The following is a 72,089-nucleotide window of genomic DNA, read 5'->3' as shown; positions in this document are numbered from 1 at the left end:
AACCTCGCACTTTTTAAGAATTTCAAGCTCTCATATGTCCAACGCGTGCACACAGCTAAACTGTGATCTTTAGAATCATTTATCAAATCAGTTTCCGATAACAAAGTCACAAATATAAGGCACAAATACTTGTAATTTCTTCATGTATTGTGATGGATAAACGGATGCAAATCTGATACTGCTATTCTTGAATACCTCTTATATATGCATTTATTTGTTAGATATCAAAGTCAAGTTTTTGTTCACAAAAAAACTTTATGCCACAGAGGCACATTAGAATACAACAAAAAGGAGTTTTGAATAAGAGTTGATACTCTTCAATTTCTCAAGCATATGATCTCAGTTTCATTGCATTTCTTTTTCTGCTTAAGTCCATCTTGCACACATAATACCCAATTAAAGCTATATATTATATATTAATTTCATAAAAGGTAAGTTTAAAGGCATGATTAGTAGGGTCGGGCAATGAAGTGCCATGAATATGCTCAAAGTATCCTTGACAAAAACTACATATATGGAAATGCCTAGATTCACCTCAATTCAGAATTAATGCTTCCATTTCCAAGCCTTCTTGAGTTTCCCTATTAAAACACATCTGGTAGAGAAAAGTATTTCCCAGTACTAGGCAAAAAAAAAAATTATTCCAGAAGTCTGATCACTAAAAGTAAGAAACCAACCAACATATTAATTAATATCAATAACAATTGATAAAAGCCAAGAACTTTTCAAAGGAAACGAATTGCACGGACGTAACATATGAGATTTAATTTATCAAGGGCAAAGTTTCATTTAATATTAGTGAAAATTTATATTTTCTATAGCACGTAAGCAATAAATTAAAGGGTGTGTAAATCTTAAAATAATGTTCATCTAATATTCAATGATACTGGAAAGTTCAGCAATGTTAGTATACTCATAATATTATAGGACAAAGCGGTACTTATCTTTCATATGATTTGCATCATTCTCACTTTTATTGAGCAGTCGTGTCATCAGCACAAGAATAAAATTTTGCTTCAGATTGTTGGAATCGAGGGAGTATTGTTGTGTCGTGGCAAGCCACTGCTCTGAAGCAAAATTTCCGGAGAACTCCGGTTCAAATCCCTACAGCCGGTTTTGCCCCCAAGGGTTTACACAACTACGATCCAACTCGTGCACTCGTGGCAGACCGTATGGAGCCTTCACAAAATATTACCCAGAAAATGAAGAGGAAGTACTATATCATAGAAGCGAATAAGAATGTTCATATCTTTCTCTACCTATCAAGGATTGTCATTTCTCCCTTATATGGTACACGAATGAGACAAAATAATAAACACAATCAATATGGTGCAATTGCTTATGGTAGGAAATGAGGCTGAGTATTTTCTCATCATTATGATAGGAACGAAACTGAAATATGCAGACTAATTAGAGGACAAGAATCATTGTTTGATTGACTCAAAATTTACTCAACATAATGAAGGAATTGATTGCCATTATTTCACAAAACCCAATGGGAAAAAACATGGTTAAAGAAAAAAGAGTACAATGCATATTAATTGAGATCTTTTAGCCGACGAACTCCGATATTTCGCACAAGCTTTTCAAATGTCGTTGTTGGAAGAGCCCTCGTAAATAAGTCTGCCAAATTATCACTTGAACGAATTTGTTGGATGTCTATGTCACCATTCTTTTGTAGATCATGAGTGAACAAGAGCTTCGACTATCTCCCTTGATGTATCATTCCTTTGTTTAAGCAATGCATGCGATGTTATCTTCATATATGGTTGTTGGCTGCATCTTTCCAGAGGACAAACCACAAGTATCAAGTATGCATTGAATCACAGATCTCAGCCAAACGCATTCTCGACTTGCCTCGTGTAATGATAATATTTCTGCATGGTTAGCTGAGGTGGCGGTTATAGTTTGTTTCGTAGATCTCCATGAAATAGTTGTTCCACCACAAGTAAACAAATAACCTGTTTGAGATCTCTCATTATGTGGGTCTGGCAAATATTCAGCATTTGCATAACCAATCAGGTCAAGTTTGGACATATAAGGAAAAAATAAACTCATATCCATTGTGCCTTTAAGATAACGAAAAACATGTTTTATTCCATTCCAATGTCTTCGTGTAGGTGAAGAACTATATCTTGATAATAAGTTAACGGAAAATGATATATCCATTGTGCCTTTAAGATAACGAAAGACTTGTTTTATTCCATTCCAATGTCTTCGTGTAGGTGAAGAACTATATGTTGATAATAAGTTAATGGAAAATGATATATCAGGTCGAGTATAACTAGCAAGATATATTGTAAGACCTGGATTTTCAGAACAAGTTAAGTTTCCGACTCACGCGTTGAATCAGTGTAAGCGTGACAGGAGTTTGGTATTTGAGAAAGATTAATGAAGAAGAAAGTTCAGGAATTGCTTGAGGAATGTTGCGTAGTTGTTTTCGGAGTTAGTGCGAGTCGTCTGCACACTTGCCTTAGGGCGAGCGTGTCCAGAATAGGCTATTTCGCTCTTAAAGCAACGTTTTGAGTGAGATTTCGAACTCTCGGAAAATTTAAAGTTTCTCTTTATTTTTCCATCGACCAGCGTTTCATTTCGGAACTCTGGACTGTACGCACGATAGGTTTCACTTTTCGGATGTCCGCCGACGCTAATTTCTTTGCTTCGAAACCCTATTTTCGAGCAATGGATGAAGACTTTTTCTATTCGGGACTTCTAACGAAGATTCCGTCCTCGTTGCCAGATTTGTTTCGACGTTTCCAATCTTTCTTCAGAAGGAAGTTTTGTCGTCCGGCGATCACAGCAAAAAGTAGTTTTTCGGGACAGATTTAACTTACACCGCTTTTGAGATTTTCGATATCGTTTTTCCCATATCATAGATATTTGTTTTGAGTTCTAGAATTCTGACGCTAGAATCTCTCTTAGAATTCCTCGGTGAACGTGCTGCAAAAATCGGAATCGCGAAATTTTCATTTTCCCGCGATTTCGCCCGCCTATAAATAGGCGAAAAAGCAAAATATCTTCCATTTTTCCTCCATTTGTGGCTGATTTCGTGGAGAGCAAGGGGGGAGGGGATTTCCGCGAAAACTTGACCAATCTTCGTGCAGTTCGTCCCTACTTCTAGGTATCGAGGTAACTATCATGAATCCTGCCTCTGAATTCTGTTTCTGCGGAGTTTCTGAAGTCGTTTCTGTGCTCTAAGTTTTGAGCTTTTTCTAAAATTGTCCGATTTCTCTGATTTCTCGCTTGGGTTATGTTCCTTATGTTCCCCTGAGTCTAAAACCTCTGTCAGTAAACTCTGATTGCGATTCAGTTGTCCAGGATCTGAAAAATTGACTCAAAACTCTTTTTGTCTCACATTTCGAAACTTTATTGTCAAAAAGACTTAATCTGACTTCGTGCCTTTAGGATTTGTTGTCACGGATGTCATGAGGATCATTGCTGTCAAATTTGTTTTCAGAACTGATAACTTTGAAATTTTGAGCCTTTATTTTGGACCAAAATGCCCCTGCGTAGTCGTATTTCGGCCCGATTGTCCGATAATTGTTCTGACAGTTTCTTTGCATTATTTTTACCCTAAAACTACCTTGTGAATTGATTTGATCAAAGAAAAAGAGCCGAAGCCCTTTTTCCTTTGAGGCCGTGGACTATTTCCTTTAGGGGGAGTTTTTCGGTTTCGAAAACTTGTCTTTTCGTACCTGATTGTCCTATTCTGAAGCTTTAATGCTTTGTCTATCGTTTATGTATTGTTTTGCGATCGAACTAATCGATTTTGTTTGGTTTCTGCTTTGTTTTTCTCCGAGGTTCAGTTGAGGGAACTTTGGAAGACTCAGAGCAATTGTTTGAGGAGAACTTTGTTTGCGAAGCTGGAACAGCTCGAGGTTAGGGCAACTTGCTATATTTAGCTATGATTGCATGATAGGCGTCGATAAATTCGACTTATGCTTTATCTGATGTTGTTTATGATGATGATTTGTTGTTATGATTGTTTTCATAACTTATGATATTGATGATGTGTTGAATTGAGCGTTTCGACGCAACTTCGGAGTGGAGGTTCATTGATCTGGTGATCTTTGACATTTCGGGTTGGATGAACAACCCTAGGCAAGTCCGAATGTGGGGTTTGAGACTTAGCCATTTGTTGGGATTCGTTGGAATTCCTAGACTTTCCCCGGGAAATGTATTTTGGGTGGTTGATTTTTTGGAAACTTAGAATGATAGAGCTTTCGAAAAATAAAGACTTGGGAAACTTAGACTTTGAGAAATAAACTCATAATTTGAATAATTTGAATTGAAATCATTTTTTATTAACGTTTAAGCATAGGAGAACTGAAGGGGAAAAATATCTATGAAAGGCGGGGAAAAGTCGACTTATGTTGTGGGTTTGGAGAGTTTGGAGTTGGGAAAGCCATCAAGGTGGGCTATGGTGATGATTGAAAGTCACCGAGTACTCTAGTACTCCTGGTAGTGTTGTTCGAGTCGTGTTGTATTGACCGGCACAGACTCTGGGTTTTGTTTGGGCTGTGTTGTATTGACCGACACTAGACCCTCGTGTATTCTTGTTGGTGGAGTTGTGTTGTATTGACCGACACTAACTCTTGGGTTGTTTTGAGTTTGGGTCGGAGCAGTTTTTGACCATCGAGATTTGATGAGTCAGATGACTCAAGAAGTCATCAAGGGTGATCGCACTCCTTTCATAATTAATTATCTTTTGTCGCCGAATCGACATATACCTTCGGGTACAGTATATACCTTCGGGTACAGTATATCTATATACCTTCGGGTACAGTATATACCTTCGGGTACAGTATATACCTTCGGGTACAGTATATCTATATACCTTCGGGTACAGTATATACCTTCGGGTACAGTATATCTATATACCTTCGGGTACAGTATATACCTTCGGAGCTTCACTGAAGCGTGAGACTTCGTGAAAGCAGAAACTTCACTGAGGCGGGAGACCTCGTGGAGACGGGAACCTTCGCTGAAGCGGGAGACTTTGCGGAGGCGTGCAACTTCACTGAAGCGTGAGACTTCGTGAAGGCGCGAAACTTCACTGAAGCGTGAGACTTCGTGAATGTGTGAGATTTCACTGAAGCGTGAGACTTCGTGAAAGCGTAAGACCCCATTGAAGCGTGAGACTTCATGGAAGCGTGAGATTTCATCGTCGTTTACCCTAGGACAACGACAGGGAACATTGGTTTAGTTGGATACATGTGTGTTGGGAGGACGATACATTGTTTGACTAACCTTATCACCTAACTTCATATGTTGAGATTATGATGATTTGATGTTGATGAACATCGTTAGGTATTAATGATTGAACTGTGTAGGAGATTCGAGAACATGCTATGTATATACCTTAGAGTAGGCAATACATAACTTATATGTATATATATACAACATATGTATATATCCCCTTTATCACAAGTTGATTGTATATCTATTGTATTCTGTAAGTTGACCCTAGCGCCTTGGCTTTGTTTGTATGTTTGTGTTTGGGCGGTCGGCCTGCTGCCAGGCGTCTGTCAGCCGGTTCGTGATGATTCGTTGTGCGGGAAAGACCCGGAGCGGAACGACTATTACTGACGCTTTCGACGAGGACCCGGACTTCATGCCTGATCGAGGGAGGGTCGATGATAGTAGTGTGGGGTATGGGTGGTTAGAGTCTTTTGGAGTTGGTTGTTACTGTAATAGCTCTGATTCGTTTTGCTTTTGGGACAGGGTAGGTTCCCGATGCATGGCTTTTGTGTGATTCTCTTACGGAGGGATCACAGTGAGTCAGTCGGACCATAGGGGTCTTTGCTTAGGCCATTTTGAGGCCGACTTTCTCCTAGTGGTTTGTAATTATAATTTTCTCACTTACACTTCTGGGTCTGTATATATTCGCCTACGAGCATGTTACCTTGGAGTCACTGCGTGTGCGCGTGACGGGATAGTGCAGCAGAGGCTGTACCTTTGTATATGTTGTATATCGGTTAGTTTAGTAGTTGGGTTTTGTCTTTACTTCCTTATCGTTTTGATTTAAAGGAAAGAAAACGAAAAAAAAATTACCTGTTTTCCGCGTAAAGATTATTTTTGGTTACTAAAGTGACACCTGGAAATCGGGGTGTTACATATATTAATGCTCCGATCGCACTAAGGTATGGTACTTCGGGACCAAGTAATTCTTCATCATTTTCTCGAGGCCTGAAATTATCTTTATTTACATCTAATGACCTTACAACCATTGGAGTACACAATGGATGTGATTTGTCCATGTAGAATCTTTTTAGTACCTTTGCGACATAAGTCTCTTGGTACATAAATACTCTATCATTTAGATACTCAATTTGTAGGCCTAGAGAAAATTTAGTTCTTCTCAAGTCTTTCATCTCAAATTCTTTCTTTAGGCAATCTAAAACTTTTGGAAGCTCTTTTGGAGTTCCAATAATGTTCAAGTCATCGACATAAACAGCTATTATGACAAACTCACGCCCAGACCTTTTCATGAATATGCAAGGGCAAATTGGATCATTTTTATATCCTTCTTTAAGCAAATACTCACTAAGGCGATTATACGACATACGCCCATATTTCTTTAGACCATAAATTGATTTATTCAATTTAATCAAATAATCACCCCGAGTATTAGAAATGTATTCTTCAGGCAACTTAAATCCTTTAGGGAGTTTCATATAGATGTCGGTATCAAGTGATCCATACAAATAAGCTGTAACAACATTCATTAAGCGCACAAATCAAGCTTTTCACGTACTGCCAGACTAATTAAGTATCGAAAAGTAGTTGCATCCATAACAGGCGAGCGTGTTTCTTCAAAATAAACCCCAAGCCTTTGTGAGAAACCTTGGGCAACAAGCCTTGCCTTATATCGGACAATATCACAATTTTCATTTCTTTTATGTGTTGTTCCTTTGTTATGATTGTCAACATTTTAACTAATGTATGTTGTGTGCTAACATGTCGGACACGATGTCATAACATCTTGACTATGACATGCGTCCCTGCGAATCAACTGTGAGTTGGCTAAGTTATATGTGAAGCTTTGTTTTGATTACATGGTAATCAAGTTAGGGTTTTGTTGGAAGATTTTGTGCGCCGTTCAAGGAATATATCAAGTGTGATCAAATCAGTCTTCAGGGATTTGATCTAAGATATTTATGGAAGTTTTTATCTGCAACTGAAATGCATCTTTGAAGATTCTCTGCAGATTTGTTTCATTAACAACTTCCTGTTTTGTGTGGACTCTTTGCTCGCCCAAGCCCATCGAAGACAAGGCCTGGACGACTGATACTTAAGAAGACCTAGACCTAGTTGCTGGGTGGTGCTTCTTGTTGAGTGAATTAGGGTTTACTCTTGTTTTGTTCACACTGGGTGTTCTCTCAGCAGCTCTATGTTCTTACTATAAGCTGAGAGTTGTTGTGTTAGTTGTTTGATCTTGAGATTAATCACTGTGGCAGTGATTGTGTGTGAGAGAGTGTGAGCCTAAGTAGTATTCCACGGGTAGAAAAGGTAGTTGAACTGTGGCAGTTCTTGTGAGACCTTTTGTGTACAATTTCTCTATAATACTGGATTATCTCCCTTGGGTGAAAACCCTCGAGACGTAGGTGATATTGCACCGAACTGGGTTAACAATTTCCTATGTCTTTTATTGTTTTTCAGTTGATTATCTTGTTGCTTTATTTGTTGTGTTGTCAGTAATGTTGTACAAGATGTCTTAGACATCTGGTAGAACATATGTGTTATACGTGCCAGAATTTCATTATGTACAAAAACCCATTTATATACAACTGGGTTTACACCCTCAGGTGTACGGGCTACATGCCCAAAAACTTTACGCTTCTCAAGAGATTTTAACTCAGCCTCGATTGTGTCTTTCCATTTTTGCCAATCATTTCTTTGTTTACATTCATTAACATATTTTGGCTCATGATCCTCATTATCGTTTAACACATCTAATGTTGTGCTACGTGCAAGAATGTCATAAATGTTGACTTTGCTTCGGTCCCATCTTACTTTATTCACGACATAATTAATTGAAATCTGATCATTTTCAATATTTCAGGTACCTGGGTTTCTTCTGAAACTGTACTTTTAATTATGTCTTTTTGCTCTTCCGGGGCTATCATATTCTCGTTTATGCCATCTTGGTTCTTATCTCCTTTTCTTTTTCGATGATTTTTATCTTTGGAACCTGCAGGTCTACCACGCTTCAGGCATGCGATAGATTTATTTACAACACTAGATTGTCCAACAGGGACATCAATCTTTAATGGAGCATTAGCTGCTGATACATATGACTTAGTGACTCTTTTTGGATCAACAAATGTGTCTGGCAATTGGTTAGCCAAATTTTGCAAATGAATTATCTTTTGAACTTCTAGTTCACATTGTTTTGTTCGAGGATCAAAATGAGATAATGATAATTCATTCCAGCTAATTTCCTTTCCCAACTGCTTATTCTCTCCCCCAAATATAGGGAACTCTGATTCGTCAAAATGACAATCAGCAAATCGAGCAGTAAATAGATCTCTCGTTAAGGGTTCAATATATTTTATAATAGAAGAAGATCCATACCCAACATATATCCATAATCTTCTTTGAGAGCCCATCTTTGTGCGTTGTGGTGGAGAAATTGGGACATATACCGCACATCCAAAAGTTCTTAGATGGGAAATATTAGGTTCTTTACCATGAACCATTTGCATTGGAGAGTGTTTATGATAGCTCGTTGGTCTGATGCGAATTAATGTCGCAGCATGTAATATTGCATGTCCCCAAGAAGAGGTTGGAAGCTTTGATTTCATAATTAATGGCCTTGCAATTAACTGTAAGCGTTTAATAAATGATTCCGCAAGTCCATTTTGTGTATGAACATGTGCTACAGGATGTTCAACATCAATTCCACTAGACATGCAATAGTCATTAAAAGTTTGAGATGTGAATTCACCAGCATTATCAATGCGTATTTTCTTGATTGGATAATCAGGAAAATGTGCTCGAAATCTAATCAATTGGGAAAGTAATCTAGCAAATATCAAGTTGTGAGAAGACAATAAAGATAAATGTGACCATCTTGTTGATGCGTCAACTAAAACCATAAAATATATAAATGATCCACGTGATGGGTGTATTGGCACACAAATATCGTCTTGTATCCGTTCTAAAAATAGAAGTGATTCACTCCCAACTTTTGTTGGTGATGATCGAATAATCAATTTCCCTTGGGAACAAGCAGTACATGTGATTTCATTGGTTTGAAGAATCTTATGGCTCTTCAATGGATGTCCACATGAATTTTGAATTATTTTTCTCATCTTAATGGAACCGGGGTGGCCTAATCGGTCATGCCAAATAGAAAAATCTGTAAACTTTTGGTTTACAGTAGCATTTGTTTCAATTATACAAATTCTTGTATAGTATAAACCAGAGGAGAATGCAGGTAAATTTTCAAGTGTGCATTTGCTCCCTGATATCACTCTTGTGATACAAAGATATTCCATATTTTCTTCATTCATGGTCTCAATGTGGTATCCATTTTGACGTATATCTTTGAAACTTAAAAAGTTTCTATGAGATTTAGAGGAATATAGTGCATTCTCAATATTCAATTGTGTTCCTCTAGGCAACAATATTTTGGCTCTTTCGGAGCCTTCAATCATTTTTGCAGTGCCAGATATACTACGAACATTTGCTTCTTGTATCACCAAAGAAGAAAAAAATAATTTATCCCTGAGTATTGTGTGCGTGGTTGCACAATCAGCGAGACAAACACCTTCGCCATTAAAATCAATATTCATAGCTCAACAAAATATCAACAAAATATTATATTTTGAGCATCAAAATTTCTAGTGCATTTCAATGCTTGCACTGTTTCTTTTGGATTTAGGAATGAGTCTTCAGGATTCAAAATCACTACAGTCTACAGTTCTTCTGGACTCGTAGATTATGAATCTTCAGGATTCAAAATAAAAATTTCACTTCAATTATTCTGAAGGATCTGAATCTTCAAGATTCTTGATAAAAATTTAACTACAGTTCTTTTGGACTATTAATCCTTAGGATTCATAATAAAAATTTCACTACGGTTCTTCTACACTCGTAGGATAAAAATATGTGAGAAAATCAATACCTATAACTTAAATAATCTCATTGCAAATGAGATATGTTACCCGTCACTGTGTATCACGATACCAACAACATAAACATAAAAATTGAGAAAGAACACTTAGATCTAGTTTATAATATATAAGCAATGAAAAAAACGTGTTGTAATAGGAGGGAGACTTTTTGCTTTTAAAATAATAAGGCTTAAAGGGTCCAAAGGCCCCTGAGATTACAAAGGGAATCAAATCCAGGACCTAGAAAATTATTTCATCAAATTGGGTCCCTAAAAAAAATTTTAATTCAATTAAGGCCAAATGTTGCCACAGCTCAATTTTGTCCTAGTCACCTTTACCACGTGGCTTTTTTATTTTTTTTAATTAAAAAAATTAATTAAAAATTATTTTAAAATCCAACTCAATTATATAAGCAGAAAAAAATTAAAAAACTTAATAAAATCTCTAATCTAAATAAATCCCTGAACTAAATTCAAACTAAACACATAATCTTCATCACTCTTCTTCAATCTCCATCTCAAGAATAAAACCCAAATAAAATGGTCTTCATCTTCTTCACTAATCTTTAGCCTCTTCTTCTTCTTTTCTTAACCCCAACATCTTCTTCCCCCACACTGCCATTCTTCACCACCACAGCACCACCAACACGAGAAAACAAGAAAAGAAAAAAAAACAGAGGAAACAACCCTAGATGAGTTCCAAAAAAAAAAAAACCCCATATATTAGATTACCCAAAACCAACAAGAAGCACCCACAATACACCCAATTTACCCAGCCACATTGATGCTCAAATCCTAAATCAAGAAGTGTGAAAACAAGGTACATATTCTCAACACGCACAACATGAGTCTTTGCACACAATTCAAGCACATCAAAGGTCTGCTCTATTTTCCCATCAAAATTTGTGGAATCCAAATCATCTTTGTTGGCCATGATCTTTCTTCCATGTTTTCTCAACACGCACAACATGGAGAAGGCACCATTTTCCACTTCAAAATCCCATGGTCATAATTTATGACCCACTTGCATTATAATTCTACTCACCTGCGGGTTGTTTCTGCTCTGCAGGCTTCACTTGAAATGCAGTGGGCTAGAAGAGCCCTGTCGTTGCTGCGCTTGCTCAGATGCACAATGACCAGCAGAATGGGAATCACCCAGATCCAAACAGAACCCAATAACCTAAGAAGAAGGAGCAGTCATGATTCCATGGAGAGGCAATGGTTGTTTGGAAGCGAGAGAGTTAGCGGCGTGGCGACGGCACGGTGGTGCACAACGGTAAAGGTGGTCCAAAACAAAAATTGATTGAGGGCTTTTGTTCTCCTTGTGGCAAGGATCATCGTGGTCCAACTCGTTTTCCCATTGGTGGCCGGATTTGGCCGGAAAACGCCCTTGAAAGCGGCGATTATGGCGGTCGATGGCGACGGAACGAGGATCTGAAGCATGGGTTTTGTTGTGGAACTCACCAAGACCCCAATGGTGGTGGACTTGCTGCGGACAGAGGCCGGAGCATGTCCGAACCGAGAAGAGACGGTGGTGGCGGTGACACTTCATTCTTTGCATGGTGGCTGCCATTTGGAGAGAAAGAAAGAAGATGATCTTAAATTTAGGGTTTAGTTTAGGTTAGAGATTAATTAGATTAGGGATTTTATTTAAATTAGTTTTTGTTTAGGTTATTATTAGATTAGGAATTTTATTATGTTTTTTTTTCTATTTAAATAAATGATTTGGAATTAAAAAAAAAATTAATTAATTTTTCTAATTAAAAAAAATAAAAAAGCCACGTGGTAAAGGTGACTAGGACAAAATTGAGCTCTGGCACACTTTGGCCTTAATTGAATTAAAAAAAAAAATTCTAGGGACCCAATTTGATGCAAAAAATTTCTAGGTCCTGGATTTGATTCCCTTTGTAATTTCAGGGGCCTTTGAACCCTTTAAGCCAAATAATAAATAGCCTAAATATATGGTATGTGCTTTACATTGTGATACAAATTGTATTATTGTATTCAGATCTGCTCACCAAATAGCCTAAATATATGGCATGTAACGTTTTTGAAGAATTAAATGAAAAAAAAAACCGCAAAATAAGAAATTAAACGAAAAAATTGAAACTGTTACAAACCTATGGAACCTGCGGCTGCTGTATAGGCTCTAAGTTCAGATCAAACAAAAATATTGCAACTTGCAATTTCAATTTTAGGCCAAGAAGTCTCGGGCTCTTTGAGCTGCTACCGTGTCTTCTTCTGTAAAATAAAATTGGATTAATAGATTAGATGAAGATCAGCAACATAAGAAATAAAAAATTGGGATGAGCACGTAAAGCAAAAAAAAATTGATCAAAGACAACGACAAAGAGACAAGAGTACAATCATGCTGATAGCGTATTGAATATAAGAGTAAGCAGAACAAGTGTATAGAAGAGAAGAGAAAGAGAGCAGCAAGAGTCTAGAGAGAGGCTTTTGTACCTTAGTAGTATAGATTTTTTTGGAAATTACAATCTTGGGGTACTTTTTCTTTTATTTACCAATCTAGTATAAATCGCCACTGATAGTGGCGATTCTATTTTTTTTTTTTTTAAATAATCGCCAATAGCATTGGCGTTTTCATTTTTTTTTTTCGTTTTTTATATAAATCGTCAACCATGTTGGCGTTTTCTTGTTTTTTATTTTTGTTTTTTCTGACAATCACCAACTATGTTGCCGTTTTTTACCTTTTTTTTTACATCACCCACACGTTTTTTAAATTCTTTTTTAAATTAGTAATTAAAATGGTATTTAATCAATTGAAAATCACACACAATTTTTTGTCATTACTCACTTTTGCAGCACTTTAATCATAAATATTTGAACCGATATTTAAAGATAAACATATGCATTACATAGTTTAGTTGAGGATGAAGAGTATTTACCATCTTACTCAGGTCCCAATTGCATGCCAAATCCTCAGCTTAGGCGAGAACTTGCCGGTAGACCAAATAATTTATTATCAAAGTGCTGCAAAAGTGAGTATTGACATAAAATTGTGTGTGAGCATCAATTGATTAAATACCATTTTAATTACTAATTTAAAAAAAATTAAAAAAATGTGTGGGCGATTTAAAAAAAAAAGGTAAAAAACGCCAACATAGTTGGCGATTGTTAGAAAAAACAAAAAATAAGAAAACGCCAACATGGTTGGCGATTTATATAAAAAACGAAAAAAAAAAAATGAAAATGCCAATGCTATTGGCGATTCTTTAAAAAAATAAAATAAATAAATAGAATCACCACTGACATTGGCGATTTATACTAGATTGGTAAATAAATAAAAAAGTACTCCAAAGCTGTAATTTCCAAAAAAAACTATACTACTAGGGGACAGAAGTCCTAGAGAGAATGTGTGAATGGGGACATCTGATGCTTGATGCATCATCCTTTATTTATAGCTAGGGTTGTCCAAGATGAACCGAATCGAACCGAACCCGCCAAAACCGAGTTTTTTTTTTTGCAAAATCGGTCCGATCGGGCCGAAAAACAGGTTTTTCGGTGAAAAAAAAGGTTCCTGGTGGTTTAGACCGATCGGTTCCGGTTTGAGCTCCGGACCGACCGAACCATATTTAATTAAAAAAAAAATGAGCTCATGCCCAAGTCTGAAGAAAACCCTGGCCCTATAATATATATACTATCATTATCCACCTTGTGCCTCCCAAACCCTAGCAGCCACCACTTCTCCTCTCAAACCCTAGCAGCCAGCCAACCACCATGTGACTCTCAAACCTTCACCGCGGCAGCCACCACTTCTCTCACCATGGACTTCCCTTTAGCTACTGCCACCACAACCGCTTCTCTCTACCCCTCATTGCAACGACCTCCTAAGTCAGTGCCACCACCACCACCACTGCTCTTTTCTCTAGTTCTCCCCTTCGCCGCCAGACCTCTGTTGCATGCTTCACCGTCATCATGAACCTTCACCCGTCGCTCTCCACGCTCTTCTTTTGTTGCATCTTCCTCAGATCTGAGTATTAAAGTTAAAGACAATCTCAGCAGATCTAGCTTTCTTCCATGTGTTGATGAGGACAGACGAGAAGACGAAGAAGACGCTCGCGAAGATAAGGAAATGAAGAAGACGTTGTCCAGCGGTTTGCCGGTTTGCCTTACTCTCTGTGCTTTCCGCTGCAACCTCTATGGTCTCTTTCTTTTAATTTGAGCAAAACGCAACTTGTAAGCAATGGTTTATGGTGGTGCTGTCATGGAGCCAAGAGCTTACTAGTTTTGATTTTCTAACTTTTAATTTGAAAAATAGTCCAGGTGTTCTTGTTTAAATGAAAGTGACTACTATCATTTGTTTTATTCAGTGAAATTTTCTGTATCCATCACTGGAAAGCAACAAATTTCTTCCTCTTCACTATTTTTTTCTCATCGGTTAGCATCTAACCGACCGGATTAACCGCCACCCGCAACACCTGAGGCCCGACCAAACTGACGCTTTACACGGTCAGTGGCGGGCCTTGTAACACCTCATTTTCCGTTATTAGGTTATTTATTATTTTATTTTAATTATTATTATGATATATGGTAATTAAGTGATTTTATTAGATAATTAAGTGATTATATGATTAGATAAATAAGGGTTTTAGGTTTTAAGTGAGTAGTTGGGAGTGTGACCCATTGTAAGACTATTTAAGGGTTATGAATGAATTAGAAAGGGAGAAATCAGAATTTGGGAATTGGAGAAGTTAGCAGAGTAGAAGAAAAGAGGCGTGAAAGAGAGAAGGAGAGAAAAGAGAAGAAAAACCTAGAATTTGATCTTCAAAAGGTAAGAGTTTGAATTCTTATTTTCTGGTTTAGCATAATAGTTAGTGATGGTGGAAAACATGATTTAGAAACCCTAGGATGTAGAATTCTCTAAATTGAAAATAGATAGTTTGATTTTAGATGCACTGTGGGGGTAGGAGAGAGGGGTAAAGGTGCGCGTGGTGTGCAGAGATCAATTCAATTGCCTTATGGGTCGTGGGGGTGTGGTTTTTTTTTTTAAATGTATTTGGTGGTGATGGTACCTCTCGAATCTGGTCTATGCTATACTATCCTCTGGTTGCTATTTTCGTGAGTTCTAGAGCCATGCATGTTCTAGGAGTTATAATTTTAATTAATGAAGTTTACATATTTTGATCCAAACACTGGAAACATCACCATGTGCTATAAGTTTATAGCTGACGGCTTATAGGTGTATTAGGGTTTAGATCTTTGATAGTTACCTAATTAATTAGTTTGAATGTATTTGGTTAAATTCAATTAATTATTAGTTATAAAGTTTCGATACATACTGTGTGGAATTGCTTGTTTTGATAGATCACTTAGGGCTATAATATGATGAATAGATCATCTATTGGTTTAAATGGTAAACATGATTTCTTTTATCAACTTTAGAAAGAACAACATATGAATGCCTATGATAAGGATTTGTTTCGAGAAATTTTTAGATAGTGATACTTTTTTTTTTTAAATTAGCAATGGTGATGATATTTTTTTTTCATAAAAAAAGAGATAAGCTACTTGCCAATATATTTAAGGGATCACAAGTTGCAGAACCTGTTATATATGAATTAGATTTAATTTACATCTGTTTAATAGTTCATTATATAATGTTATGTCTGAATTGATGTTATGTGTTAAATTGTTAAGTTACTGTAATTGCAAGTTGTGTGATTGATAACATGTAAGTGTGTGTTTTGTAAAATTGGAGATGATTTGAATTGTTGAGCTGGTGATGAGGTGATGAATATGCTAAAATAATTAAGACTTGGAGATGGCCTGAATATGCATATGTTAGTTGAGTTTTGCACAATACACTGCATAGTTGTCAAGAGACAATGTTTGCTAGTTCTCGTGGAGGCTAGTGACTTGTCCCAAAACTGGAGTGGTTTTGAAGCCTAGAGCGATGACTTTATTGGTGGTTATCTGTCTGGAGTGGACGCGGTGATACCGCTAAGGATAACAACTTTGGTACCAAAGGCATTTGCACGGGTCTCACTTGAGTCTTATTTATTATTATGCTTATCCATATGATATGAGTTCTCACCCTTCTGTTTGAATGATATTCTATGCGACATCCCTCAGGTACCGAGGATAGTGAAGCTTCTCGCGAGGGCTAGTTGGAGGAGCTAGTCTTTCATTCATGGTTTAGTTAGGGGAGTCATGCTCTGTTATGTAACACGGGGAAATGCTAAGTTTTGTACATTGATGTTAAGAGTTATTTTATGAACTCTCTTTATTAACTTTTGGATTATGTTTTATTTTGGAGTTGAAAAATAAATCCGTTGTGCTATGCATAAGATGTTATGACACTAAAGTTGGAAATTTATATATTTATTTTGAGCATGACAGGTGTTTTGATTCATGGTTTTGGAGAATAAGTGTGACACCCTCTGTGTTATGCATTTTACTCTGATTTAAGCTATAATATTTATGCGGGGTTTAGAGGGTGTTACAAGCTTGTGCTTTTGGTGATTTTCGTCGAACGAAACCGACGCCGGTGGCCCGAAACCGATCGATGGACATCCCTATTTATAGCCTTAGAGAGCTACAAGTGAGACAAAAGAAATATGGGCTTGGCCCAGTGGCCGATGGTGATCATCCATTCACAATAGGAAAAAGATTTTACTGAATGGATCTGTTGATTTTTTCTGAATTTTAGAAGTAAATATATATACATATGTATTGATACATGTTTGAAAATACCAGAGCAATACCTTTGCAACTCATAGATATTAGAAGACTATTAATACATATATACTCTATATGTTATTTATATTTAAATTATAAGGTTAAAAGCTCTCACGGGAAGGAATATTTTACATGAAATCACTTCCACATGAAAATTAATATAAAAATAGTTCTTAACAATATTTCTTTGGTTTACAGTATAGTTTCATGTTAAATTTGTAATACATAATAATATAATTTATTTTTTATTTTTTTATAACAAAATCACAAGTGTAATTTAAGTATATTATACATAACTTTTTTTAATAATGTAGAAGTTAATATATATATATATATATATAAAGTTATGTGAAATTGTGCATGTTGTATGATATTTGTTGTGGTTTTGTTTTGTTGAATGCTTATCTTTTTTAGTCTCTTAATTCTAGCAGGTAAATATAAAAAAATCAGCAAATATTGTTTTAGGTATATCAAATTTGTTATGAATACAATTCAATATTTTTGTTATGAATTATTGTATTGATACAAGACTAAATAATACAAGTAAAATTCTCCATGCAACGCACAGATAAAAACACTAGTATACAGCGGATGTATCTCATGAGAAAGATGTTTATGTGAGAACATAAGAATAAATCACGACTGTTAGATCTAATCATGAATGGTCCAGATTAAAACAAATTAATAGTTATGTGATCACTTAAAAAAATCACACGACTTCATGTTTTAATCTTAACCGTTAATGATTAGATCTAACGGTAATGGTTTATTATTATTTTCTCATATAAAAAACATATTTCTTATAAGATACACTCCCCTAGTATACATACAAATATAAAGCAACATCCCCTTCATCGCTCAAAACTCTCCTAAAGTAGACAACTTTGCCCTTTTTGTGAAAATCGTCCCCCAACTAAGAAATTGGCAAAATGCATCCTCAAAGTTATCCTCCGTTAACACATTTGGTCCCTTTAGTATTTTTCATCCAAAATCTAACGGTCTGAGGGATCAAAAGTGCAATTAAGTGGACCAAATGAAAAATTGGGGGACTAAAAGTGCAGGTCACGGTGGTGAGGAAGTTGACTTAATTGCACTTTTGGTCACTCAAACCGTTAGATTTTGGATGTAAAATACTAAAGGGACCAAGTGTGTTAACGGAGGATAACTTCGAGGATGCATTTTGCCAATTTCTTAGTTGGGGGACAGTTTTCACAGAAAGGGAAAAGTTGGGGGACCAAAAATGCAATTAAGCCATCAAAGAATATTTAACAACACGATAATATCACATGAGTCCCTACATTTCATAATTAAAAGACTTTTAATTTTCATGCCAAGATATAAATTGGAGAGTATGATGAGTGATAATGTTATAGACTAAAAAATGCATGATAAAATAAAATTAAAATTAAAAAGTTAAAAATATGAATGAATATGTGTTTGACTACATGACTAAAGATGCATCTATATACAAACTCCCTCCCACACCTAAATTTTACATTGTCCCCGATGTAAGAACTAAACATGACAGATAGAAAAACTAAAATGCAAAAATGAATTTTTGTTTTTGATGGAAACTTCAGTAGAAGGTGAAGAAATTAAAGGATATGGAGAAGAGTTGAACTAATTTGAAGTGGAGGGGAGACAGGAAATATAATTTATGCTTTAAAAGGAAAGGGAAAGAAATGGAAGTGATGTGTGGCGCAGGATGCTCGTGGTTCGCTGCTTCTCTTTAACATTCTTTCTCCCTCGAACTATGGTTGCGGTGTACACTGCAGGGTGTTGCGGTCCGCGTCGAGCTCTCGTTTCCCATTTTCCTTCTTTTTCTTCTGAACATCATCTTCTCTTTTGAGTTTTCGCATCTTGCTATTGTAAAAAACAATTTGAAGCGCACATAAAGCTCATTAAATCCTAAGTAAACTAAAAACAAAAATTAAAAATACTGAAAAAACAAAAAAATAAACATGAGTTGCCTCCCACGAAACGCTCGTCTTAAGTCAATGAGCTCGACTAATTTAATCTATCAAGAAGGGTCAGATTTTTCCTCTAATAACAACAATGTGGAGGGATATAAGGGTTCATAATTTCCCTTTTATTATGATCATCGGCCTTGTCCTTCTCCATAACTTAGAAGGGAGTAAAAGTGTCTCTATCTTCTTCTCCACGCTTTCAGTCCTTAGGTGTATGTGCCTTAGAGTACCTGAGTTTTCTAATGTCCCTCATGCTAAACAAATAAAACAATTTTTGCTTACAATAAAAACATTTTTCCTTCTTTTTGAACAATAATTAATTCTTCATTGAAAACTTTTATTGCTTTTCTTTTGTTAAAAAAAAAATTAGCAAAACATTTTTGCTTAAAATTTGCTTTATTATTTTTTTTGCTTTTTTTTGGTCAATTACTTTTTTTGCTTAAAAAATAGCACTTTCCAATTTGTGATGGGCCCAAAACCCACAGCCCAGTCATCTACACTTGTTTGGTGCCCTACGCCTTCTTTCTTCTTTCTTCTCGGTACACTGCTTCCCTGATTTTCTCTCCACTGCGAGCAACATAGTTAAAGATCCAAGCAGGTACCTTTTCAAAAACATCATCTTTTTTATCTTTTCATTTTACTCTCAGTATCTGCAAACTGCATTTTCCTCCTATAAAATGTGTATTTTGATTCATGGGGTTAGCTGAATATGTGAAAAAAATGCTAAAACTTTGTTGTGGTTTTCTTGGGTTTTTGGAAGTAACAGGTCCCTCGTGAAAGTGAAAATGATGGGCAGTGTTTTCAGAGCCACGATCCAGAGAACAAAATGTAGTGTTTCTGCACTCCAGAGAACTCATGGCCTCCAAGCTTTTGGGCCTAGGTGCTTCTCCACTGAAGCAGAACAGCCACCTCAGCCTCAGGATTCAACAACCCCTACCCCTCCATTCTTTGAAACTGATAATTCAGGTACCCTGCCATTTTACGCATTTGTTTTGTTTGTACCATTTCTGTTATGCGTGGTTTGGTCTTCGATTTTGCTACTTTGCTTTTATGAAATGTTATTTCTCATCATTATTGGTTTATGAAACCGGGTCCATTATGAGGGAAAAAAGTTTGGTTGTTGTTTTTGTTGTGTTATTAGCAGTGTTATCAAATATTCCATCATGGTGGAATCTCATTGCGGCATGGCCGATATCCCGCCATAATTCATCATAATCCTGCATCTGCCATCATTGTTTGTCAAATATGACAGCGTTTACTTTTGGCTCTCCGCCATAGTGCGCCATCCGCCATTAATAAAACTGGTTATTAGAAAATTCCTCATTTTTCAGAGGGTTATGATAAATTTTGACAATTATATAAATTAGTTGTATTTTTCATTTGTGCAAATGACAGAACATATATACCTGTGCTTGGTACTTATGTTTAGCCTACTAAAGTAGATATGTATTTTTAAATTAAGGTGTTAATCGACATGTTTAACCCTTTCACTGCTATCAATGAGCCTTAATAGCACACTTAAACACTTGTTTATGAGATTGAGTAATTTCCAGGCAAGGTGATGAATGTGCTTCTTTCTCATTCTCTCATTAGGTTTGACATATGCTAGACTGCATGGCATTCATAGAAATATGCTCAAAACAGATGTCATCAGCTTCCTCGAAGGTTGCAATTTGACTCTGGAGGATGTTAAAGTCGAGTACAACCGTAACTTTTTTCCATTGGCAATGTAATGTACTCTATCTTTTGTCTTTCTTTGAGAGGATTGGAAAGTTTTAGCTCATTCAGTTGCATTTATTTCCTTTCAAGATGAATGGCATATTTTTTGCTTTAGTTGATGCTTAGAGCAATAGGGAAAGGTCAATTCCACTGTTTGCTTTTTCTATACATATTATGAAATGTATTGCTTTATTGTACTTATCCTGTGGTAGGAACCCAGGTTTCTAGTGGAAATTATCCGAGTCAGAGGCAGAATCATAAAACAGAAAAACGAAAAGTAAAAAGATATACAGCAGTGTTTCAAGGGCCTACTAGCCTTCCTTCTTTCCCTTCTTATTCTTACTAACTGCTCTCTTTTTCTTTCTCAACTGCCACATAACATTCTGTTATGTCCCCAGTCCCATCAAGGTGACTCTTCTACTGTATGATCTAGCATAGGGAGTATATAAGTCTAGCATCCTGTTACTGCAAGAGAGTTATTATTTGTATTTAACTAAAATGTTCCCCGTCTTAGATTTTACACATGAAGAGTATCATTTAAAATTGAAGTTTTCACTATTACCAGGCTTCTGCAATTCCCTACTAGAAGTGACTATAGTAATGCTATAAAGGTGAATCTGAAGAATGGTCGGTTTTACAAATTTGAAATGGTATGCTTCTCCACATATATCTGTTGAAATAAAAATAGTTATTAATCAGTTTTGTACATGGTGAATGTTTGATTTGCTGTTTCTTGTCACTGGCATCAGGTTGATCGTGGCCATTGGGATATTGTAACTCCATATGATGGCAAAGCTGTAAGTATAAACTCTCACCTATTTTTGTTTTTCTTCTATTTGATGGATTGCCAAAAGGTGACTATTGAAAGAGGCCTATTCATCGATGCCTGAGTACAAACAATTTTTTTTGCAATTTGATGACGACATATATTTAATTTGAGTTATTGACATGGATCTATGTTTTTTTTTGCACTCTTTACAGAATGTTTATATAAAAAAAGATGTATGTGGTCAATTTAGAATGAGTAAAATAGTATGATGTAAAACAGTTTTTTCCTCAGAAGTTAGCACTATAAATAGCTTGCTTTATATTAATTTATTTCTCATATTGATTTGGAAGTCAATCTTAAACAATTTTAAATCTGTTACATAAGACCTTCATGTATTATTTAATTCTTAATTAGTTGATAATTTGATATAGAGTTCTTTTTGTTACTATTCCCTGGCTGAATAGAAATTGCAGATCCTTGTTTGATCTTTGTTGACTTAGATAATTAAGGAATGTTTATTATGTATGTGTGACAACAATTATTTGAATTAGATTGCTAAGGAAAATGCTAGAGTAAAAGTAATTCTTTTGAATTAGGAGCGGGAGGAATAACAAAGTTTTTCATGTCTAAAAATCTGTATTAATGACTTACGAACAAATAATTAAGAGTATAACATTCTGACACATGAGCCTTCCTATAACCCAACAATATCAGGAGTAAGGTTCAAACTGTTTGACGGATTGCATTGTTATGCATGCTCATGTCATGGGTAATGGTAGATGGAGACATGACTCAAATATGAGCTAAAATGGAATGTAGATTCAATTGTAAAGGGAATTGCACTGGAACAATAGAGTTCTCATAGTACATAAATGGAAAACAGTGAAACAGTGAAAGAGACTCTCAACTCATGAATTCCACCTGACCTCACCCTCCTTCCCATGATTCCCTATAACTGACTCTTCCACTCCCATTTTTTCTCTCTCGGCTAACGGTTCCACATCAGCCCCCCTCTGGATTTTCCTTAATTGTCCTTTTTAGTCCTAGTACAAACCTTTCAAGTCCTTGGCCTATCTTGCATGGTTAGGTCTATAAAACAGGCCCAGAATATTACGGTTTCTATCATTGCCTCCCCCTTCACTTACAATTTTGTCCTCAAGAGTAAAGTGATGAAACTCACTCCGAGTTGTGGATTCATCCTCCCAAGTGGCTTCTTTGGTTGACTTGTCCTTTCAATGAGTTAGGATCTGAGAACTATCTTCTCCCTGTTTAGTCTCCTTTCTCCTTGCTAACACTGTCTCAAGAACTTCTTGGTCATCTATGGCCATGCTTGCGGGCAAAGTAGGTTCGACCACCTTATCCCCAATTGACTTCTTGAGCTGTGAAACATGGAAAGTTGGATGCCTAGATTCTGCAGGAAGTTGTACCTGATAAGCCACCTTTTCTATTTTGTGAGTAATAGGGAAAGGTCCATAGTATCTAGAAGACAATATCTGATACACCCTTCTAGTTACAGATTTCTGTCCACAGGGTCTCAATTTCACAAAAACCAGCTCACCAACTTCAAATTCTACCTCTCCGCATGTTTGTTAGCATACCTTTTCATCTGTTCTTGGGACTTGGTTAGTCTTAGAGCCTCGTCCCTATCCATTAGCTTACGAGCTACCGCCTCAACTTGGACTGCAGAAGGAACAAATCACATCACAGTAGGAGGCTTGTGGCCATACACCACCTCAAAAGGAGTGGTACCAATAGAAACATGATAAGTGGTGTCATACTACATTTCAGCCCAATGCACCCAATCTGCCTAAAGCTTTGTTTGTTCCAGTACAAAACATTGTAAATAGGTTTCTAAACACGTATTGAAGTGCTCATCAGTATTGAACAGCCCATGCCCTCTTGTCCAAACTGAAGAAGAAATGAATCTGCCCATCAGTTTCCGCGTTGTCTTCAGAGTTCAGAACTCATTCTCAGCTTGGTAGCTTGGAGTTTAAAGAGCTCTTGCCTGACTCATAAAACCAAGGTCTTTGTCACTAACAATAGACTTGGGTTAGTTGGGTACCCCATGCAACTTGACCATCTCTTCAGAGAACAACTCTGTTACTGTTTTAGCTGTATGAGGGTGCTTTAATAGTATAAAATTACTATACTTCGATAATCGATCCACCACCACCATAATTGCTTCAAAACTTCACGATTTGGGCAGTCTCGTGTTGAAGTCCATTGAAAAGTCGTCCCAAATAATTTCAGGAATTTCCAACGGTGGTAGTAAACCTCCCGGGGTTAAAGTAGAATACTTCTGCTTTTGCGAACTGTCATAGTCTTGGGGAAAACTCTTGGATTCTCTTCATTGCGAACCCACATAAATTTGAAGCAATTTGTCTCTAAGTTCAATGCCCTTGAGGAGAGTTAATTCGTTGCTGAAACAAGAAATTCAAACTCTTCTGGTCAGTAAATACCTTGAATAATCTTCCCAGTAGGTAATTTCTCCAATTCTGAATGGATAGAGCTAATGCCATGATTTCTTTCTCATAAGTAGATTTAGGCCCTGTTTGGGAAAACGGCTTAATTAAGCGCTAATGGTCATAAGCGACCAGTCATAAGAGCTTATTCATAAGCTATTTTAAAAAATTTATTGAAATAAATTGAAAATAACTATATATAAACATAAGCTCTTTTTCATAAGCTATCCTGAGTAGCTTATGAAAATAAGCTCAAAACAGTTTATGGTAGGCCATAAGCTGTTTGCATAAGCTCTCCCAAACACTTGCACAAGCGCTTATGCTATCAAATAAGCTCAAATAAGCTCTCGCAAACAGGGCCTTAGAAAGATTCTGTTTAGACAAAGCCTTGCTGAAGTAGGCAATAAGTCATTTTTTCTTGCATTATGACAGCCCTCACGCTCCTTAGTCCTTTGTGATGCATCACATTCAATCTCGAAGACTTTGGAAAAGTCAGGTAATGCAAGAACAGGAGCAGAAGTGACACTCCTCTTTAACTTTATGAACGCTTGGTCGGCCTCCTCTACCCATTGGAACGTATCCTTCTTGGTACAATAAGTGGTCTAGCAATTCTCCTATATCCCGCAATGAACTTGCGGTGATATCTTATCAGGCCCAAGAATCCCTTTACTCCTGACATTGTGGGGAACTGCCCAAGCAAGAACTGCTTATACATTACCCCTTCTCCTGATATTATAAGACCCAAGTAAGTCTACAGTCCTTCCAATTTGACACTTGTTCAAATTAGTGAAAAACCACTGCTGCAGTAAAGTAGACAGTACAAATTCTAAATGCCCCACTATACACAAATATTTCATTAAAGAATAACAATGCCATCTTCCTTATGTATGGTCAAATTAGCTCATTCATTGCTGCTTGGAATGTTAAAGGGGCATTGGTTAGCCCAAATGGCACCACCAAGTACTCATATTGGCCATCACGAGTTCTAAATGCGGTTTTCTGTACATCCTCATCTCTCATTCTAATTTGGTGTTACCCCAACCTGATATCCAGCTTTGAAATATAACAAGAACCATGGCCAATATTTTTCTTACCTTCAGATTCTGAAAATTAGGAATGAACTAAGAACGTTAAAGAATATAACATTTTGGCACATGGGCCTTCTTATAATTCGACCATATCAAGAGTCTGGTTCAAACTGTTTAGGGCATTGCATTCTTATGCATGCTTATGTCATGGGTTACGTGACTCAAATATGAGCGAAATGGAAATGTATATTCAATTGCAAAGGGAATTCCAATGGAACAATAGAGTTCTTAGTACATAAATGGAAAAAATGAAACAGTGTAATACTCTCAACTCCTGGAATTGAGAGCCTGAGCCAAATTGGCTGCACAATTAGAAAATAACTTCGGCCTGATCGCACCCAGCTTACCATGGTTCTCTACTAGTAGCTCTCTCCCACCCCCCACTCTTTCTCTCTCCGCTAACCGTTCCACATTAGGGCCCTCTCTGGATTTTCCTTAGATGAAACCCTCCAACTCCCTGTCTCGTGTGTATGGTTGAGTCTATTAACAGCAGAGCATCACAGTTTCTATCAGGTAATATGCCTAACTGTATCATAGGTGAAAATGTCATTTAAAATTCAACTTTTTCACATTATTTTATTTATTATGCTTGCAAAGGGTCAGAAAAAATAGAAGTCTGAGATTTCAGTTTACGCATAACTTACTGAGCTCCGTGTATATAATCAGCAGATTACATAGGTTTCTTTGTATAAATTTTGGTGTTGGTGCGGATGCTTTATGCTTCTATTTATCATTCATTGATGCAATTATAAGTGGACTCAAAACACCACCCTCATCTAACTGCCTGATTTTGCTAGATTGTAATTCAAGGAATTCCGATGAATGCAGCATTTGAAGACATAGAACGCACCCTGTCTGGTTGTGACTATGATGCATCCTCGGTTTCCATAAGGTTAATGTGTAGTATATGTTATTTTAAATTTGTTTCTGATAGTTAGAAAGTGAGTCTTGGTGCAACAGCAAAAAAGTTGTTCCTAATTCCTATGTGACTGAGGTTACGGGTTCAAGTCCTGGAAACAACCTTTCATGTAAAAAACAGGGTAAGGCTGCGTACAATAGACCAAGTGGTTGGACCATTCTCCGGACCCGTCCATAGTGGTAGCTTTGATGCACCGGGCTGTCTTTTTTTTTGTTTCTGATAGTTGTTGATACTATGATCCTTACAATATTGTGGCTTTTGCTTGTTCCAGGCCTAGAGATGTTTTATCTAAATTGGCCACTGTACGTTTTCCATCAAGGACTAAAGCAATGAGTGCATTCATCACAAAGAATAGGACCTTTTGCCTCAACAATCGCGTTTCGGTAGAAGTTCTCCAGTAATACTGATTCACTTAGCTTGTAAGGGAGCATTGCTTTCAAAGAGAGCTTAAAGTAGTAAAATTCATACTCTTTTTTGTGATGTTGGATTTCATAACATCTTTGGTTCAGAGTGTGATGCATGAAAATGTTGAAATTATTGCTGACTGGCAACCATTTCTCGAATAAACACTCGACCCATTATTGATCAAGGATTTAGTTGTTTGTTTACATGTGCTACCTTTGGTTAAAGAATTCAGGATTTAAAAAAAAGGGGGGACATGTATAAAACCACCTTGAACTCTAACCCATTTGCAAAGAGATCCTTTAACTTTAATTTCATCTTAATTAATCCCTGAACTTTAAACATTGTTCTAATAAATCTTTTTTTGTTTACCGGAGTTAATTTGTTGATAAGCCAACCCTTAATCCTTCTTATATTTTAGCCATTTAATAAAAATATGTCTTTACTCTCTTCAACTATTGCACTTTTTCAGTGAGATTTGATGCTTGGATGTTTTCGGGTGAGATTTGATGTCGCAATTTCTTCCTCAATCTTAAATTCAAGTCAATTTTATTCATGTTCTCTGGATGGATTTGATAGTTGAGACTTTGATAGGATAGGAAGCTTCTGTTGCTCGCTTGATGTAATGATATATTATTGTGACTCCTTTTAGGAAACCAAAACTTTTCTTAATGGCTCTTTTTTTACGTGTATTAAATTGATCTCACAATTTTGATCGGAATGTGGTTTATCAAATGTATTATTAAAATGTAATTCTTTAGTATCAAACTTTCGACCTAAAGTTCAAAAATACATTTTTAACCACTACAACTATGATACATTGAGTTTCTAATGACATGTATGAAGTATGAACAACAATTATTTGACAATTTCATTTTTAAGTTATTTAAATTCCATGCCTTGTTTGAGTCAACATACTAGATCTTTCCTAACACTTTCCTATGATAAATAATGTGTATATAGTCAAGCAGGTTTCATATTCAAATTTGTCATGTCTCAATACTTTTTTACATGTTGCCTGAAAAGTTAAACCAAAATAGTAGTAGTATTATTAACAAAGAACACACATGAATGTTAATCAGCACAAAATCAAATTGAGTCTTATGGGATTGAAGGGGAATTTTAGCATTGGCATTAATTTGGAGTTAATATGATATATAGCAACTGATTTGGCATGCAAAGATTGTAAGGTCAAATTAATTATGGTGTTAATTATTGAGGTTGGACCAGGGAGATTGAAATTTAGCGTTTCTATAGGCAATTGCCAATTATCAGTCAAAAGCAGACTGGAGAAGATATCCCATTGCTTTTACTATGACAAAATAATATTGGAAAAGATTCTAAAAAACGTGATAAGTGATATTAGAGTTTTTCAACAGACATTTATGATTATATCCATTATTCTCACCACTTGTTACTTCAGCCAGTTTTTAACTGATATTCTTAAATGAAATTTTGTTCATTTATTTTTCAAATTTAATCCATTACATCACTAAATACATTAACCCCGGACCAATTATAAACTTTTTTATAAACTTGGTCAGAGATAAGTTATAGTTTTCACATGAATGATTAGATATTATCTTCCTACAAATTTGAGCTAAAAGTGTGAATGTGAGTATAAAGAGGGAGAATTATATGAAATATAAGGATGTAATTAAAGAAACAAATGACCCAAATGTCATAGATTAGAAAAGAAAAAATAAAGGAGATAAGAACGTGTAGTTTCGGTTGCATCTGTTCAGCCTTCTCAATTTGATTTGGACTTAATTATTCATCAAATTAGGGTTTGTGTTCCCATGTCCTTGGTTCATGTTATTAACAAAAAAAAAAGTGTAGATAAGTGTAATGATTATGATGAGAGTGAAGAACAGAAAATTCAATTGAAAAGAAACAGTTGTATTGGATAAGTAGCTCTTAATTTCCAGTGAATAATCAGAGCTCAAGTACAAGAATGCAGAGAAGAAGATTCAGAAACAGAGAAGAAGATTCAGAAACAGAAGGAGAAATCAGAGAGAAAAGAAGAAGCATACATCATAACATTCATGCCTAATACACTGCACTATTTCCCTATTTATTCCCCTCTTTCAATTAGCTTCCAGCTGGGCCTTTTCTCTCTCTTCCCGCGGCCCCTTTCCCCTTTTTCAGCAAGTTTGTTATTGATACCCTCCACTATGCGTGACTCATCATTCTTGGCCTCACTTCCATCACGTGACTTACTTTTCATTACATTACCTTCCCCTTTGAAATCAACCTTGTCCTCAAGGTTGAAAGTAGGGTAGCTTGCCATAATATCACCAATGTCCTCCCAGGTGGCTTCTTCTTGTAAACCATTCTCCCATTGAACCAAAATCTGTCCAATCTGACTTGTACCTCTTATGATCTTTCGTGTTGCAAGCAGTGTTGTCAATAGCGGGCTATAGCGCCGCTATCGCGGCGGTACGTGGCGGAGCGGCGGATGGGCGCGACGCCGGAGGCTGTAGCGGCGCGGATTTCGCGTCGCGGTGGTAGCGTCCTTGATCGCGGCGAAAATCGCGCTTGGTGCAGTGCAATAGCGGCGCGATGGAGGAAAGGGAAAGTGATGATGGGCGAAATCTCGTTTTTACCCCGACTTAGGTTTAAAAATTGAGGGTAGAATGGTCTTTCTCATTTGGTTAATGAAGCTTTTTAAAAAACTGAGGGCAGAATGGTCATTTCCCATCGGTTAATGAAGCTTACACATTGTTTCTTCTTCCTCTTCTGTTTCTTCACCGTACAGAGTTCTCGACATTCACTTCCTACCTCTGTTTCTTCTTCCTCTTCACGTTGCTTCTTCTCCTTCACACCCACACCACCTCCGGCGAATTTTCCGGCGACTTCAGGTTTGTGATATTCCTAAGCTCCTTCTTCCCCACACCTGCGAGAAAGTGCTGTTGTTTGAGGTTATTTCATCCTATGTTTCTTCTTCCTCCTTTTTCTCTGTTATTCTTTCATTTTTCTGATTTTCTATATTCTCAATCTCATATTTCATTGTTCTCCATCTTATTTTTCTCTATTATCCATCCCTATTCTCATTTTTCTTTGATCTTTTGCTCTCCATCTCTATTCTACTTCTTCCACGCTCTGTTCATGCTCTGTTTTCCATACTATATTTTCTGTTCTTCTCTGTTAATGTTTTGTTCTCCTTCTCCATCTCATTTCAGTGCTATTTATCAATTATGTGTGAGTGAGATATAATTTCAGTTCTATCATTTTTGAGCAACCATATATATATTATACAGTATAATTAGATGGAATGTATGTAAAAAAAAAAATCAGCGTAGCCCCCGTAGCGCTACACGCTATAGCGCTATAGCCTTTTTTGGCCTTGCCGCTACGCTACGCTATCCGCCATTAACACTGGTTGCAAGTACTTTTACTGGTGTCATAACTGGTCCCAATTCAGTAATTGTTAATGGTAATGGCATGTAAGGTTCAGAAGCAGTCCCCTTAAACAATTTCAGCTGAGATACATGGAAAACTGGGTGAATCCTTGCACTGGGAGGAAGCTCCAGCTTATAGGCTATTGTCCCTATTTTCTCTTTAATAGTGAAGGGACCAAAATACTTCATTGACAGCTTGTAATTTCTTCTTAACACTGCAGAATGTTGTCTGTATGGTTGCAGTTTAACCAGAACTTGGTCACCCACCTCCAAAGTTAATTGTTGTCTCTACCTATCAGCCTGAACCTTCATCACTTGTTGCGCCCTTGTTAGATTGACTTTTAGCTTGGCTATCAAGTTATCTCTGTCTGTCAATTGTTCCTTCAGTTCTATAGGATCTGAAGTAGTATATGGTTGTCTAGTCAGAGTTGGAGGCTCCCTTCCATATAATGCTCTGAATGGAGTCATGCCCAAACTAGTGTGAAAGGATGTGTTATACCAGAATTCAAACCATGGCAGAGCTTTCAGCCAACCTTTTGGATTCTCATAAGTGAAGCATCTAAGATACATTTCCAAGCATTTGTTTAATATTTCCGACTGGCCATCTGTTTGTGGATGGTATGCCGAGGACATAGCTAGCGTAGTGCCATGTAATTTGAATAAGTGTTGCCAAAAAGAACTAGTGAAAACCTTATCCCTGTCTGACACAATGGATTTTGGAATCCCATGCAGTTTCACTATATTATTCATGAAAGCTTCAGCCACTGATTTGCTACTGTAGTCAGCTTTCAATAGTAGGAAATGAGCATATTTAGTCAGTCGATCTATCACTACCATGATAACAGAAAACCCATTCACAGTAGGCAAACCTGTTATAAAATCCATGGCAATGTCTTCCTAGACTTGATTAGGAATAGGTAAAGGTTGCAGTAATCCTGAGGGCAATGTATTACTGACTTTTGCTTGCTGACATATTATACAATGTTGAATAAATTCCTTAACACTTTCTTGCATCTTTGGCCAATAAAACTGAGCCTTCAGCCTTGCCAGGGTTCTAGTGATCCCAGCATGACCACCAATAGGGGAACTATGATATTCTTGCAAAATTTTCTGTATTATGTCCTCCTCCACTGGAATTACCAATCTATCTTTCCAAAACAAGAGACCTTTTTTGACTGTATACTGATAAGAGTCCTCTGAACTCTTGTAATATATCATCAGTTGCTTTAGATGGGGATTGAAAATTAACTTTCTTCTCAGTTCTTCTAAAAACAATGAGTGAGGCTCAGACCAAGATAGCATGAACATTCTGGATAAGGCATCTGCTGCTTGGATGTCTTTCCCTGGTTTGTATTCAATCTTGAAGTCATAACCCAAGAATTTATGTAACCATGCTTGCTGTTCAGGGGTCTGTAGTGATTGCTCCATCAAGCTCTTCAAACTCCTCTGATCAGTTCTAATAATAAATTTGTTCCCTAACAAATAGTGCCTGAACTTAGCCAAAGCCTCTGTGATAGCTAATAACTCTCTGATGTAAGCAGATTGTTTCTGCATTCGAGGTGCTAATTTTTTTGAAAAGTATGCTATGGGATGTCCCCCCTGCCCCAACACTGCTCCTATCCCAATTCCAGATGCATCAGTCTCTAGAATGAATGGTTGTGTAAAATTGGGTAATGCCAATACCGGTGCCATTGTCATTGTTGTTTTGAGTTGATTAAATGCAGTTTCTGCTTCTGCCTTCCAAGCAAAATTGTCTTTTTTTAACAGATCAGTTAAGGGTACAACAAGGTGTGCATATCCCTTGATGAATCTTCTATAGTATCCCGTTAAACCCAGGAATCCCCTCAACTGTTTAATGTTTGTTGGAGTAGGCCAATCCAGCACTGCTTGGACCTTAGTTGCCTCCATGGAAACCCCTTTCCCAGATACCTTGTGTCCTAAATAATCCACTTCTGTGGTTCCAAAAGAACATTTTGAAAACTTTGCATATAACTCCTGTTGCTGCAGAATAAGTAATACTGCCTCTAAATGCCTGAGATGCTCACTCCAAGAAGGACTATAAATGAGTATGTCATCAAAGAAAACTAGAACAAATTTCCTTAAGGCAAATTGGAAAATCTTGTTCATCAAGGATTGGAATGTTGCTGGAGCGTTAGTAAGGCCGAATGGCATGACCAACCATTCATAATGGCCATGGTGTGTTCTGAATGCAGTTTTGGCTCTGTCTTCATACTTAAGCATAATTTGATGGTATCCAGACCTCAAATCAAGCTTAGAAAAATATTGTGCTCTATATAGCTCATCCAACAATTCATCCACAATTGGCATCGAGAAGCTGTCCTTAATGGTAATGGTATTGAGAGCCCGATAGTCAGTACAAAATCTCCACCTGCCATCCTTCTTCTTAACCAACAGAATTGGTGAGGAAAATGGACTGTTACTTGGTTGAATTATCCCCTGATCCAACATTTCTTGAACCATCTTTTCTATCTGCTCTTTCTGTGCGTGAGGATATCGATATGGTTTCACTTTGACTGGTCCTGCACCCGGTTGTAATGGAATAGCATGATCCTGATCTCGCTGTGGTGGTAATGCTGATGGAACTTTGAAAACCTGGGCATAATTGTGCAATAACAAAGCTATTTCAGGGTCCACATCTGTTGGCAATTCCTTGAATATATCCTCAGGTACCTCTTTCTGCAGCAATTGAATTGTAAAACCTTCTGCAATTGCATCAGTGTTATGCAACCGTCTGAGATGGTGAAATTGAGCCAAGCTAGGCTCCTGAACTTTTCCTCCTCGTAGTGTGATGAACTGGTCATTTTGGAAAAATTTCAAAGTCAATGCTGCATGATCAGCCACATGTGGTCCAAGTGTAGCTAGACAGATGGTGATTTTCAGATTCAATTTCCTCTTATTCCACCACATCCACTGACTGATCTGACTGTATTTCCTCCTCATCCTCCAATTGCAGCAGAATGACTTGTCTATTAGGACATCTGTGGGATGGTGAAAATTTCTCATCACAAAAGTAACATAAATTTTTCTCTCTTCTGAGTTGTATTTCAGCTGGTGAATTTTTTTTGATGTTTTGAGGTCTTTGGTTAAATGGTTTGGTTGTAGGTGTTGGTAGCAAGGGTGGGAGGTTGGTTTTGGTCATTGTTTCTGGTTTTTGGGTTGAATGAGAGTTTCTAGAGGTGAATGAAGTGTTTTGGCTGAAATTTCTGGGGGTGTTCAGGAACTGTTTGGGTTTAGTGTTGGGAACATATTTTTCTTCAAATAATTTGGCTAAAGCTACTGCTCTACTCAGAGTTCTTGGTTCCAATGCCTTCACATCCCTTTTAATTTCCTCTTGTAATCCACTAATGAAACAATCAAGAATAGCTTCAGGGCTTAATCCATCCACACGATTCACTAAGGCAGTAAATTCCATATAAAACTCATTTACAGAAGCAGATTGAGCTAATATAAACAGTGTAGCTCTAGGACAGTCATAAGCTGATGGTCCAAAATCAAGTTTCATAGCTCTAATAAGAGCTGGCCAAGATAACAATGGATTCGTTTTTTGCATCATTTGAAACCAAGGCACAACATCAAGATCTAAATGCACAGAAGCTATGATCAACCTATCAGCATCAGATGTACCATAATAATCAAAAAATTGTTCTGCCTTAAAGATCCAGTCCATTACATTTTTTCTGTCAAAGCGAGGAAAATCCAGTTTGACCGATCTCACCTGAAATGAAGATTTCGTTTGCTCCTTGTGTGAGTTCACTGCACCATGGGTAGACACCGACATGGCTTGCAATCGCTGCAGGATCTGAGCTATCCCTGAATTGAGCTGGGAGATTTGTGAGTGATTTGACATCTGTATCGCTTCCATGCGTTCCGTATGAGCGTTGTTCGCACTCTCCAACCGCTCAATCTTCCCCTGGAATTCGTCACTGACCTGTATGATAGCCTCGGCATTTTTTTTCAATTCTGCAAAAATCTCCCTCATTCTAGTATTGTCTGCCATGATGAGATGAAAGCACCAATGTAATGATTATGATGAGAGTGAAGAACAGAAAATTCAATTGAAAAGAAACAGTTGTATTGGATAAGTAGCTCTTGATTTCCAGTTAATAATCAGAGCTCAAGTACAAGAATGCAGAGAAGAAGATTCAAAAACATACATCATAACATTCATGCCTAATACACTGCACTATTTCCCTATTTATTCCCCTCTTTCAATTAGCTTCCAGCTGGGCCTTTTCTCTCTCTTCCCGCGGCCCCTTTCCCCTTTTTCAGCAAGTTTGTTATTGATACCCTCCACTATGCGTGACTCATCATTCTTGGCCTCACTTCCATCACGTGACTTACTTTTCATTACAATAAGCTATAGTGTTTGTATCAGGTCATAATTCAAATTTTATGCCTTACATCATTGTACACTAATAATAATCACAATAATAATATACATGTCGATCCCAGATTCGTTGGGATCATGCATTCTAAATTCATTACATTTAGGGATTAAAAAATGTTAAATCAAGATTGGATGAATTTGGATTTTAGATGTGGAAAGCAGTTGATGACAAAACATAATTGAATCTTTGCTCCTTAATTTGGCTACTTAACTGTCGATTGAAGATTATGCTTTAGAAATCATTCATCGGGTTGCTATTGAGTTAATTTGGTTCTTGAGATACATTACTTTTTAATGGAACTAAACCATTAGTCAAAACAGAGTTTTCATTTCTTACCAAAATATCCATCAAGTGTAGATAGACATGTTAGTTACTCAATCATACTGATAATGAAATGATGTTATCATGTTAAGGTACAAAGAGATACGCAATAGTTGAAAGGATGGGAGATTCTGACTTTAGAGGGACCAGATTGACTAAATTACAGCAACCAAAAGTGTCTGAAGATGCCAACAAAATCTGCAAGATAATGAGAGAGGGTAAGAATATATTGCTGAAATATAGAAGCCAAAGAATGACATGTCACAACCAGTCTTCATTGTTGAGGACAAAACATAGGCTGGTGACGTGGCAATGTGGTTTCAGAAGGCATAAGACATGCATGTGAGCTAAATTTTGAAGGAACAGTGAAAAAGATAGAGTATGAGGCTAGTCCAACATAAGCACTAGAACCGTGGGTACGTAGGTTAAAACATGTTTCCCCAGCTCCTTAATCAATAATTGCACACACTTTTCTCTTTCTCTCTCCCCCCATCACTTCCTTCTGATTCTGAAATGCACCTCCATGTTCTTCTATATAATGTTTCAAGAAGTTAACAACTTTTCCTATGGGTAGTAGTAAACCTTATATTCTTTTTTCATATTGATCTTCACATGATGGGTTCTTCAACCTTCCTTCTATGCTGCCTTCTTATACTCTCTTTATATTCTCTCTCCCAACACACAAGTTATTCTCTAGATTTTAAGCCAACAAGGAAGTTGAGCATGTCTGCCTCTACCTACCACGAATCCAAGGTATGTTTATACCCAGTCAATTATGTAAATGTATGTTTGGATACATTATGAAAAACCAAGTTGAAACTAAAATCACGGTGGAGAGCAACAAAAGCTAAGGGAAGTTGCTTCTGTCCACCGTAGTTTTGACTCACCGTGATTTTCCACCATATATCTAAACTGAGACAAGAAATAGCAGAAATAGGATGTAACAAGTTCATAGAAGGCATAAACCAAAATTTCCTCTATTATTAGCCTTTCCCCTCTCCCTGTGCATTCTCATAAATCAGCACTTTTTGCTTACTATTTCCATTTATTACTGGAATATGGCAGTATAAAATGCAGGTAGCAGATGAGACAATGGAAAGTACCCCTGCCAAGGAAGATTTCATGACACTAGAATTTACCAGCAACAGTTACAGTACTCCTGATCTTGTCTATCATACAGATTACCATGGCATAACAACTCATCCAACTCCTAAACATCCATAACCTTAGGCTGCAGCTTTAATTTTGCTTTTGTGAGATATGGCCTGTTTGATTTCTGTTTTTAAAAACAGTTTTCTGTTTTATAAAATTAAAAAACAAAAAAACCTGTTTGATAAAGTTGTTTTCTTAAAATTGATTTTAAAACTGTTCCCTATTTTTTTGTTTTTAAAACAGAAAAATCAGAACAAGAAAAAGTAGTTTTTGTTTTCTATTTTCAATTTTTTTTTTCGAAAATGTAAAAACACGGAGAACATGTTGTTTTATGTTTTCTCATTAATGGCATAGATGTAATTAATCGAAATTAGAAAAACAGGGTTTCGTTCTCTCATTCTCAGTACGCACACGCTCTTCTCTCTCATGGCCGCGTTTTCGCTCTCTCGTTCTCAGTATTTGCTCTACTTCTTCTGTTATTTGATGTGATCGGCTCAATGATTCAGTAAAATAAGTTGTGTTTTTATACTGGGTTCCGCTTAACGGGTTCAATTCCACTTTTCTATCACCTTCAATTTTGGGTATTTTGTAATCGGTGTTTATGCTGCTCCTTGCGGGTGTTTTTCTTTTTTCTGGGATGAAAAGATGGTGTTTATGCTCCTCTTCTTGTATTTTAATCAAAGCTTTTTAATCAATTTGGTCCACAATTTATTCATGCTGATTGCAATCTCTGGAGTTGGTTTTGACCTCATAATTTATTGATTTCATTACTTCCACCTCCTCAATTGTTGATAATGTGATGAAGGCAAGGGTGCTGCTAACCTGCTATCAATTTAGTTCCTGGCCACTTAGTTGGTTGGGTCTAGTTGGTTTCATTGTGATGAAGGCAAGGGTGCTGCTATCATATAATGTAGCCTGATTTGATTGAATTAGCTAGTGTCCTTAATCAATTCTAATTCTAATTCATGTTAGTTGATTCTGGACCATATATGTGTAATATTATACCCCAATTCAACACTCTACACAGAGATTGTGTTTTATAATCAAAACACTAGTTATGAGCACTAACTAAATATAGCCACATATAGCCACGAACTTAAAAAAACATATGCATGATTTTCAGTCATTCCCCAAGTATGTTTTAGAACAAAAGTTTACGAAGAAAATTATCAAAATCTTATGATAAAAATTAATGTTTCAAATCTTCTTTAAAAAATTGATTCATATCAATAATTTAATTTGCAACCAAACGAATTTTCTACTTTTTTTCTTTCTAAAACATGTTTTCGGAATAAATTTATCAAATAAGTTTTATTGTTTTTTATTTTCAAAACTGTTTTTAAAATCATGTTAACAAACACGTTTTTTTCTTCTATTGTTCTTGAAAGTAGTTCTAAAAAATTATTTTGAAAAACTGTTTTGAAAACAAAAAAATTGAGAACACAATCAAACACATATGCAGCCATGTATTCTAGTTCTTACCAATATATAAATGTAATACATTGTGTGGGAATTTTTCTTAAATATACTAGAGCAGATTGCATACTTCATTTTCATTGCTTATGTAGTTTGCTACATCCATGTAAGCAGTAGCTTGCAGAAGCGTACTAACCTGATGAGTTGGCGGCTAAGACGCTGCTGATGTCAGGCATTCCACTAGGAGAATATAATTCATCTCATCCAAGCAATGAAATTTAAAGCAAAACAAAATAGTAGTATTACAATTTATCATGAAGTGAAACCATTCCATTTATATATTGCCTTCTAGTTTTTCTATACTTCTGAAGCAGCATCCTGTGACTAGTTACAACATCCTCAAATACCACCTCACTACAAAACCTGGACTTCACATTCAAAAATGCAGCTTCCAATCTGTCCTTGTGTCGAGCACACAAAGAGAACACATCTTCAAACATGAAAGATTCATTTGTGTTGTATCCACTGCTGGTCTCTTTTTCCAAAACCCAAAGCCATCGGATTTGCTGAAATGGATCTTCATTTTTCTGAATTGCAACCTCTATGTTACTCAGCACTTCCAAGAAACTAGATTCAGTATGAATTTTATCAATTAAGTAGAAGAAAGTGTTTCTCTGAGTCTGAACAAGCCTATCATAAACACCTGGTGGCAAGGAAACGGCAGCAGTCAAGCATGCTTTTCAAAAGCTAGGATCAGAATTACTAATGATCCCAATGGCAAGATGTAACAGATTCACAGACACAAGATCAAGTTTTTGAGACAAAGAGTTCACGTCATCATAACATGGCCTTTTCTGGTTTTCATTCCAGCAGTGAAGTGCAAAATGAGCTACTCTTTCCCACCTGTGCTTAATGATATATACACATAATAAGTGAAACCCAGTCATTTAAATCAACAAAGATAACAAGTTATTTAAACATGGCTACAATATCATAAACTCTAAGCAGCAAGTACAATCTTTCATTTGCAGACACGGTCCATTAACTGAAGTGTTGTATACGCTTTAGTTAACTCACTCATTTGCAGGTAGAATTATCTATATGAGGTCAAATACAACTTACAATCTGGACCCAGAAAAAAGTAATTTACAATCTACCAATCACATTGTTGAGATATGTAGATAAAATAAATAGGGAATAAATATATTTAGTATATTTTATCTTTTATTAGGATAGATCTTTTCCTTATTTAGCTATCCATAAACTCTTGTATATATATATGTACTCAGCTTCATGGAATAATCAATCAGAATATTTCATTCAAGTTGGTACCAGAGCTTTCTGATTCAAGTCTCCCTCTGGTTTACTAGTTTAGTTTAGGGTTTCAGCCATCGTAGGCTAACCCTTATTTTTACCAGTTAGAATTCCGGAAGCAACCACCGGCCGCCACCACTGCTGTTGGCTGCTGCTACCATAGTCCGCTGCTGCCACCACTGTGTCGTGATCAGCCGCCACCGCCAGCCGCTGCCGTCGCCGCCGGTCGCCGCTGACAATTTTTCTGGGTTTGCTTGTTTTTATTCCAAGATTCCTCTTCTGTGGTTCGTTTCTGTGTTTGAGGTCTCTTGTTTCTGTTTTTTGGCCTGTTCCAGTCAGTGAGCCTTTCGTTTGAAGTGTGTTTGGATTTGTTTGGTTGCGGTTGTTTTCCCTGTCTCTGTTTGTTCTTTTTCTTCATGGAGGATTTGCTGAAGGATAAGTCTCCCAAGGGTGAGAAGAAGAGTCTCATCTCATTTGCTTTTTCTGGGACTCCTGTTATCACTTCTGAGAAGTTGAATGAGGCAAATTATCTAGATTGGTCCAATGCTGTTGAGATCTGGTTTTTGGGTCAAGGTTTGTCCGAGCACCTTACTAAAAAGTGTGCTGATATTGATGCTTCTGAGAAGAAGGAATGGGAGAAGGCTGATTATCAACTTGTTTCTTTATTATACCAGGCAATTGAACCTAGACTGATTGTTCACTTTCGTCCCTACAAAACATGTTATGATGTGTGGAAAAAGGCACAGGACATCTATGCTAATGATATTCAGCGGTTGTATGATTCAGTACGTAATTTGGCAAATCTCCAGATGACTGATCTTAATTTGCCGTCTTACCTGAATAAGGCACAATCTACCATTGTGGAGCTGAAGTCAATGCTGGTTAATGACGATTTGAAGAAGGTGCTGGAGAAACTTGACAATATGTTCATGGTGTTTGTTTTGCATGGTCTCCATAAGGATCTGGAATCTGTTCGAAACCAGACCCTTACTAATCCCAATATTCCTACAGCGGAGGAGCTTATTAATCGTTTACTTCGTGTTCCTTCATCTGCCACTTCAGCTAGACTTGAATCTCATACAGCCTCTGATTCCTCTGCTCTCATATCAAATTCTTTTGAGTCAGGGGGTCGAGGTCGTGGTCGTAAAGGTGGTGGACGTGGAAGAGGAGGTAGAGGAAATCTCCATTGTTCTTACTGTAAGAGGGATGGACACACACAGGATCGTTGTTACTCTCTAGTTGGGTTTCCAGACAAAACTGCTAATGTCGCACAGTCTATGGAGTCCAAGGTTGAATCTGATGGTGCAAAGAACCACTCATTCTCAGCTGATGAGTACAAGGAATATCTCCAGCTGAAGGGCGCTCAACGATCATCTTCGTCAGCAACTGTTGCTCAAACCGGTAATTCTACAGTTTGTTACTCTCATTCTACACCTGTTGGATCCTGGGTTTTGGATTCCGGTGCCTCAGATCATCTCACTGGTAATCCTTCCTTTTTCTCTAACTTATCTTCACCCAAAACTACACACCATGTTACCCTTGCAAATGGCTCGAAAGTACAAGCCACCGGTGTTGGGCAGACATCTCCTCTTCCTACACTACCTTTGAGTTCTGTTCTATTAGTTCCGGGATGTGCTTTTAATCTTATTTCTATCAGTAAATTAACCAAATCATTAGGTTGTGCCATAACTTTTACCTCTGATTCCTTCTTTATACAGGACCGGAGTACGGGACGGATGATTGGAGCAGGATCTGAATCACATGGTCTCTATTATCTACAACAACCATCTTCTGCAATTTGTGCGGCTGCTGCTGAGTCTCCGAGTTTACTTCATCGTCGTCTGGGACATCCGAGTTTGGACAAATTAAAGAAGATGGTGCCTTACTTGTCGCAGTTAGAGTCTTTGGAATGCGAGTCATGTCAGCTTGGGAAGCATGTTAGGTCGTCTTTTCCTAGTAGTGTCAATAAAAGGGCCCTACATCCATTTGATGTCATTCATTCTGATGTTTGGGGTCCAAGTCGTGTTTCTTCTATCTTAGGATATAGGTATTATGTCAGTTTTATTGATGATTTCTCCAGGTGTACTTGGATATTTTTAATGAAAGATAGATCTGAGTTGTTTAGTATCTTTCAAAATTTTTGTCATGAAATTGAAACTCAATTTGATAAGAAAATTCGTGTTCTGCGAAGTGATAATGCTAAAGAGTATTTTTCTGATTCCTTTAACTCTTTTATGAAGTCTCATGGCATTATACATCAGTCTAGTTGTCCACATACACCCCAACAAAATGGGGTAGCTGAGAGAAAACATAGACATATTGTGGATACGGCTCGTACTTTATTGATCAATGCTAATGCACCTTTAAAGTTTTGGGGTGAAGCTGTTTTGACTGCAGGATATTTGATAAATCGGATGCCATCATCTGTTTTGGGTAATCAGATTCCTCATTCCATGTTGTATCCTAGGGAATCTTCATTTTGTGTTCTGCCTCGTGTCTTTGGTTGTACTTGCTTTGTTCATGATCTTTCACCAGGTCGTGATAAGATGTCTGCTCGGGCTGTCAAATGTGTCTTTTTAGGTTACTCTCGTGTTCAAAAAGGGTATAAGTGTTACTCTCCATCCACACATAAGTTCTACACTTCTGCAGATGTCACGTTCTTTGAAGATACACCTTACTTTGTTACAACTGGTCAACAATCTGATCTAGATATCTTTCCTGTGGTTTTACCTGTTCCTCAAGTGTCTATGTCACCATCTTCGGTCGTTACTCCTCAAGCAGACACTTCCACTCCATCAGCGCCAGCTCCTGATATGTCTCGTTATCGCATTACTTATGAGCGTCGCCCACGACGTACTGTAACGGATGAGCCCCACGACTCAGTTTCTGCAGGAAATGAGACATGTGATTTGGTTCCTCATCCAGCCTCCTCTCCTGCTTCGGATCCTGTTGACTTGCCCATTGCCCTTCGGAAAGGTAGTCGTTCTACTCGTAATCCCCATCCTATTTATAATTTTCTCTCATATCATCGCTTGTCCCCTGCATACTACGCTTTTGTTTCTACCATATCTTCCATTATTGTACCTAAGACTATACAGGAGGCCCTATCTCACAAAGGTTGGCGTCAAGCGATGATTGACGAGATGACAGCTTTAGAGTCTAATAATACATGGGAGCTTGTTCCTCTTCCTGCAGGGAAATCTATTGTTGGGTGTCGTTGGGTCTTTAATGTTAAAGTAGGCCCTGATGGACATATTGATCGATTGAAGGCTCGTCTTGTTGTCAAAGGGTACACTCAGGTTTATGGCTTGGATTATAGTGATACTTTTTCACCAGTTGCAAAGATGGCATCTGTCCGTTTATTTTTGGCCATGGCTGCTATGCGACATTGGCCCTTGTTTCAGCTGGATATTAAAAATGCTTTCTTACATGGTGATTTGGAAGAAGAGATCTATATGGAGCAACCACCGGGGTTTATTGCTCAGGGGGAGTCAGGACTAGTTTGTAAATTGCAAAAGTCTCTGTATGGTCTGAAACAATCACCCCGAGCTTGGTTTGGCCGTTTCAGCAATGTTATTCAGCAGTTTGGGTTAGTTCGTTGTGAAGCGGATCACTCAGTCTTCTTTAGGTGTTCATCCTCAAAGACGTTCATTTATCTTGTTGTCTATGTGGATGATATTGTAATCACCGGTGATGACCAAGAGGGCATACAAGCTCTTAAGCAGCACCTGTTTCAGCATTTTCAGACTAAGGATCTTGGATCTTTGCATTACTTTCTTGGGATTGAGGTAGCTCAGTCAAAGTCTGGCATTGCTATTTGTCAAAGAAAGTATGCGCTTGATATTTTGGAAGAAACAGGCCTTCTTAACTGCAAGCCTGCGGATACTCCTATGGACCCTAATGTGAAGCTTCTGCCTAACCAGGGGGAGCCTTATTCTGATCCAGGAAGATATAGGAGGTTAGTAGGAAAGTTGAATTATCTCACAATGACCAGGCCTGATATATCATTCTCTGTTAGTGTTGTCAGTCAGTTTTTAAACTCTCCTTGTAAGAGTCATTGGCAGGCTGTTATTCGGATACTTCAATACATAAAAGGGTCGCCTGGAAAAGGTCTTGTTTATACTGATAGAGGTCATACTAGTATTACTGGATATTCAGATGCGGATTGGGCAGGTGATGCAGGTGATAGGAGATCCACCTCTGGTTATTGTGTTTTTATTGGTGGAAATCTCATCTCTTGGAAGAGTAAGAAACAAAGTGTTGTTGCTAGATCAAGCACCGAAGCTGAGTATCGTGCTATGGCTCATACTACGTGTGAGCTCTTGTGGTTGAAGCACTTACTTCAGGAGTTGAAGTTTTGTGCGATTACTCCTATGAACTTAGTATGTGACAATCAGTCAGCTTTACATCTTTCTTCTAATCCGGTTTTTCATGAACGAACAAAACATATAGAAGTTGATTGTCATTTTATTAGGGAGAAGATTCTTTGTGGTACTATCAAGACTTCTTCTGTTTGCTCTCAAGATCAGCTGGCTGATATTTTTACCAAGTCTTTACGAGGTCCCCGGATAAAATATATATGTGACAAACTGGATGCATACGATTTATATGCTCCAACTTGAGGGGGAGTGTTGAGATATGTAGATAAAATAAATAGGGAATAAATATATTTAGTATATTTTATCTTTTATTAGGATAGATCTTTTCCTTATTTAGCTATCCATAAACTCTTGTATATATATATGTACTCAGCTTCATGGAATAATCAATCAGAATATTTCATTCAAGTCACATAAAATCAACAGAAAAAGGAAATTCAAAATGAAAAAAAAAATCATAGATTAACAAGGAGACCTAATGAGTATATAATCTACCCAAATAGAAAAACCTAGTTATGACTTAGGGCATCTCCCATGAACCAAACAGCAAATTCAAGCTTCACTTTCTCTTCATGTAGGCATGAGAACAAACAGATGAAAGGGTAAATTTTTTACACTCATCCTAATCAATCAGGTAATAATTGACGTAGGCATCATCATTATTACACTGAATCCTATAAAAACTGGTCCATGAATCAGCTTTCCAAAGACATGGGTCTAAAAGCTTGCCCTTTTGTCCTGTAGACACACTTGTCTAATATCAATAATTGATTTTAGTGTGGGTCATTCCACATGCATTGTTTCAGTTTTCTGCTCCGAAAACAACATTTATCAAATAACTTTTTTATCAATATAATAGACTATGCTCAACTTGAAGGAAATATAACTCAGAAAAACAAATGTATTCATAATTCTTATAAAAATGAAAAACCTGAGAAATAATTGCAAAGGAACACGAGATGTTACATGATGTTGCTGCAAGCACTATTTTAAGATGTTACAACAAACCAAACTCTGGAGGCATTACTGGTTCAATCAATGGTGGTCCCATAATCCCATGGTTATTTGATAACCAACTAATAAAACTTATGGTCAGCGGCGAACCACAATGCTTATTTGGGAGTATAAACAGTATGGATATTTAATATTTATAATCATGTTATTGTGGATTTGATTAGAGCTTGGGAAATCTCATTATTTGGGTGCAACTGTCCCCTCCCTTTAACATGGGCCCACCCGTGCTTATGGTCATTGTTCATAGACTGAAGGACTTATACCTACTAGTGCCACTAGTCAAAGGTAGACCAGGTTTGACTGGACTGGAATGAGAACATCAAAACATAATCATTAGAATTGCAGTTTATTGATTCAGAATTTTAAAAATAGTTATGTTTACCAATGACAGTAGACTGTAGGATTGTAAAAGGCGTAATGTAGACAATATGCCATTCTCGGTCAATGGATGATCAAGACACGCATTAGTGATTGGCCACAAGCCACTTAATAAAACTACTAATTGCTGGCATCAGCCTCCTTCCTCTGGTGGATCTATACATAATTGTTTGATGAACTAAGCGTATACCATCTAATTATTATATGCAATACCAGTAGCCTGTTCACACGCCAAACAGTAAACAATTTACGCACAAAACAGAATTTACACTTTTGCAAATAAAAGCATTTTGCTCTAACATAAAACAAAAGGACCCAGAAATATCTTCAGTATAAGCTTTGAACTAAGATTTTGCTAATTTATTCTCTTGCCTTTGATGTAACACCCCGATTTCGGTGGCGTCACTTTAGTAACCAAAAGAAACTTAAAGCGGAAAAACATGGATTATTTTTTTTTTCGTCGATAGTACCATCGAAGACTGGAAGAAAATAAAACTCTACAACAAAAGCTAACAGAACTAATGTACATAATATAAACACAGCCCCCGCTGTAAGTAGTAAACCACGTCACGAGTAAACCTCCAGTGACGGGAAGTAAGAAAAGGTAACGCCCGTAGGCAAAAGTACAAACCAAAAGAAAGGTCAAGTGTCCGCAACACTATCCCTCAAAAATGAGAATAAGGCAGCCCAGATGGCCTAAAACAAGACCTCCTAGCCCAACCGACTCTCTGTAATTCTAGTAGAGGAACCACACAAAAAGCTATAGGTGGGAAACTACCCTGTTCCCAAAAGAAAACATAACGGTCAGAGCTAAGACTCTACTCCTACACTAATCCTATCTCGAGGAGCTCACACCAGCACTAAAACCTACATGCTAGCATGATCGTCGTCCGAATCTGAATCCAGAACGACCTAGTCTATGTACACCATCCGTCCTCCTCTCGCAACCGCGACGCGCTCCTATTCCAGCGTCTCAACCCTAGTTCCCCCTCAAAGGGTGAACCGTCGTGAATCAGTCCGCCAAAGACATCTGACAAAGGGCGTTTGTCCGCCAAAGCACACACAGAAGACGCGAGGGTCAACTCCAAAGAATTATGTAAATAATACCACCAATAGATATAGATAAGAGAATAGCCACTTAGGCTTATAGCTAGGGATAACATCCTAGGGTTGTATATTTCACAATGAATATAAAAGACGATAATAACAATTAGCATGCATCAGATAAGATTAACAATTATCAATCACACTCAGCGATTCAATAAGTTATATCTCGAAAACTCGATAAGCAATATATCAACGAATATAGTTAAAGTGCATGATATGTCAATGCAACGTCATTTTCAACGTTTCCGGAAGAAGTAGGCTGGGCACGATCGAGTCGGTCCTAACACTGGCATCGTGTCGACCACAATCCCTCGAGTGTCACTTACAACCTTGACATAGCCGGATCAGTCCTAACCCTGCGGGTCGACTTTTCCCTCCGCCATGCCCGACAATCAACAGGTCGATCCTAACCTCACGGTCGATCATATCCCTCGTCGATGTCCGAATTACCCGAAGGTATAAACAGTACCCGAAGGCATTAACTGTACCCAAAGGCATAAAGATATACTGTACCCGAAGGTATATAGATATACTGTACCCGAAGGTATATACTGTACCCGAAGGCATATACTATACCCGAAGGCATATATTGTACCCGAAGGTATATAGATATACTGTACCCAAAGGTATATACTGTACCCGAAGGCATATACTGTACCCGAAGGCATATACTGTACCCGAAGGCATAAACTTTACCCGAAGGTATAAACTGTACCCGAAGGTATAAACATTATCTCATGATGATCTCCAAATCATCCGACTCATCTCCATCCGATGGTCAAAACTGCTCAACGAACAAGAGTATCGACATACTCGGAAACTACTCGTTCCCGGCTTATCTCTCGGATAGCCCATTAACACGACTGCTCCCAGAGCGCCAGAGTACCAACATACCCAAACCTTATCAATATCTCAACACTTGGACTCGACGACACTTCTCATTTTTCAAAACTAAGACTTGATCCCAAGCTTGCATCCGAGATTGTTATCATTATTTAAAGGTTTAGAGGTTGGTTAATATCTTATGAATTTTCCTTGTAAAAATAGTTTCCTTTTAGTCTTATCGTATTTCCTACGAGTTTCAAAGATCCCATAATCCCAAGTAAATCCCAGAGAATGTCTCGATCCACTAAAACAATAACAAGGCCCGAACTCCGTTCGTCCCGTCAAACTTTCTCAAACTCTCAAAATAAAATCGGCATGACCTGCCCCTTATTCTCACTCCTCAGTATCACAAGATATAAGTGTAATAGCATAGTTAAATTAGCACAATCCAACAATCATAGCTCATATATCAACACAACCTAAGTTAACCACATAACACTTAGCATATAGGGCAGATATCACACATCCTAGATTAACCATTTAGCACATAGCATGTGATTCAAACTCAAAAGCAATTCAAGCGATAAATGATTATCAATTGTCAGCCGTAGCCTCAGAAAACATTTCTCAGTCAAACACAAATAAGTGCATAAACAATAAATCAAGTCGAATTCGTCGACACCTAAAGCATTAGCTAGTATTCAGTGAGAAGCCCTCACCTTAGCCAATTTCCAGGATTATCTTCGAAGGTTCCTTCACAATCCGCTCCTAGTTCTTCAGGAAATTCCTCAAAAGAACCTTTAGAGTAAAAACCACAGAATTCCCTCAGAATCTATCAGAAACTAAGCTATCAATACTTTACTAAGGTTACACGAAATAGTATATACTCCGAGGTACGATAATCTAGCGTGAAAGGACAAGTTTTTTGAAAAAGAAATTTTCCTCATCTCCCCTTAGGGTGCTCGGCCACTTTAGGTAATTAGGTGGGTCGATTTTTCTTCGATCAAACTTGGTTCCTAGGTTATTATTAGTCGTAAATAAGGGTATTCTAAACTCGGAAAAATTATCGGATCGAAAACTGTCGCAGGGGTATTTTGGTCATTATTTTTAGCTCAGAATTTCAAAACTGAAATCTCAAAATGCAAATTGGATGGGGACGTCACCAACGACGTTTATGATAACTAATCCTACTAGCACTAAGCTAAGGCGATAGTTTTCAGCTCAAAGGTTGAGACTTTGCTTAAAAATGGGTATTTTAAGCAGAAATTGATTCCGGCGGAAATCCGGCGACATAACGGAAAAACTAATCCGACAGAAGTGCTCTTGGGCACGTAAGGAAGATGTTTAGAATCAAAAATGAAGTATTCAGGATAGTTTTGTAAAAACCTCAAAACTATGAGCACAGAAAGACATAGAGAAAAGCTATGGAAAAAGCGATCAGAGGTAAGGATTAGCGACTATACCTCGAAACCTTGAAGTAGCAACTGTCGGATCAACGATCAAGCAAGAAATCAAGAAAATCTTCTTCTCCTCCTCTCCTCTTGGCCGCGTGTTGTGTGTGTGTGTGTTTGTGAGGTTTTGTCTCAAGCTTCAACATATATATATAGGGAATGAAATGGAAGATATTTAGCAAGGATCGGATAAGTATGAATAGATATTTATCAAGATTGGATAGGTATGAATAGATATTTATCAAGATTGGATGAGTATGAACAGATATTTTGAGAAGATATTTTGTAAACCGGTACAGATTTGTTTAGATATCGGAGGATTTTGCTCATAGAGTTAAGATAAAAATATGAGAGTGATTTCCGATTCTTCCTACTGATTCCAACGTATTTAGACACGATATTCTCCCCGCTGAATCTTCTAATTCTTCAAAGAAATATCGGTATGATTTTTGGTTTCCGAGGCTTGTTTTTAATGCTATATATAGAGGTTGGCAAAACGCGGGAAAACGAAAGTTTCGCGATTCCGATTTTTCCGGCTTCATTCTCCATGAATTCTAAGATAGGTTTTGGCGACATAATACCAAAACTCAACAGAGGTCTCCTTGTATTTTAAGTGACAAATGCAAAGTCGGTGTAAAAACTATTTTACCCGATAAGTTACTTTTTGCATCGTATGTCGGAATAGAAAACTTCCTTCTGAAGAAAGATTGAAAACATCAAGAGAAATGGGTGTACGCGTGTGGAATCTTCATTTGAAGCTCCGAATAGAAAAAGTCTTCATCGTCGGTTGATTCTAGGGTTTTGAAATACCAGGGTTTCAGTTTCGGCAAACTTCCGATGATTGGAATCGGACGTTCGTAGATTCTAGAGTTTCGCCTCGAAACGATTGTGATATATGGAAAAAGAGAAGTTCTAACATTTCTCTGAAGATTTTTGGAAGAAATTCCTACAGTGTTCCAAGGGTGGAACATAGTCTTATTTCCTAAGGTTCTTGTCCTAGGTTTTAAAACGAATATTAGTCGTGCTATAACTTAAATCGACTTCGATACAATCCTTTGACTTTTCCTGAAATTTCTCCTTCACAAATTTATTCCATTCGATAAACTCTTGTTCAGGTTTTCCCTTCACGATACGTCAAACCTAATCGTAATTGGAAATCTCTTCCACTTATTCTAAGCTTAAAAACTTGGGTCTTACATTACTACCCTCCAAAAAGAAAGTTTCGTCCTCGAAACTTAGGGTTCAGTAAAAGCTTCGGATATTATTCCTTGATCTTTTCCTCTAATTCCCATATAGCACCGTCCGTGTCTTCGTTCCAAATAACTTTTACTAAAGCACTCTGCTTTCCCCTCGATTGTTTCACTCTTCTAGTCCCAATGTTGACCGACGGCGTCTCAACAGACATATCATCTTTCAGCTCTATGCTGTCCGGCTCGACCACTTGCTCCTTTGCTTTTGTTTGTCCAAAAGACAATGATAGTGAGACAACCAATCCATCCCTAGGATAACATCTAGGTTTTGTTAAGTCAATCAAACAGTTAGTACTCATCATAAGATAGCATCTAACATGCTATACAATATGATTAAGCACTAACTTCAATCAATTCTAAGCGAAAAATCGCTTGGCAGACAATCAATTTTCACTCTTTGCAGAGTCACACAACCTAGCACAGAAGACCTATTCCCCAAAGACTCCCAAAAGACTCGACAAGCTCTGATACCACAATGTAACACCCCGATTTCGGTGGCGTCACTTTAGTAACCAAAAGAAACTTAAAGCGGAAAAACATGGATTATTATTTTTTTCGTCGATAGTACCATCGAAGACTGGAAGAAAATAAAACTCTACAACAAAAGCTAACAGAACTAATGTACATAATATAAACACAGCCCCCGCTGTAAGTAGTAAACCACGTCACGAGTAAACCTCCAGTGACGGGAAGTAAGAAAAGGTAACGCCCGTAGGCAAAAGTACAAACCAAAAGAAAGGTCAAGTGTCCGCAACACTATCCCTAAAAAATGAGAATAAGGCAGCCCAGATGGCCTAAAACAAGACCTCCTAGCCCAACCGACTCTCTGTAATTCCAGTAGAGGAACCACACAAAAAGCTATAGGTGGGAAACTACCCTGTTCCCAAAAGAAAACATAACGGTCAGAGCTAAGACTCTACTCCTACACTAATCCTATCTCGAGGAGCTCACACCAGCACTAAAACCTATATGCTAGCATGATCGTCGTCCGAATCTGAATCCAGAACGTCCTAGTCTATGTACACCATCCGTCCTCCTCTCGCAACCGCGACGCGCTCCTATTCCAGCGTCTCAACCCTAGTTCCCCCCCAAAGGGTGAACCGTCGTGAATCAGTCCGCCAAAGACATCTGACAAAGGGCGTTTGTCCGCCAAAGCACACACAGAAGACGCGAGGGTCAACTCCAAAGAATTATGTAAATAATACCACCAATAGATATAGATAAGAGAATAGCCACTTAGGCTTATAGCTAGGGATAACATCCTAGGGTTGTATATTTCACAATGAATATAAAAGACGATAATAACAATTAGCATGCATCAGATAAGATTAACAATTATCAATCACACTCAGCGATTCAATAAGTTATATCTCGAAAACTCGATAAGCAATATATCAACGAATATAGTTAAAGTGCATGATATGTCAATGCAACGTCATTTTCAACGTTTCCGGAAGAAGTAGGCTGGGCACGATCGAGTCGGTCCTAACACTGGCATCGTGTCGACCATAATCCCTCGAGTGTCACTTACAACCTTGACATAGCCGGATCAGTCCTAACCCTGCGGGTCGACTTTTCCCTCCGCCATGCCCGACAATCAACAGGTCGATCCTAACCTCACGGTCGATCATATCCCCCGTCGATGTCCGAATTACCCGAAGGTATAAACAGTACCCGAAGGCATAAACTGTACCCGAAGGCATAAACTGTACCCGAAGGTATATAGATATACTGTACCCGAAGGTATATACTGTACCCGAAGGCATATACTGTACCCGAAGGCATATACTGTACCCGAAGGTATATAGATATACTGTACCCGAAGGTATATACTGTACCCGAAGGCATATACTGTACCCGAAGGCATATACTGTACCCGAAGGCATAAACTTTACCCGAAGGTATAAACTGTACCCGAAGGTATAAACATTATCTCATGATGATCTCCAAATCATACGACTCATCTCCATCCGATGGTCAAAACTGCTCAACGAACAAGAGTATCGACATACTCGGAAACTACTCGTTCCCGGCTTATCTCTCGGATAGCCCATTAACACGACTGCTCCCAGAGCGCCAGAGTACCAACATACCCAAACCTTATCAATATCTCAACACTTGGACTCGACGACACTTCTCATTTTTCAAAACTAAGACTTGATCCCAAGCTTGCATCCGAGATTGTTATCATTATTTAAAGGTTTAGAGGTTGGTTAATATCTTATGAATTTTCCTTGTAAAAATAGTTTCCTTTTAGTCTTATCGTATTTCCTACGAGTTTCAAAGATCCCATAATCCCAAGTAAATCCCAGAGAATGTCTCGATCCACTAAAACAATAACAAGGCCCGAACTCCGTTCGTCCCGTCAAACTTTCTCAAACTCTCAAAATAAAATCGGCATGACCTGCCCCTTATTCTCACTCCTCAGTATCACAAGATATAAGTGTAATAGCATAGTTAAATTAGCACAATCCAACAATCATAGCTCATATATCAACACAACCTAAGTTAACCACATAACACTTAGCATATAGGGCAGATATCACACATCCTAGATTAACCATTTAGCACATAGCATGTGATTCAAACTCAAAAGCAATTCAAGCGATAAATGATTATCAATTGTCAGCCGTAGCCTCAGAAAACATTTCTCAGTCAAACACAAATAAGTGCATAAACAATAAATCAAGTCGAATTCGTCGACACCTAAAGCATTAGCTAGTATTCAGTGAGAAGCCCTCACCTTAGCCAATTTCCAGGATTATCTTCGAAGGTTCCTTCACAATCCGCTCCTAGTTCTTCAGGAAATTCCTCAAAAGAACCTTTAGAGTAAAAACCACAGAATTCCCTCAGAATCTATCAGAAACTAAGCTATCAATACTTTACTAAGGTTACACGAAATAGTATATACTCCGAGGTACGATAATCTAGCGTGAAAGGACAAGTTTTTTGAAAAAGAAATTTTCCTCATCTCCCCTTAGGGTGCTCGGCCACTTTAGGTAATTAGGTGGGTCGATTTTTCTTCGATCAAACTTGGTTCCTAGGTTATTATTAGTCGTAACTAAGGGTATTCTAAACTCGGAAAAATTATCGGATCGAAAACTGTCGCAGGGGTATTTTGGTCATTATTTTTAGCTCAGAATTTCAAAACTGAAATCTCAAAATGCAAATTGGATGGGGACGTCACCAACGACGTTTATGACAACTAATCCTACTAGCACTAAGCTAAGGCGATAGTTTTCAGCTCAAAGGTTGAGACTTTGCTTAAAAATGGGTATTTTAAGCAGAAATTGATTCCGGCGGAAATCCGGCGACATAACGGAAAAACTAATCCGACAGAAGTGCTCTTGGGCACGTAAGGAAGATGTTTAGAATCAAAAATGAAGTATTCAGGATAGTTTTGTAAAAACCTCAAAACTATGAGCACAGAAAGACATAGAGAAAAGCTATGGAAAAAGCGATCAGAGGTAAGGATTAGCGACTATACCTCGAAACCTTGAAGTAGCAACTGTCGGATCAACGATCAAGCAAGAAATCAAGAAAATCTTCTTCTCCTCCTCTCCTCTTGGCCGCGTGTTGTGTGTGTGTGTGTTTGTGAGGTTTTGTCTCAAGCTTCAACATATATATATAGGGAATGAAATGGAAGATATTTAGCAAGGATCGGATAAGTATGAATAGATATTTATCAAGATTGGATAGGTATGAATAGATATTTATCAAGATTGGATGAGTATGAACAGATATTTTGAGAAGATATTTTGTAAACCGGTACAGATTTGTTTAGATATCAGAGGATTTTGCTCATAGAGTTAAGATAAAAATATGAGAGTGATTTCCGATTCTTCCTACTGATTCCAACGTATTTTAGACACGATATTCTCCCCGCTGAATCTTCTAATTCTTCAAAGAAATATCGGTATGATTTTTGGTTTTCGAGGCTTGTTTTTAATGCTATATATAGAGGTTGGCAAAACGCGGGAAAACGAAAGTTTCGCGATTCCGATTTTTCCGGCTTCATTCTCCATGAATTCTAAGATAGGTTTTGGCGACATAATACCAAAACTCAACAGAGGTCTCCTTGTATTTTAAGTGACAAATGCAAAGTCGGTGTAAAAACTATTTTACCCGATAATTTACTTTTTGCATCGTATGTCGGAATAGAAAACTTCCTTCTGAAGAAAGATTGAAAACATCAAGAGAAATGGGTGTACGCGTGTGGAATCTTCATTTGAAGCTCCAAATAGAAAAAGTCTTCATCGTCGGTTGATTCTAGGGTTTTGAAATACCAGGGTTTCAGTTTCGGCAAACTTCCGATGATTGGAATCGGACGTTCGTAGATTCTAGAGTTTCGCCTCGAAACGATTGTGATATATGGAAAAAGAGAAGTTCTAACATTTCTCTGAAGATTTTTGGAAGAAATTCCTACAGTGTTCCAAGGGTGGAATATAGTCTTATTTCCTAAGGTTCTTGTCCTAGGTTTTAAAACGAATATTAGTCGTGCTATAACTTAAATCGACTTCGATACAATCCTTTGACTTTTCCTGAAATTTCTCCTTCACAAATTTATTCCATTCGATAAACTCTTGTTCAGGTTTTCCCTTCACGATACGTCAAACCTAATCGTAATTGGAAATCTCTTCCACTTATTCTAAGCTTAAAAACTTGGCTCTTACATTTGACACCCGTTTTTTCACTTTATCCCTCTTTCGATTAGAATACATATCACATTTATCACTTTATTTCTCATCTTGTTCTTCCCGAAATTAGAATTGTTGTTTTTTCAGTGCTAGGCAGCGGAGCTTTGCCTTGACCGGTTTGAGAATGTGGTGGTGTTAGTCTTGAGTGTCAGGGGAGTACCAGCAGAAGACACTTCAACGCTTAAGTCAATGAATGAGGAAAGAGAGAATCCATAAGTCTTAAAAGAACTCAACAAATGCTAAGAATAAATAGTCTGTTACGTAAATGAGCGATAAAACTTATATTTATACACTCGTTGTCCGTGTTTGGAGTCTATACAAGTGTGAGAGAAGTCCTTAAATGGAGCTTCCGAGCACACACTTCACTTGGGGCCGCCGTGCCTTAAATGTTTCATCTCAGCCCTTTGTGAGGCCGCTCGGGCACTTTACCAGTTAAATCGAAGTGTCCCATTCCTTATCCAGCTCACACTGGTCACCCTTATTGGACTGGGCGAGACCCCAGGGTCCCTCGCCCAAGAGACCTGACCTTGGGCGGGGGACGCGCCATGACCTTGGGCCTCCCTTCCCGAGGCCCAACTGGCCCATTTGGATAGAATAGAGGCGCCAAAGCCCAACTCCACCTCTATAAATAAGAGGGGAACACCAATTGTAAGAGACTCTTAGCTCATTTGAGAAATAATAGCATTGAGATTCAGTTATATTTTCTCTCTCTAAGCGGTTAGAGTTTCTCTCTCTAAGCATTCACATCACTTTCCTCACACTTTGGGTACTACATTTTCTCTCTATGTTCTAGCACGGAACATTTGGCGCCGTCTGTGGGGAGCGGTAGATTTCTATTCCCAGACTATGTGGATTGTGATTCAGTGGAGTGAAGCTTCCTTTAATGTACGATTTTCCTCATCCGGACTTGGTTCTCGGGTTATTGCGATTTGATTTCGAAAAGTTCGATCCTCTAAGAGATTCTCTGTCTGTGGGGAGCGGTAGATTTCTATTCCCAGACTATGTGGATTGTGATTCAGTGGAGTGAAGCTTCCTTTAATGTACGATTTTCCTCATCCGGACTTGGTTCTCGGGTTATTGCGATTTGATTTCGAAAAGTTCGATCCTCTAAGAGATTCTCCGTAATTCGAAGGTTTTTGGCGGAATTTTCGTTTTCATTAGCGAAGTTTGATGAAGACGCCTCGCCAACGACGTGGCAACGACGTCTCTTCCCCGTACACCGCAAAGAGCGATAGAAATCGCTGTGCAGAAGCACGTCGAGCGCTCAGTGGCGACTTGGAGATGCAAAATGAGTGTTTACAGGAGCAGTTGAGGTACTATCACCTCCAGCAGTGGAATCAAGAGGAGGAGGAAGCTGCGGCTACGGTCGGAACCAAGCCTTTCTCGGCGTCAGTACGAGAGGTGACTGTACCAGACGGCATGACGAACCTCGTGTTGGAGGCGTACGACGGACAAACCAGTCCAAAGGATCACCTGTCTCGTTTTGATGCGAAGATGGCGAAGTACGCGGTTTTCGACGCTGTGAAATGCAGGATGCTTCCATCAACGTTTCGAGGCGCGGCAAAGGAATGGTTCATGGATCTGCCTCCAGGATCCATAGCTAAGTTCCGCGATTTCTCATCAAAATTCCTTGACCATTTCTCTGCGAGGACGATCGAAGATCTGTTTGATATTCGGCAGGATGAACGTGAAACCTTGAAACAATATGTGAAACGATACCGTGCCATATCCGCGAGGTTCGAGGAATTGCAGCCACGCGTGTGCGTGTGCGCTTTCAAAGGCGGTCTGTCCCGGGGAGAATTTTATTGCGAGCTGAGTAGGGAGCTGGCATGCTTAATGGTGGAAGTCCGCGCCCGAGCGCAGGACTACATCTTAAAAGAGGAAATTGAAGCGCACAAGAGGAAGGGCGAGCGAGCGACAAAGGTGTTGCTCGCAAGGAAAAAGATACAAGACAAGGAGGCAAGTCACGAGCAGAGGTATGGGGAAGCTGGCCAGTTCATAAAGAAGAATAAAGGGCATATACTCCGCCCGAAAACGAGGGATAGAAAGCACTGGTGCCCTCGCCGAGAAGCGAAGGTAAGCCAGCGAATGAGGTCGCAGGGATGCTCAAACAAGGAGTTAGCAAAGTTACTTCTCGAGGCGGAAATTGAGAACATGAACAGAGTCGGCGAGCGCAGAAAGGACCCCAGAAGCGAGGCGAGGAATCCGCTGAGGTGGTGTGAGTACCACAACTTAGAGGGCCATAACACCACCAACTGTTTCATGCTGAAGGGTCGAATCAGGCAGCTGATCAGGGCGAAACGTCCGCAGGAGGCGAAAGGGAAGGAATTTGAAGAAGCTGATAGCAGCGAGGGCGGAGGAACGATTGAAGCAACGAACACAATCGCTGGAGGTTTTGAAGTTTGCAACGACGTATCGGCGGCTGGCCGGGAAATAGTGGGGGCGACAACATCAGTATAGGTGTATCCAGAACCATTTGGGTGCCCATATCCAGACATAGTGATATCGATCGCGGTTTTCAAGGGAATCAAGGCCCATACGGTGATCCAACAATAGTAATGGTAAGAATAAAAGGTTTCAATGTACAGAGGGTGCTTTTAGACCAGGGTAGCTCGGCAGATATAATCTATGAGGACGCATTCAGACAAATGGGGCTGACGGACAAGGATTTAAAGTCATACACGGGAAATTTGGTAGGTTTCTCCGGGAAGCAAGTTCAGGTACGTGGCTACGTAGAGTTGGATACAGTTTTCGGAGTGGGCGAGGACGCCGAGCTCTTGAGGATAAAATATTTGCTCCTACAAGTCGCGGCAGCTTATAACGTCATCATAGGGCGAGGTACCTTAAATCGCCTCTATGCAGTGATATCTACGGCCCACCTTGCGGTAAAGTATCCCCTACTTTCCGGAAGGATAGGGAAACTGGAAGTAGACCAAAAGGGGGCGAGGAAGTGCCATAGCCATTGCCTCAACCTGTATGGCAGAAAAGGAGCCGGCGACGGGCACATGTGCCACGAGATTGGGACGTCTGAAGGCGGTGAAGGTGAACAAGAGCGTTTGGGAGCACCGAGCCAGAGCGACGGCGACGAAAGGAAGGGGAGGAATCAGGGCGAAGAATCCCGTAGGATAGGGGAAGGCAAGATCTACGCTCAAAAAGATAATGAGTGGTATGACGAGAACTGGGACATGAACGCTACCAGTAGAGGAATACTAGCAATCGAGCCCAGACTCACCAAGGAACAAGAACAACGCTTGAGTGAACTAGTAGAAGATAACGTTGACCTCTTCAATTGGGGGAAAAGAGGAACTGTTTGTGGGGAGCCGCCTGCATTTGCTTGGCCCCCTCGGAAGGCAGGAAAGGGAGAAACTCATCGTCAGACCGGGAATGAAGGAAAGAAAAGAGCAGAAGGAAGGGGTAACAAGAGGGAGGGCGAGCAACAAAGGGATGGGGACAGAAGACCAACGAAGTCAGCTCGGCCCTCCAAACGCGAGGAAGGACAGGGACAGATCCCTCACCACGGCAGAGAAGGCAAAGAGGGCGAGGAAGACAGGATGCTGGGAGTAATACTCTAATTGAAAAGGAGACCAAAAAGCAAGGACCAAAATAAAGATGCACTCTTTTTCTCCGACACGAGAGTTTTTTAACGAGGCATCCCTCGATGTAAAAATTTAAACAAATCAAATACAAAAGGATATTCTTAGCAATACTCCTAACTATCGAACTGAGACGGCAGCCTGGTGGGAAAAATTCCCTGAAGGTGGCGATCCCAACACGACCTTGATGTCTGGGGATCGCTCCGGAAAGTCCGGCGCTGACCGTAGCCCCTGCATGCGACGTGTGCGAATGAGCTTCCCGTCGCCACTCGTTGGCGGCGTGCGCGAATAAAGCTTCTTATCCAAAGAACCTCCCCAAAATTTGGGCGAGTCGAGTCTTCCTGAAACGCGGGAAGCATTTTTTAACTAGGCCAAAAGTCTCGGGTAAACTCATATGGTCATTGGGCCCCGAGCAATTGTAAGTCCCCACCTAATAAGGCTGGAGGGGCCGCACCTGCTCTTACGGGAAATATTGGTGCGAACAAAAGCCTCGGTAAAATACCAAGCGAAAGTCCTAGTTACGCGTAGCACACTCTCGAAATCTACTTACGTAAAACTGGGAGACTAGCACTGAGAACACGTGCTAAGCGGTGATCAACAAAAGGCGAAGATAAGTAGCGGGCCGCTCGCCTCGCCCGCTTAACTATCCTTCGCTCATTTAATTATTCATTTATTCCTTCATTTATCTGTTTGTGTTGTGATGATTTACTAACTCGGTTATTTGTTTGCTCGTATGATTTATAATGATGCACGTCAAAACAATTCAGGCAACAAAACTTTTATTCAAACATTTGACTTTATACATTCAAAAGGGAGGATCTCTTCTCATTTTCCTACATTCTTTGCGTTGCTCTGTCCTCTCATGCTCCAAACAGTATTGCGTGTACTCTAGGTTGCACAGTCTTTGGCTCAGCTCCAGCCTCTCAAGACCTTCTTCCGCCGCCTCCAGAGCTGTTTTCACTGCTCCTATCTCCTCCAGCAGATCCAGCTCCCGCCGGCAGAGCTCTTGAATCTCTTCCACGAAGCAAAGGAAATTTTTGAGGATAGCGTCCATCTTTGGACTCAAATCCATTCCCAGCAGCTTGTTGGTCAGGTCGTAAACGTTGGGATCCTCCGGATGCCTAATGTTGATGAAGAGATCTTCATCAAAAGCTTTCTTTCTGAGCTCTTCCAAACAGGAAATGTAGGATGCCATTTCCTTGACGTTTTAGAAAGAAGATGAGATGTGAAGTTTGTTGCGTTTTGGTTCTTATTTATAAGCCTGTTTAGTCTCTGGAAGTTAGTGCTGAAGCAGTTTCTCGAGGAGTTTTTCTTAGAAAAGGAGCGACTTGCAATAAAGGCTTGAGCGTTCGTGGCCGGTGGTCAACAGTAAACCGTTGGAACGTGGAAAAGAAACACTTTGGCAGACGTTTGAAATTCCCTAAGAGGAACGTCCCGCATAATTTATCTCCCGGCGGGAGGCGTACAATTAAGACTCATAGCGAAAGCAGTAAAAACTTGGGGGTTCTCATTAAAAAGAAGAAAAAAAAGGAGACCCTTGGTACAAAGATAACAAAGATAATCTAAAGACTCCTAACATTTTGAGTTGGCTCTACGTGTTCTTCCGTCAGGAAACGCTCGGCGACGAAGCCTGGAGGATCGTCGGGCCCGACCAATCATGTGGGTGTAACCCTCTTAAATGCCCCCATCTGGCTGAGATCAATCAGAGGATGAAGATGTTTTCCTTGGGCTTTGGCGAGGAAGAAGCCTCGGCCGCGTTCAGAACGGCAGCAACAACAGCCTCTGACCTCAATCTTTCTTCTAAGGTCTTCGCGTCAAGATGGGCTTGAGTCTTCGCTGAGGATAGAAGATCATCTTTCTTCGCCAGGTCAAATCGAAGGTTTTCAAGGTCGGCCTCCGTCAAAGCTATTTGGTCTGCTTTCGCGCTCGATTCTAGCTGCGCCTCCTGCCGCAGCTCTGCGAGAGTTTTCTCCAATTCAGAAATCCTCCTATCTCGAAACTCTAAGCTAACTTCAGCACGAGCGGACTGCTCGGCTAGCTCTTTGGAAAAGGAGTTTTCCTTGGCGATCAGTTGAGCGGCGAGCACTTCACGGTCCTCAGCAAGTTGAGAATTGAGAGCGCGGAGGCGTGCCACTTCGGATCGTAATTCGTCAGCATCCTGGGCGGAGCGCCTATAGTAGTGGAATGCGTAGAGCACTCCCGCTACAGCCCCTTCAGAGACATTATCCAAACCACGCTGCTTAACAACTTCATCCATGCACGCCATTTGGGCTGATGTCAAAGTTAAAGAATACGGGAATTCCGGACTCACAGACCCTGAGGAGGGGGTGGAAGTATGAGCAGGTGGAGGAGGGGCGTTGGCGGAAGACTGACGGTTTGGACCAAGCGGCGACGAGATAACTGTTGGACGGGAAAGTGAGCCATCGACAAGACCATGTTGGGCTAGAATCGTCCCGGAAGGCTCGCTGGAGTTCAACCTTTTCGGGGGAGGGCGAGGATCCTCCTCGCCAAGAGGCCGTTTTCCGCTCGCCTGGATTTTCAACAGAGACGCCTTGTCGCCTTTCAAATTTATTCGAGGGGGAAATGAGACGTTATTTTTCTTCTAAAAGGCCGCCAGAAGCTCCTCATTGGCACGGTGAGTTTGTCCTAAAAATAAAAGAAAAAAGGAAAAGGTAAGCTGGTAGAAAATAGAAAGAACGAGAGGGGTAGAAGAGGAAGATTTACCAATCACGCGAGAGCAGTCTGAAACGGCGAGACGAGCCAGAAAGTCGATGACAGCCTTGTGTTCAGGAGTGAGGGAGTCCTCAGACGGGTCAATTATTTGGCGCGCGCCCTGAGTCCATTAGAAAGGAAATCGAGCGGTGCCATCTCTGTGTGTGAAAACCTCAGGATATTTGTGGGACACCACAACCTTGAAGAATTTCCGGGCTAAATCGACGGTGATGCTAGGCCAGATAGGTTTGAAGCGCTGCCGACCAAGCCTAGCTTCCAGGGAAACCCAGCTGCGCTGCGGGGAGGGATGGACAGATACGCGTTAGAAATTAAAGTAGGTCGAAGGTTTAGGTTCATGGTGAATCGCGTCGCAGAGAATTTCGAAACACCGGAGGAAGGCCCAACTGTTGGGATGAAGTTGACTAGGAGCCACATTGATATTTGTAAGGCCCAAGTTTTTAAGCTTATGCTAAGTGAATAAATTTCTTATTCACGATTAGGGTTGATGTAATGTGAAGGGAAACCTGAACAAAAGTTCATTAAATGAAATATATTTATGAAGGAGAAAGTTCAGGAAAAGTTCAAGGATTGCATTATGATCGATAAAAGTTATAGCACGATCGTTATACGCTTAACCTAGGTCAGAAACCCTAGTATATAGCTAATTTTCACTTTTAGGCACGATGGAAGTTAATTCCAAAAATCTTCAGAGAAATGTTAGAACTTCTCTTTTTCCATATATCACAATCGTTTCGAGGCGAAACTCTAGGATCTACGAGCGTCCGATTCCAATCATCGGAAGTTTGCCGAAACCGAAACCCTGGTATTTCAAAACCCTAGAATGACCCGACTATGAAGACTTTTTCTATTCGGAACATCAAATGAAGATTCTACACGCGTACACCCATTTCTCTTGATGATTTCAATCTTTCTTCAGAAGGAAGTTTTCTATTCCGACATCCGATGCAAAAAGCAACTTATCGGGTAAAATAGTTTTATACCGACTATGCATTAGTTGCCAAAAATACAAGGAGACCTCATTTTAGTTTTGGAATTCTTTCGCCAAAACATATCTTAGAATTCATGGAGAATGACGCCGGAAAAATCAGATTCGCGAAACTTTCATTTTACCGCGTTTTGCCAACCTCTATATATAGCCAAGAAAGGAAGAAAAACACAAAATTTCCACCATTTTCCCCACCAAGGCCGCGAGTTTGAGAGGAGAGGAGGAAGAGAAGATTTTCTTCATTACTTGCTTGATCGTCGATCAATCAGTTGCTGCTTCAAGGTTTCGAGGTATAGTCGCTAATCCTTACCTCTGATCCCTTTTTCCATAGCTTTTCTGTAGACTTTTCTGAGCTGATAGTTTATGGGTTTTTGCAAAACTATCCTGAATATTTCATTTCTGATTCTAAACCTCTTCCTTATGTGCCCAAGATCACTTCTGCCGGGTTAGATTTTCCGTTATGTCGCCGGAATTCCGCCGGAATCAATTTTAGCCTTAAATACCCATTTTTGGAGTTTTTGGAGTAAAGCTTCAACCTTTAGGCTAAAAACTATCGCCTTAGCTTAGTGCTAGTAGGATTAGTTGTCATAAACGTCGTTGGTGACGTCCCTGTCAAATTTTATTTTTGGGATTTCAGTTTTGAAAATCCTAAGTTAAAAATCATGACCAAAATACCCCTGCGACAGTTTTTGATCCGATAATTTTTCCGAGTTCAGAATACCCTTAGTTACGGCTAATGATAGCATAGGAACTAAGTTTGATCGAAGAAAAATCGAGTCCCCTAATTACCTAAAGTGGCCGAGCCTATAGGGGGAGGAGGAGGAAAATTTCCTTTTCCGAAAACTTGTCTTTCGCGCTAGATTTTCGTACCTTAGAGTATAGATTACTTCGAGTAACCTTAGTAAGTATCGATAACTTAGTTTTCGATAGATTTTGATTGATTTCTGTGGTTTTGTTCTAAAGGTGCTTTTGAAGAGTTTCCCGAGGAACAAGGCTTTGCTTGCGAGGAAGCGTTAGACGATAACTCTGGAGAACCTACAGGTGAGGGCTTCTCACTGAATCTCTAGTTAATACTTAGGGTCGATGCTTTCGACATTGTTTACTGTTTATGCACTGGATTGTGTGTGATTGGAAAACGTTTTCTGAGGCTTCGGCTGACAATGTAGATGATGCATCTACTTAATGTTTTTGATGAGTGGATTACATGCTAAGTGCTAATTGGGTAATTTAGGATGTGTGGTGCATGCCTTATATGCTAAGTGCTATGTGGTTATTGCTTAATATATTGATATATGACATGTTGATTGGTTGTGCTGAGTTATTTATACTTATGCAATGAGATCTGAGATTCTGAATGGTGAGAATAGCGGGCAGGTCATGCCGATTTTATTTTGAGAGTTTTAAGAAAGTTTGATAGGACGAATGAGATTCGGGCCTTGTTATGATGTTTATGGATCGAGACATTCTCTGGAGTCATTTGGGGATTTGGAGATCCCGAGAACTTATAGGATTTGCGATAAGACTAAAAGGATAGTATTTTGTAAAGAAAACTCATAAGACATTAAACAACCTCTAAATCTTTAATTAATGATAATAAACTCGAAGGGAAGGCGTGGAAGTCAAATCTTAGTTTTGGAAAACGAGAAGTGTCGTCGGATCCCAGTGTTGAGAAAGTTGAGAGGCTTCGAGTATGTAGATGTTGTGGTGCTGTTGGAGCAGCGTTTGTTATTGTGCTGTTGGAGCAGCTATGTTGTGGGGCTATCCTGGGGATAAGTCCGGGAAACCGTTAGTTTCCGAGTACGTGATACTCTTTGCTCGTGGAGCAGTTGTGACCATCGGATTGAGATGAGTCGGATGATTTGGAGATCATCGTGGATTATGTATTGAGGTGAAGAAGTGTCTTTTGTCGCAGAATCGACTTTACCTTAGGGTAAGCTTTTAGAGACATTAATTTAGCTAGAACATGTGGCGACGTGTCGAGTGAGGTCGGAGACGTTGTTTGGCTAATCACTGCATTGCATGCACTCATTAAGTGGTTTAAACACGGTGAGATACCGGACCACGGCGGATTCCAAAATTGGTTATAAGACCAGGATTTCCGCGTAAGAGCACTGCTAGGTGACTCTTAGTAGCAGACCGAAATGGCAGGCCTTCGGGTTTTATGCTGATCTGACTACCGCTGATGTTGGAGTAAGAGGCACGCGGGCCGAAATGGTCCCACCGTGGCTGGTGCTAGGGCTGATCCGTTGATGTCCATCCGTTCCGGAATGCATATTGGTTGACTAGGTTAACCTGCATTGCATATCATGCAACATGCATACTAATTTAGTTGTCGAATGTGATTGTTATTTGTTAATCCTATTTGGAACATGTTAATTGTTATTATTGCTGTTAAGTTCATTATGGAATATGCAACCCTAGGATGTTATCCCTAGCTATAAGCCTAAGTGGCTATTCTCTTATCTATATCTATTGGTGCTATTATTTACGTAATTCTTTGGAGTTGACCCTCGCGTCTTCTGTGTGTGCTTTGGCGGACAAACGCCCTTTGTCAGATGTCCACGACGGACTAGATCATGATGGTTCACCCTTCGGGGGGAACTAGAGTTGAGATACTGGAACAGGAGCGCATCGCGGTAGCGAGAGGAGGACGGATGGTGAACATAGACTAGGTCGTTCTGGATACAGATTCGGACGACGATCATGCTAGCATGTAGGTTTTAGTGCTGGTGTGAGCTCCTCGAGATGGGATTAGTGTAGGAGTAGAGTCGTAGCTCTGAACATCATTTGTTTTTTTTGGGGACAGGGTAGTTTCCCACCTATAGCTTTTTGTGTGGTTTCCTTATGGGAATCACAGAGAGTTGGTTGGACTTAGGAGGTCTTATTTTCAGGCCATTGGGTCAGCTTATTCTCAGTTTTGAGGGATAGTGTTGCGGACACTTACCTTTATATTCGGTTTGTACATATTGCCTACGGGCGCTACTCTTCTATTACCCGTCACTGGAGGTTTACTCGTGACGTGGCTAGCTACTTACAGCGGGGGCTGTTCTATATATTGTATATTAGTTCTGTTTATCGTTACTGTTGGGTTTTATTTAATTCAGTTATGTCTTAGTTATTATCAAAAAAAAAAATATTCACGTTTTTCCGCATTAAGTTTACTTTTGGTTACTAAAGTGACGCCACCGAAATCGGGGTGTTACATTGTGGTATCAGAGCACGGTCGAGTCTTTCGGGAGTTGTTGGGGAATAGGTCTTCTGTGCTAGGTTGTGTGACTCTGCAAAGAGTGAAAATTGATTATCTGCAAGCGATTTTTCGCTTAGAATTGATTGAAGTTATTGCTTAATCATATTGTATAGTTATGCCAGAGACTATCTTGTGATGAGTACTAACTGTTTGTTTGACTAAGCATAGGATGGTAAGCCCTGATCGTATGGCAAAGGCGATAGCTACAATGATTGAAGCAATGATGAACCAGGCTGCTGAGGACGCTTACAGACACGCGGAGGAGGCTGCACGTAAGCAACCTCAACTGTTAAACGAGGTGTCCAAGTACCAGCATAGTGGATTGGACCGAGTTGGAACTGGGGGACCAGTGAGATCAGGTTCCCAGGAGTACCGACCGTGGAAGCCATACCAGCATCCTGAGGGAAGAGACCCTATTCAAGGATCACGCAAGTCGACGACCGCAACTATTGGTCAGGAGGCTGTGTCATGCTACCGTTGTGGAAAGCTTGGACACTACGCCTTTCAGTGCTCAGTGGCTGGACCAAAATGATGCAAGTGCAGACAACGTGGACATTTGGTCGTGAACTGTAGGACGTTCCAGGCGGGACCGTCCGATAACAAGATGAAGGACAAGTTTCCCGCCATAGCTAGAGGGGCAAGGAAACAAGTGTCATGTTTCAGATGTGGGAAGCCGGGGAACTATGCTAATGCTTGTCCCGACACGAGGCCCAAATGCTATAATTGTAACAAAATGGGGCATACTGCCGGTCGGTGCAGAGCACCCAAGACGGAGCCAACCGTGAATGTAACACCCCGATTTCGGTGGAGTCACTTTAGTAACCAAAAGTAAACTTAATGCGGAAAAACGTGAATATATTTTTTTTTTCGATAATAACTAAGACAAGACTGAAATAAATAAAACCCAAGTGCGAAAAGTAATAAAACTAATATACAATATATAAACAGCCCCCGCTGTCAGTAGCAACCTCGTCACGAGTGAACCTCCAGTGACGGGTAATAGAAGAGTAGCGCCCGTAGGCAAAAATACAAACCAAAAGAAAAGGTTAAGTGTCCGCAACACTATCCCTCAAAATGAGAATAAGCTGGCCCATCGGCCTGAAACAAGACTTCCTAAGTCCAACCAACTCTCTGTGATTCCCGTAACGAAACCACACAAAAAGCTATAGGTGGGAAACTACCCTGTCCCCAAAGAAAACAAATGATGTCCAGAGCTAAGACTCTACTCCTACACTAATCCCATCTCGAGGAGCTCACACTAACACTCAATCCTACATGCTAGCGTGATCGTCGTCCGAATCTGAATCCAGAACGACTAAGTCTAGGTACATCCTCCGTCCTCCGCTCGCTATCGCGATGCGCTCCTGTTCCAGCATCCCAACTCTAGTTTCCCCCGAAGGGTGAACCGTCGTGAACTAGTCCGCCAAAGACATCTGACAAAGGGCGTTTGTTCGCCAAAGCACACACAGAAGACGCGAGGGTCAACTCCAAAGAATTATGTAAATAATAGCAAGGATAGATACAGATAATAGGATAGCCACTTAGGCTTTTAGCTAGGGATAACATCCTAGGGTTGCATATCTCATGATGAATATAAACGACGATAAATCACAGTTAACATGCCTCAAATAGAATTAACAAGTATCAAACACACTCATCACTAAGTCAGTATGCATGTTGCATGAAATGATATGCAGGTTAACCCAGTTAACCACATGCATTCCGGAAAGGGATGGACATCAAACGGATCAGCCCTAACACCAGCCACGGTGGAACCATTTCGGCCCGCGTGCCTCTTACACCACACAAAGGTAGCCAGATCAGTAGTAAACCCGTAGGTCTGCCATTTCGGTCTGCTACAAGAGACGTCTATAAACGCTCTTTCACGGCATTCCGGGTCTTATGACCATTTTGGAAACCGACGAGGTCCAGAGTACGTCCTGTGTTAATACCTCATTAATGTTGCATGTATGCAAAATGATTAGTCAAACAACGTCTCCGTCCTCACTCGACACGTCGCCACGTGTTCTAGGGAAGTTAAAGTCTCTAAAAGCTTACCCTAAGGTAAAGTCGATTCTGCGACCAAAAGACACACTTCATAACGACACATAGCTGCTCCAACAGCACCACAACAAACGCTGCTCCAACAGCACAATAACAAACGCTGCTCCAACAGCACAACAATAAACGCTGCTCCAACAGCACAACAACAAACTCAACACTTGGATCCGACGACACTCCTCGTTTTTCCAAAACTATGATTTGACTTCCAATGCCTTCCTTCGAGGTTGTTATCATTACTTAAAGATTTTGAGGTTATTTAAGGTCTTATGAATTTTCTTTATAAAATAGATTCCATTTTGTCTTATCGCAAGTCTTATACATTTTCAGGATCTCCCAATCCCAAGTCGCTTTCAGAGGATGTCTCGATCCACTAAACAAAATTAAGGCCCGAACCTCGTTCGTCCTATCAAACTTTCTCAAAACTCTCAAAATAAAATCGGCATGACCTGCCCGCTATTCTCACCATTCAGAATCTCAGATTCCAATACAAAGCATATTTAAATCATCACAATCAACAACATGTCATATATCAATAAATCGCATCATAAACACTTAGTACTTAGCATATAAAGCATGCACCACACATCCTAGATTACCCACATAGCACATAGCATGTAAGACAATCTCAAAAACATTCAGTAGATGAATCATCTACATTGTCAGCCAAAACCTCAGAAAACATTTTCCAATCACACACAATTCCAGTGCATAAACAGTAAACAATGTCGAAACATCGACCCTAAGCATTAACTAGAGATTCAGTGAGAAGCCCTCACCTGTAGATTCTCCAGGACGATCTCCTAACACTTGTTCACAATCAAAGGCTTGCTCCTCTGGGAATTCCTCAAAATCACCTTTAGAGCAAAACCACAGAAATACTATCAGAATCTATTGAAAACTAAGCTATCGATACTTACTAAGGTTACTCGAAGTAATCTATACTCTAAGGTACGATAATCTAGCGCGAAAAGACAAGTTTTCGGAAAAGGAAATTTCCTCCTCCCCCTTTAATAGGTTCGGCCACTTTAGGTAATTAGGAGACTCGATTTTTCTTCGATCAAACTTGGTTCCTATACTATCATTAGCCGTAACTAAGGGTATTCTGAACTCGGAAAAATTATTGGATCAAAAACTGTCGCAGGGGTATTTTGGTCATGATTTTTAACTTAGAAATTTCAAAACTGAAATCCCAAAAACCAAATTTTGCAGGGACGTCACCAACGGCGTTTATGACAACTAATCCTACTAGCACTAAGCTAAGGCGATAGTTTTCAGCCTAAAGGTTGAAGCTTTACTCCAAAAACTCCAAAAATGGGTATTTTAGGCTCAAATTGATTCCGGCGGAATTCCGGCGACATAACGGAAAATCTAACCCGGCAGAAGTGATCTTGGGCGCATAAGGAAGAGGTTTAGAATCAGAAATGAAATAATCAGGATAGTTTTGCAAAAACCCATAAACTATCCGCTCAGAAAAGTCTACAGAGAAGCTATGGGAAAAGCGATCAGAGGTAAGGATTAGCGACTATACCTCGAAGCCTTGAAGTAGCAACTAACGGATCAACGATCAAGCAAGCGATGAATAAAATTCTTCTTCCTTCTTCCTAGTTCTTGGCCGCGGGTTTGAGGAGAGAAAATGGAGGAAAATTTGAGTTTTTCTTCCTTTCTTTGCTATATATAAAGGTTGGAAATTCGCGGGAAAATGAAAGTTTCGCGAATCTGATTTTTCCGGCGTCATTCTCCGTGAATTAATAGATATGTTTTGGCGAAAGAATTCCAAAAATAAAATGAGGTCTCTTTGTATTTTTGGCAACTAAAGCATAGTCGGTATAAAACTATTTTACCCGATAAGTTGCTTTTTGCATCGGATGTCGGAATGGAAAACTTCCTTCTGAAGAAAGATTGAAATCATCAAGAGAAATGGGTGTACGTGTGTAGAATATTCATTTGAAGCTCTGAATAGAAAAAGTCTTCATCGTCGAGAAATTCTAGGGTTTTGAAATACCAGGGATTCGGTTTCGGCAAACTTCCGATGATTGGAATCGGACGTTCGTAGATCCTAGAGTTTCGCCTCGAAACGATTGTGATATATGGAAAAAGAGAAGTTCTAACATTTCTCTGAAGATTTTTGGAATTAACTTCCGTCGTGCCTAAAAGTGAAAATTAGCTATATACTAGTTTTTCTGACCTAGGTTTAAGCGTAAAACGATCGTGCTATAACTTTTATCGACTTCAATACGAACCTCAGACTTTTCCTGAACTTTCTCCTTCATACATTTATTTCATTTACTAAACTCTTGTTCAGGTTTCCCTTCGCCATACATCAAACCTACTGGTGAATAAGAATTTATTCACTTGGTATAAACTGAAAAACTTGGGCCTTACATTACTACCCTCCAAAAAGAAAGTTTCGTCCTCGAAACTTAAGGGTTAGTAAAAAAAAAATTCTGAATATTGTCCCTTGGTCTTTTCCTCTAACTCCCATATAGCACCGTCTGTGTCTTTGTTCCAAATAACTTGCACTAAAGCACTCTGCTTTCCCCTCGATTGTTTCACTCTTCTAGTCCCAATGCTGACCGACGGCGTCTCAAAAGACATATCGTCCTCTAACTCTCTGTTGTCCGGTTCGACCACTTGAATCGGTTCTCCGTTGGAAATAATATTTGTTGGCATTCGTGCAATCGCACAACCTTAACCACTTGCTCCTCTGCCCTTGTTCGTCCAAAATACTGATTAGGAACTAGGTACATCTCTATGTTCCGGATTGAATGCTCAACTTGAGTCTTACTACCTTGTGGATGACAAGACTCATTCTCCTTAATCATAAATTCATCAACCCCTCATAAGCTAATCATCCTCTTGATATCCAACAATCCATTATTGTCGTCTTTGTCCTCAAAACCTTCCTCACTCAAACCAGTTTACACTTACTGAAATCCCTAACGCTTCGCATCAATCGAGATTTATCCTCTAGAAGATCAAATCATAACTATACCTCAAGGGACTTAACTAGTCATTTCGTCATCCGATCCTCCAACCTTCTGAGGTTTAACTACTATCGTAACTGCTATCACCACTACATCCCTTACTCACACATGATTTCCAACTCCCCAAGTCAATCTTAATCATAGGATTCTTATTCAACTGAGCAAAATTCACTTGCTAACTCTATCAAGCATCACCGAAATCCATAACAAAGTTCCATTCACTATTAGACTCTGAGTAGCTTGTCCAACTATGATAACTTCAAGTATTCATCTTAATACTAACACTTTCCTTCTTGTAACTTGATTACCATCTTGTCGATAAACTTCTTAATCTCCCAATCAAATTATGACAAACTTCAAGTCCTATACACTTATGACAAGAATTAATAGACTTAAAACCTAAACCTTTTCCAAGTTTGGATCTCTGATGCCCTGTAGCTCTCCAACATTTCCTAAAAGAATATTCATCTCTTACAACGACAACTCCTTCCCAAAGAAAATCAATTACTTAACACGAACTTTCCTCCCAAATCCGACTAATCCTCGATCAATTCAAATTCATCTTACACATCCTTCTATCAAAGTCCATATCCAGTTGTGATTCCGAAAATCACCCCCTCAATATTAAGTTGATCAGGCCTAATACATCGAAGGTGAAAATCTAGAAAAAGCCCACTGGAACAGTCAATGAGTTCCTATCATCCAGTGGTCGCAAATACCCTGACGTTAAATCTTCAATGATGTCGCTACGGAACTACACACCCTCGACATCATACGTATACTATTCATAATGAATCTCTATGAAATTCATTCTTCAGCTTCTAGCTTCCTTTTAAACGCATCGGTAGAAGACTACTTTCTAGGCTTAGCGTGTCATTCTAAAAGTCGTATAACTTCTATAGCTAAAATACGAGTAACAGTAAAGTAAAGTCATAATAGGCGTAGTAACTATAAGGTCAAAGCGTAAACCATATACGTAAGATAGGTGTGTTTGCACACTCTACAAGAAAAATGGAACATATTATACTAGAATGAGAAAGAATGGTTAGAAAGTTACCATCGTTCTTGCGCTCTCCTCTGACAAACCCCTCAGCTCTCTCACCGTCCATGGTGTAAACTCTTGCTTTAGCCGCAGGACGCTTTCCACGAGCAGTGTTCACGGTTGGCTCTGTCTTGGGTGCTCTGCACTGATCGGCAGTGTGCCCCATTTTGTTACAATTGTAGCATTTGGGCCTCGTGTCGGGACAAGCATTGGCATAGTGCCCCGGCTCCCCACATCTGAAACAGGTCGTCTTCTTCTTCAAAGTCTGATCTCCGGAACCTCCAGCAGCACCCGTCATGGGTCTGTAAGATCCGGAAGTAAATCCTCTTCCAGCAGGACGCTGATATGGCCCCCTGCTCTGAAATTTCTCTCTGCTCTGAAAATTTTGAGAGCCCGACCTCATCAGCCCTCCAGTTCCAGCCCGGTTTAGCCTCCGGTCCTTCATCAGTTCCACTTCCGTGGCCTTCTCCACCAACGACTGGAATCGCATGATTCCCAGTGGCCTCACTGAGTCCTCAATATCCGGCCTCAGTCCATTAACGAAACGCTTGCACATGTAGCGCTCGTTCACATGGTCATGGAAGAATTGGAAATGCTTCGCCAAAGATTCCAGCTTCGAAGCAAATTCCGGTACAGACATACCTCCTTGACGGAGTATCAGAAACTGTGACTCCCGCTCATCCCGAGCACTTGTTGGAAAGTATTTCTCCAAGAATGCGTCCCGGAAAGAGTTCCAGTTAATCTCTTCATGGTTGGCTTCCATGATTCCCTTGTTGCCTTTCCACCAGTACTCAGCATCGCCGAGCAACAGATAAGTCGCCATGCCCACCTTGGCACCCTCAACAGTCTGTAGTACGCCGAATATCTTTTCAACCTCCTGGATCCATAGATCCGCTTTGTCTGGGTCAGTACCACCAGAGAACTTGGGTGGGTTTTGCCTCCTGAAATCATTGAGGCCTTTATTCTGGTCCAGAGTTACTTCCCTCTGGCGCTGATGTTGTTCACGTGCTTCTTCAGCAGCACGCCTCATGGCATTATCGTTTGCTTGCGCCGTCACAGCTTGGGCCATAGTGGCCATCATCTCAGCTAACTGGTTAGTGTTCACCATGTTCTGTTAAGTTAGACAAACAGTTAGTACTCATCATAAGATAGCATTTCCATAACTATACAATATGATTAAGCAATAACTTCAATCAATTTTTAAGCGAAAAATCGCTTGCAGACAATCAATTTTCACTCTTTGCAGAGTCACACAACCTAGCACAGAAGACCTATTCCCCAACAACTCCCGAAAGACTCGACCGTGCTCTGATACCACAATGTAACACCCCGATTTCGGTGGCGTCACTTTAGTAACCAAAAGTAAACTTAATGCGGAAAAACGTGAATATATTTTTTTTTTCCGATAATAACTAAGACAAGACTGAAATAAATAAAACCCAAGTGCGAAAAGTAATAAAACTAATATACAATATATAAACAGCCCCCGCTGTAAGTAGCAACCTCGTCACGAGTGAACCTCCAGTGACGGGTAATAGAAGAGTAGCGCCCGTAGGCAAAAGTACAAACCAAAAGAAAAGGTTAAGTGTCCGCAACACTATCCCTCAAAATGAGAATAAGCTGGCCCATCGGCCTGAAACAAGACTTCCTAAGTCCAACCAACTCTCTGTGATTCCCGTAACGAAACCACACAAAAAGCTATAGGTGGGAAACTACCCTGTCCCCAAAGAAAACAAATGATGTCCAGAGCTAAGACTCTACTCCTACACTAATCCCATCTCGAGGAGCTCACACTAACACTCAATCCTACATGCTAGCGTGATCGTCGTCCGAATCTGAATCCAGAACGACTAAGTCTAGGTACATCCTCCGTCCTCCGCTTGCTATCGCGATGCGCTCCTGTTCCAGCATCCCAACTCTAGTTTCCCCCGAAGGGTGAACCGTCGTGAACTAGTCCGCCAAAGACATCTGACAAAGGGCGTTTGTTCGCCAAAGCACACACAGAAGACGCGAGGGTCAACTCCAAAGAATTATGTAAATAATAGCAAGGATAGATACAGATAATAGGATAGCCACTTAGGCTTTTAGCTAGGGATAACATCCTAGGGTTGCATATCTCATGATGAATATAAACGACGATAAATCACAGTTAACATGCCTCAAATAGAATTAACAAGTATCA

General features: G+C 39.3%; 1 protein-coding gene and 1 long non-coding RNA gene across 3 annotated transcripts; one reads left to right on the top strand and one right to left on the bottom strand.

Moving 5' to 3' along the window:
• The first annotated feature begins 19,271 nt into the window (after window positions 1–19,271).
• Window positions 19,272–26,351, top strand: LOC130737846 (uncharacterized). Of its 2 annotated transcripts, none has more exons than XM_057589701.1 (7): window positions 19,272–19,384; window positions 19,553–19,752; window positions 20,380–20,515; window positions 21,071–21,155; window positions 21,255–21,302; window positions 25,622–25,716; window positions 26,015–26,351. In XM_057589701.1, exons 2-7 carry the CDS (start codon window positions 19,572–19,574, stop codon window positions 26,142–26,144), a joined length of 675 nt encoding a protein of 224 aa, XP_057445684.1. In that variant the 5' UTR covers window positions 19,272–19,384; window positions 19,553–19,571; the 3' UTR covers window positions 26,145–26,351. The 2 variants fall into 2 exon arrangements, with proteins under 2 accessions (XP_057445684.1, XP_057445685.1); XM_057589702.1 differs by having other exon boundaries at window positions 19,547–19,752.
• Window positions 26,352–37,152: 10,801 nt separating this feature from the next.
• On the bottom strand, window positions 37,153–44,289 carry LOC130737845 (uncharacterized). The gene is made up of 2 exons (XR_009018976.1): window positions 43,469–44,289; window positions 37,153–37,747 (listed from the first exon to the last, which is right to left on the bottom strand). It is a non-coding gene; the product is annotated as an uncharacterized LOC130737845 (long non-coding RNA).
• Between the last annotated feature and the right edge of the window lie 27,800 nt (window positions 44,290–72,089).

Source organism: Lotus japonicus, chromosome 2, assembly GCF_012489685.1.
Source record: "Lotus japonicus ecotype B-129 chromosome 2, LjGifu_v1.2".
In the NCBI taxonomy this organism is placed as follows: Eukaryota; Viridiplantae; Streptophyta; class Magnoliopsida; order Fabales; family Fabaceae; genus Lotus; species Lotus japonicus.
The sequence above is the reverse complement of the archived record's forward strand: the minus strand, read 5'-3'. Positions and strand labels throughout refer to the sequence as shown.

Excerpts from the sequence above, each read along its gene's own strand:
- LOC130737846 (XM_057589701.1), top strand. The coding sequence starts at position 19,572 with ATGATGGGCAGTGTTTTCAGAGCCACGATCCAGAGAACAAAATGTAGT. Across the intron at positions 20,516-21,070 it reads AACTTTTTTCCATTGGCAAT|GCTTCTGCAATTCCCTACTA; the intron begins GTAATGTACTCT and ends CACTATTACCAG. Across the intron at positions 21,303-25,621 it reads CTCCATATGATGGCAAAGCT|ATTGTAATTCAAGGAATTCC; the intron begins GTAAGTATAAAC and ends TGATTTTGCTAG.